Genomic DNA, 68,069 nt, shown 5'->3' on the forward strand with positions numbered 1-68,069 from the left:
CTTTGGTCAGTTAGCTGGGAAAGCTTTCCCAGCTGTCCCAGCCTACTTGCTGGTGGGGCACTGAGAGAACCAGAAGAGGCCCTGACTGTGGAAGCAGTGCTCAGCAAGAACCAAAACATCTCTACATTATTAACGGTGTTTTGAGCATAAATCCAAAACGTATCCCTTCCTAGCTACTGTGGAGAAAATGAGCACTATCCCAGCCACCACCAGCTCCGTGCGGCTGCGGCAACGGCGGCCGAGGTGGCCTTGGGGCAGGGGGAGCGTTGGGGACCCTGAGCCACGAATCGCTCCTGGGACTTGTTACGTGCGCGCCTGCACAAACAGCTGCCCTCTCCTTTGGCCTGAGGGCTGCGTTTGCGCTCCCTTGGCGTGGGGCAAGGGGCTGTGATGGAGCCCGGGGAGGAGGTGGTGCACTGTGGGGGTGAGGGGAGGGGGCCCCCCGTTGCTGCTGCGCCTCAGCTGTGGGCGGGGTCTGGCTGGAGGAGCCCCAGGTGCGGGCAGTGGGGCTGGCGGTGCCGGCTCCTCCCTGGAAAAGGGGTGGTGCCCTGCTCCGGGGGGCCAGTGTGAGCCGAGGGCGGAGCGGAGCGGAGCTGTGGCCGAGCGTCAGCGGGCTGCGAGTGTAGCGAGGGAGGAGGTGAGCGGGGGCTGGGTGGGGGGCCGCTGCGTGCCGGGTCAAGCCCCGAGGAGGGCTGCGGCGGGGCAGCGGCGGGTCGGAGCGGGCGGTGGGGAGAGCGAGGCTGTGCTGAGGGCTCGGTGGGGCTTCCGGGTGCATCGGCGGGAGGGACGGTGCCCCGCAGGGTGAGAGAGCGGGGAGGGCGGGCTCGCGGCGTGGCGGGAGCTGTGGTGGTGCGTGTGGCGGCTGGGCGGGCGGCCGTGTTGTGGCGCAGAGCATGGCGGGAGCTGTAGTCCTTGCGGCGGGGGGCTGCCGGGCGGCCGTGTTGTGGCGCAGAGCATGCCGGGAGCTGTAGTCCTTGTGGCGGGGGGCTGCCGGGCGGCCGTGTTGTGGCGCAGAGCATGCCGGGAGCTGTAGTCCTGGCGCAGTGGCTGCCGGCCCTGTCACGTGGCTCGCCGGGGCGCGGCGGGAGGCGCGGTGTATTTTTGGGGTTGGATTCGTGTTGATTTCTGGGGGCTTCCAGGTGCGGCCGCTCCCCGAGAAGCGGTGAGTTCCCCGGGAGCTGACAGAAGGGAAGAGGGAAAGGAGGAGGACCTTTTCCCCCTGCCCAGGGCGCAGATGATGGCCGCCGCCTCCCCGGCTCACCGGAGCTCCCGCTCAGCCTCCCCTGGCCCCCCCCTTGCCCCGTGCGCCTGCCCGCAGCCCCGGCACCTCCCCGTAAGCGTGCTGCGTAGCCCTTGGCCGCCCCCAGGCCCTGTCGTGAAGGCAGCGAGCCGGCCCTCGAGCGCACTGGATTCCCCCTCGGCGCAGGGGCCCTTAGCAGTAGCGCGGGGAAGGGGCGGTGTGTCCAGAAGCCCCTGCGCAAGGAGGGGCTTTGGCCAGGGTCGATCGACGGTAATGACGGTCGCTGTTTCTTCTTTCCCTCTCCCAGAGACCGTGCTGAGGACGTGGTTGTCTGTCCTTCCCCCGGGGATGCCGTTGACTGCAGCCGTCTCAGGCTTGCGTGGCTTCTCTCTGCCCGGCGTTGCCATCCTCGCAGCGCGGGGGCGAAAAGGGACACACAGAGCCCTTCCCGGCTGTGGACAGGAGCTGCCTCGGCTGAAGCTGGAGACGCCAACGAAAGGTAAAGCAGAAGAAACTGAAGGCGCTCTGGCTGCCAGCTGCCTTCCTGCCGCAGGCAAGAGAGAGCCTGTCCCTGCAGGTGAGGGAGGAAGGATCCCCCTTCATAGTCCGCAGCGGGCCAGGCCACCAACGTGCACCGCAGGGTCTGTACGCGTAACCGGGAGTTGGGTACGGGCGTGTAGTGCACGAGCGAGCTAGGCTATGTGCCTAGGAAGCCTCATCTCGTAAGAGCGGTAAGACACCCGTGTATCCTCTTTAGGTGGAGAACGGCCTAGAGTCTGGAGCTGCAGAAGAGGCAGGGCGGAGAGGAGGGGAAAGAAGCATCTGAACGGCTAAATTGTGCCAGCAGCGCTGAGAGCGAGAGTCGCGGTGAGTCCTGGGCCACTGGGGCCCCGTTGCCTCTCTTGTGCGTCCTGGGCCCTCCCTGTCTCTCCCCCCTGGCCCCCTCTCTTTCCTTACCTGCTGCAAAATTATTTTTAGTTTTTTTTTTTTGCGTCCCCCCGCCCCTTCTTTCTCCATCTCGCTCTGAGTGGCTCCCTGACTCCCCGTCTTTTCAGGCCTCCCTCTCTCTGTCCTGTAGCCTGTGGCTACTTGTTCTTTCTCCACCTCTCTCTGCCTGGCTCTGGCTCAGTTTTTTATTTTATATTTATGGAGAGAGCATCGGGCGTCCTCCTGTCTTTGCAGGGCTGACCCTGAGGAAGTGTGGTCCGTCGGTCGATAGCATGAATATATATATATTTTGTGGGTGCACAAATCCTTTTCAGAGTGTCAGAGGGTAAGGGTTTTGTTCTGTTCAGCGTAAACATTGTTCTGTTTGGTGTATTTGTCGAAGATGAGAGTTTAGTGGGGGAGGTAGTCAGCTCTCTGGCTGGTTTGAGGTGGGCTATACGTGTTTGTCGGTCACCTCTCACCTGCCAGTTGTTTTGAACTAGTTTTATCTGGTTTTCCTTGGGAGTCACAAGGGGTTTGGGGCTCCCCGGTGGCGGGTGCTGTGGCCAAAAGAGAGAGCAGGGTCACAGAGTGCCTCATATATGGGGCTGGCCTCGGCCATCTCCTGCACAAACTTCTGGTATGTAGCGATCGGGATTTGATTTCCTGAAGGAGAGGATGATGGAGCTCATCATAAGAGCATAATCATTTTCTCTTCCTTTGGCAGTACGGGCACCCGAGGGCCAGCCTGCTTTTGAGGAACAGCATGAGGATGTCGGTGTCGATGCTCAGCAGTGGAAGGAAGCTTCTTTTGGAGGCCAAGAAGATGAAGTGGAGTACTTATTTGTTGTGTTTGATTTTCATTGCGGGGATGGGGAGGGGTGGGACATGGAAAACGCGGTCCCAGGCAGGGGAGGTGTCTATGATGTGGGAGGCCGTGAGAGAGATCATGGACGCTGCTGGACAGGCGTTAGAACCCGTTGCTCAGGTTGGACGGACCCGGCAGAACCACTGCACCATCTTAAGTAACGCCTGCTCACATACTGAGATTTTGGTAGTTGCCCCCACATCCCCGTTGGCTTTTCCTCGTCGAGCTTGTATTTTGGCAAGAAGCGTCTCTCGTTAAGCGTTTGGGTCTAAGGGGTGTCCACGAGGCTACGTGGTGCCCATCCCCATGAGATTTTGTGACCATCAAGTGATATTCAGCATCCGTCTTATGCCCGTCTCATGTAACTGCTCTGCAGTTTTCACTTAAGGCTTGATAGCGCAGCGTTAGCTGAGGGCGGCATTTCCCGCGCTGGCCCCGCCACGCCGACGGCGTTTCCCCTGCCGGCCGCTGTCCGTTCCCTGTAACTGTGACTCTTGTCCTGGCAGAACCTTTGCCAAAGCCACCTTTGTGCTCCACAGCAGTCTGTTTTCTGTCTCGAGTATGTTTCTTTTCGGTATCGGCTACCCCAAAGCTGTGTACCGTTGGCTCAGGTCTCTCCGTGAGCTTCTGCGAGAAGAGAGAGCCTTCCTCTGTTTTTATCGATGCGTCTCCTGGGGTGGTTTTTTGTTGTCCTTTACAATTTAGTTTTGTCCCAGCTACTGAGGTGTTAATTTAGCTGCTTCGTACCGTTCCCGATACGCTTGTATATTTCCACGTTTCTTTTCATGTTTTTTGTCCTTTGAGACTGATTCAGTTCTGTTAAGGGACTGAGCGAGAGAGAGCGTTGAGGTGACTCCGAATGGTTGATGGTTTTACAGTAAATGATTTACTTTATAACCAGAGATAATTTTTGAGAAGGGGCTCTTAAAAGATTTCATTCTGCTTTGCCATTCTGCTGGCGTAGATGAGCCCCAGCCTTTCTTCGGGAGGCTCATTCTGCTCCTGGGCTTCTCTGGTACTGTTCCTTGAGTTGGTTGCAGGTTTTGAGCTGTCTAAGCTCTTTGGGTAGGTGTGTTTTGACATTTAGAGAGGGGGAGGTTTCTGGCTGAGGTAAGAGAGCAGTCAAAGTTGAGCAGCAGATATATATTAGGAAGTATACTTGTACGAGCTTTTGTTTTTCCTCGGGTCAGTAAGTTTGTGTTGGATGTTCAGGGATAGCAAGATGGTCTAATAGTGTGTTTTGGATTGTTTGGTTTTGTGGGAGTGTTATGGTTTTGTCTGGGGTTTTTTTGGTGTTTTGTTTTTGTGTGTGGTAGGTTTTTTGTTTGGTTGGTTTTGCAGGAATTTTATGACTTGGCCGAGGGTAGAAGCGTATATTTTTCCCACCAGTTTTGCCTGTGTGTTGTGCAAGTTGTTGACGTTATCTCTCAATAGGACTGATGCTGAGATGCTGCGGTAGGGGTTAGGGTGAGCGTGTTGTACGCGTCTGTATGTGGAGCTCTAGCCTTCCTTCAGAAAGCAGCAGGGACGTAACGCATAGTGTGTGTCGGGGTACGGAACTGCTCGTCGCCTTTCCCGATCGCCCGCAGAGTACCACGTTGTCCCGAGAACCTTTGCAGCTTGCGGCAGGTCCCTCGTAGATTATAAGCATCGGGGCTTCTGTTATTTTGTGGGCCTGTAGAGAGCACGGAGTCTGCGGGAAGCCGGAAGGTGGGAGGTGCTCGCAGAGCGCGGGGCAGAGGTGGGAAGGGCAGCTCCCGAGGAGCGGCTGACAGAGGGGCTTTAGGGGTGCAAATACAGGGCGGGAGCTGTCGGGAAGGAGTGAGGTTCCTTCCCTGACAGTTCAGGAGAGGAGGGGTTTTTGAAGTCTTGGTACCGGGGGATGGTTGGGAAAGGGGTGTTCAAGTGTTAGCTAATGGTCGCGTTCTGTGTGCAAGCAGCCTCCGGTAGCCCAGTCTCCTTCCCCGTACGTGTCAGCGCGGCCGCTCGAGCGTGCTGTCTGCCGAGAGGTTCTCCACGCGGCTGTTCACGGAGTCGCTCAGGAGTGAGTTACCTACAAAGGGAGAGTGTGTCACTACACCAGCCACGCCCGTTTGCTTCCCGTACTGCTTTTGGTGTTTGCCCTATCGGTGTAATTTTTGTGTGTTGCGTGGTTTGACTTTTTCTTGCACTTTAAGTCATAGGTCTAGGGTTAAGCAGGACAGTCGAGCGAGGCGTGGCAGCAAAGGCGAGCAGATGGCGTCGTGTGCTGTGACGGGGCGGGCTGTGCGGTCACTCGTCTGGGATTTCTGCCTTTGGGGTCTCTGTGTTGCCAAACAAGTCAGTCAAAACGATTTGTTAGTTTGTTTTGCGTGGTGAGCTCTTGCTTTTGGAAAGCAGTGTCTAATATCTGTGTGCCTCTCCGTATTTCCCCAGAAGTGGGCCCGGCATTGAAGGTGACAGTTCCCAGCCATCGGGGACGGACCGAGTATGCGAGCAGGTGCCTGACGCGGCCACTGACCCGGGAGGCACGGATCGGGAGGTGAGGGAGCCGTGTTGGCATGGTAGGGGAAAGGATGAGTCTGGAATGTGGCTGTTGGTGGAGATGCACGGCAGGGAGCCGGACACGGGAGGGAGGGGGCGAACAGAGCATTGTGAGAAGGTAGGTCAGCACGTGACAACGGAGGGGTCGTGCAGTGCGAGCACCTATGTGACTAGTTAACGAAGGGACTCACAAAACTACATGCAAAGCGGGATGTCTGCCCCGAGCTCGTCGGGCAAGGTGAGCGATGAACAGGAAACTGTAGCAGCGGTTATTTTTGAGGTGTGGAATTGTTTGTGAGCGGGCGGCCGCTTCCAGGCGCAGCGGTCACCTTGTCTCTCTGGTTCTCTAGGCGCCGTAGGTGGCGGCGGCCACGACATCCAGCCTCATTAGAGCGTGGGCGAGCGGAAGTTCACGGCGCTTCCGAGGAGGCTGTCGTTGCGGAAGTGGCCGGCGTTGAGTGGTGCGACGCTGAGTGATGGCACCGCACGTTTGGAGATGAAGAGTGTCCGTGTGACCGCAGCCCCATCCTACGTAGCCTGTGTGGCCTTTTTAAAGGATGGCTTTTGAGCCCCCGGATTTGGAAGCGAAGCTGAGGGGCCGATGCGGTCTTTGTGCAGGTGGCCGGTCGGTTGCGGGAAGCGCAGGGGGGGCAGGCAGGGGTTGTCAAATCAGTGGAGGGGACCGTTCAGAGACCGGACACGTTTGGGCCGAGAGAGGTTGTGTTGTCCTTTCTGCAAAACAGAAGCATCTGCCAGGCAGGGGAGTTCCTGCCTGTGCTTGTGCTGTTGTGTGGATTTTGTAGTCTGTCTTTGTTCCTTCCTGTACTCGGGTCTCGATGTGTCTGTTCTCCGTGCTGAGCAGGCACCTAGGTAGCAATATTGAGGGTTTTGCAAGCCCTGGCTCATCGGCATAATGGTAACCGAGAGCTTCCTTTCTCGCATTTTAAGTCTACTGCATAGATTTGTCTTGTGTCTTAAATATTAGACCTTTATAGAAGGTCATCTTTTTGCGGCGGTGATTAAGGCGGCCTCAGTACTGCTGCTGAAGAGCAGTCTGAATACGCAGGGCCCTTTTCTGGGACCTGTTCCCTGCACCTGAACGTTCTGAGGTCTTTAAGAGCGGCTCGTCGCTCGTGCGTCGTCCTAGTTGTGGGTATATGGTTTTTTCGCAGGTGGTGATGGTACGTGACATCTCCGCGGATGCTATAGCTGCTTCCTCGCTGCCCTGCAGATCTTCTCGCCCGGTGGCATCTCTGGGCCGGAAGTCCGTGGTCTCGGTGAGAATTTTCTGAGGTGCCGCGATCACGTCGCTTGTAGTATTTGTGAGCAGTGTCGGTCCGTGCACGTCGATGCCTGTGTCAGAGCTGCTCCTCCGCCTGGGGGTGTAGCAATGGTAGAGCGGGGGAAAGAACAGCAATAAGAGTATATGGTTAACGTTAATGTGCGTAGACTGTTTTGGCAACGCCCGTACAACCCTCGTTGGAGCGAGTGGCCGTTGGCAGCGGGCGAGGACGGTAATTTCCGGGGCGTTTTGTGGGTGCCGAGGGGATGACCGTAGCCGTCTGGGAGAGGCAGCTAGAGTGCTAGCTGAGCAGAGGGCATCTCTCAGCTGTTCAAGCTTGTACGTGCGTGGGGCTTAACATTTGATTGAAGGTATTTCCTTTAATGGCATGCAGTAGTTGGGCTCTAGATGGTATTCCTACGTGGAAGCAAGACCTGTGGAATGGTTAAGCTGTTGCTGTGCGTCCAGGTGACTTGTTCTATCATGCTGTTCTTGCAGAGGATGAAGATGGAGCTGTGCAGGGTGATAGAGCAGAGCTGAGTAGAGCACACTAAGGCGGCGGGTCCGTGTGCAGGATTAAAGGGAAGATGCGACTGAAGGCTATTTGAGGAGCATTTCAGGTGAGCTGGGTCGCAGTGAGGAGGCTCATGGGGCTGGTGACTTTGTTCTCTTTGCTCTCAGGAGCACAGCGCTATCCCTAGGGGCTGGCAAGGTTCTAATTGTGGGGCCGGCGCCCATCGGGTGCCTCATTTTTTGCGTTACAGTTTAAAGTGTGGGTCACTCTGGTGTTTGAGGAGTTTCTGGGCAGTTGTCTGCGGCGTCGTTCCCAGATGCATGAACAGCTCTGCTCTGTTGCTGTCCATTTTCAGGGAGCGTGATTTCTTTCCTGCATCCTTACAGTCTTAGGTCTTGTAGCTGGGCTTCTTGTGCCTCCTCCCTCTCAGTTTTGAGAGGAACTTCTTGTCACGGGCCCTGACGCTCTTCTAATCTTTTTGGATCGCGTTAGGGCCTCCTTGCGTCACTGCCAGGGTTCCGCAGGTCTTGTTGCTGGACGAGCTCTTCCGTCCAGTTGTCTCTCTGTTTGCCGAGAGCGTTCTCTCGTCTCGGAGGCGCGCAGTTTGTAGCGTTTCTCATAGCGTTGGTGTGTGCGTTTGAGTTTGTCTCGGACCGCCTTGCTGGCCCTGTAGAGTCGGGTAGGTGGCACAGCGATGAGAGGTTAGGGTTCATCTGTTGCTGTGCCAAGGCTGTTGGGGGAAAGGTTGTACCGTCATCTCGGATTGAGTGGCCCTCCTCAGCGGGCGAGGACCGTAATCACCGTGACATTTTGTGGGCTCGGAGGCCGTGACCGTAGCTGTCTGGGAGAGGCGGCTAGAGTTCAGCTGAGCAGATTACCTCTGCAGGGTGTTCAAGCTTGTACGTGCGTAGGGCTTCATGTTTGAAGTCATATGTTTGTTTTGATGGCAGGTTATAGTCGGTCTTCAGGAACCGTTAAGGTACTGCTGTGCAACCAGGCGACTTGTTTGGTATTGGTTTTGGAGATGCCGAGGGACGAGTCGTGCAGGGCGACGGAGGGGAACTGAGGGGACCGATGTAAGCGGGTGAGGTGGTGCGTGGTGTATATAGAGGGAAGATGTGACCGATGGCTCTATGACTCCGTTGCTCCTTGCGTTTGTCTTTTGGTTTGGGTTTGAAGTAGCGTAGCAATGAGCAAAGGAGGCAAGTCGAGCAAGGCGAGTGGTGATTGGTGGGCTGAAGTAGCAGCTCTTTTCTGAGGTGTTGTGTTGCTGGGGAAGTTATAAGCAATGCGTGTTGTTTGGGTGTTACGGACGGCGGGCGAGCTGGACACGGCACCTGGAAGTGGCGTAGCGTAGGCTGGGAGGGAGGCTGTCGAGGGAAAGGGGTGCGAGACGGGGATCGGTGCGGGCAGGCTGTGGCATCGGGCAGCATCTCGGGAGGTGCCTTTTCGCTTGGCTTTTTGCAGGTGCCGCTGGCAGGCTCGGAGCGGTGCTGCCGCGTGCCTATGAGAGGTCTGAGAAGGTGGGGCAGCGGCCAGCATCTGAGACCAGAGAATGCTGTGGTCCGTCGTCGAGCTCTTCAGTTTTGTAGGTAACACGTGGGCCGTCTTTGGAACGGCGTATGAGCATTAGAAGCGAGCTGGGTAGTAATGAGGAAGTCACGGGGCGGTGATTTCTCACGAGCGTAACGGTAGTTTACTGTGTGTTGATACATTTGGTGCCACAAGCGATGACGGAAGCGGGGTGTGATGCTGGAACCTGTGCAGAGCAGGTGAGCCGATGGGCATGTTCCTTTTGATGAGGGGGGTGCTCTGGAAGAGAGCTGTGTTGACCCGTGTGATACTTATTGCTGGCTCTGGTGTTTTTTGGGGTGTTTTTTTTTGTTGGTTTTTTTTTTTCACGTGATGAAGAGGCACCTGGCCACTGCGAGAATATCCTGGTTAGCTGGTGTGTTTCTTGTTGTGAAAGGATTCATAATCTGGCCCATGTGAAAGCCCCACAGTGTGACTTTTGTTAGGAAGAGATCTTGAAAAATTGAGATATTTCTTATTCAGTGAGGTTGCATTCTATGAACTTGCCATCAGAGTGCATCTTAGAGACAATGTCTTTGTCAGTAGAACTCATCAGCACAAGACTTGCGAAGTACTGCTTTTTTTTCTAAGATGAAAAAATCAATGGTCCTTGCGGAGATCCAAGCACAGCACATACTCCAAATGTTGATGGCATTGGTAGTGCTTGGGTTCTCAGTTGTAACAGTCGAGATCCCATAAAAATACGGTTCCCCTGCATGCTTCGGTACAGCCAAACGCATTAGCATATCTGCCGGTCCTTCTTGGTAGCCCCATGTATTGCAACACTGGGGATTTGATTTGCGTGGGTTTTTGTTGTGGTATTTTTTTTCCCCAAAAGAATTAAAACCGAATCGGGGATCTCTTAACTCACCGATTCTTCTGTCATAAATGAAAGTTTAAAAAAAGCTAACAGCGTCTGATTTACGACGTGACTTGCGCTGTTTCAGCTGTAACTGCCGAGCAGATGTAGCGTACGATTTGTTAGGTGTAATTAAGCAGGTAGGTATTTGTTGTAAATATTTAACGAGGGGCGACTGAATGTTGGGGTGGGGGCGGTTTTTTCCTGCCGGTATTTTGAGGGAGCGCTCTTAAGTATTTTATTTCAGTCTCACTTTGGATGCGCGTTTCCCTGGCAGTTCAGCAGCATCTCTCGGGCGGGGCAGCTGGGCGGACGTCCCTCCCGACTCCATAACACGCCAAAACCCCCCAGTCACGTTGCTGCTGTGTATTTTGGAGATAGATAATCTTATGGCGGGTGTGAACGGCTGTGTGAGTTAAATGAACGCAGAAGGAAAATGGAAAGCTTTCAGAGCCTAGACGCTCATATTGGATGTGCGTAAACACGCGCCCGCCTTCTCAGCACAAAGTGCATTACTGAGATTTATTCTTAATTTTTTACGTTACTCTTTCAAGTTTGACGCTTCGCTTCAGGCTTCATGGAGCCAGGCAGCAAGACGTGCGGCGGCAGGGCGAGGGCTGTAGCTGCTGCGGCGGATCTGTAAGCGGAGGTTCCGGTTCCGGTACAACTTTGCCCCGCAGCCTCACGGGGTTATCTCCCCGCAGCGGTGCCGTAAGGAAGGGATGAGACGTTTTCCAGCACCAGCCAGAGCGTTCAGTGTTACGCGAAGAATCTGTTCAAAATGGTATCGGTTAGTCTTAATACCGTTTTCAAGTGTTCCAGTCCCTCTAGCTTTTAAAGGAGGTGTTGTGTTTTGACATGACCCGTTTGCCCAGAATCTTGCTGCGGCTCAATTTCCTTCCTATCCCTTGTGCTGACTGAGTTCCTCCATTTTCTTCTGTGCTATTTTATTCACGTGCTGAAATATAGTTTGGGATTTCTGTTTTTCAGATGTCTTCTCAGTGTCTCGTGATGCTCAAGAGATGCCCCCCGGCCCGGGTTTGCCTGCCGGTCGTTAAGCGTGGTGAAGGTAAGGGGCCATCCCTCTGCCTGGGGGCTCCCGGCTCTGTCTCCAGCGGGTGCCCCGCAGGTGCGGCCGCGAGGGCTGCCTGGTGGGGAGAGTCGGGGCCCCCAGGGGCCGGGGCTGTTTGTCGCCCCGGGGAGCCCGTCCCAGCGCGGGAACATGTCCGAGCAGAGCCCGAGAGAGACGTGACACCGTCCTCTGGCACGCTCCCGCTCCGCCGTGGGGCGGCCGCTAGCCTGCGGACAGGGGCTGGGGGGGCTGCAGCTGTTTGGGGGGCTGCCCCACCTTTTAGATTTTAGCAGAGCTCCCCCTTTTCTGGGGGGTGGGGTGTGTGTGTGTGTGTGTACCTTTGTAAATGGCACTATTAAAGTAATGAGCTGCAGGTTGGAGTAGATTCCCTTGTTTAGTGCCCTTCTTGGGGGTGAATAAAATTGGGGGGGGGGGGGGGGGGGCGGTGTGATGATGTCATGCGGGGCGCCCCGGTGTCACTGGGGGAGCTGATAATGCGTCAGAGGAACAGGTGAGTGGGGGCGTCATGTAGGGGTTCCCCCCCAAAAAGGGGGGTTGCAGCCCCAAAATGCCTGAAAATTGAGGGGGGCTATTACAAAAACCTCTTATTTTATATATATTGACATGTCATATTAATTGATAGATGTATAAAGGGATTTTAAAATAAGAACTTCTCTCTCCTATATTATATAACGGATTTCAGGATACAAAAATTCTACATTGAGATACAGGGTTTTAAACCACAAAAGTAACTCGACTGTCTAAATATCTAAATTAAAAAATAAAGGAGTTTAAAATGAAGAAAAAGGATAGATGAAGGAATTCAAAGCAGAAGAAAGTCTGGCTAGAGCGAGCATCTACGCTTAGTGTGTGTTACATAGTCTAAGCAGATGTGTAATCTAAATAGAGGTTATATAGAGTGAAATAAGCCTAGGTATAACTGTAAGTAGATGTCTAAATAGAGAAGTCGAAAAAGATTGAAGTGTCAAAGGGTAAGTAAGCAGATAGCTAGCCTAAATAGGTGGTTTATATACGTGTTAATATGGAAGTCTGAACAGGTATGTGTAAATAGATATGCTGTGTAAGTGTAAATAGCCTAAGTAGGTGTAAGTGTAAATTTAATAGCTAAGTCTAAACAGGTGTTGTATGTAAATGTAAAATAGATAGTATATATAAAATATAGATGTACTCTGTAAGGATGTGTAAGCAGACACGCAAGTGCAAATGTCTATGCTATATAAGGTTTTAAAATGCAAAGAAACCATGTTGACAGAGATGTTTATAGAGAGGATTTAAAAATTGGACACACACCCCACCCCCACCCCCCAATCAACTGAAGACACAAAAGCGCTTTCAAATGCTGCCCCTTTCCCGTTCTCCTTCTCCCATCCCGATTTGGGGCCGATTCCCCCAGATGGGGACTTCCCCCTCTGGGGCTGCGCAGGCAGCCTGGGAGCTGCTGCCAGGGCAGACAAACACCCCAAAGCCCCCAAGTCTGGGTCTGCAATGGGGGGTGAAAAACCCCAAACAGGCAAAACACCCAAACAGGTTTGGGGGAAAGAAAACAATTGGGGGCTCCTGGGAAAGCCCACTCCTGCTGGGTTTGTGCAGCTGGAAAGGGGGGGGGGGGAAAAAAGCGGTGGGGGGTTGGATGGGTTGGAACCCCACTAACCATTCTCATGCACAAAACCAGGAGCAAAAATCACCGATTTCTTTGTTGTGGAAAGGGCCAAAGAGACCCAGAAGTGAACCGTTTGGAAAAGCAATCCCAACTTTGTTCCTTTGGCTTTTTTTGCTTTTCCATAAGGTAAAACCCCCAAAACCCCCAACAACAAAAAAAGCCAAGCCATCCAAACAGAAATCAGCACCACCAAACGACCGCCCCAAAAACCCCAAATTGGGGAAAATTTGGGGTGAAACAGCAGCAGTTTGAGGGGCATTGCTGGGGCTTATCCGGAATGGATTCTCCGGAGTGGGTCGGTTATCTGGAGCGGATCATCTGCTGCAGGTAAGCCCAGGTGAGTTGCCCGTTGTGGATTATCCTGGGGGGACCCCCCTGGTGTCAGTCATCCCCATGCATGTTCCCCATGGCGTGTCTGCCCAGACATGCCCCTGTCCGGCAGTGTCCGCCTCCTCCCCCGCCCTCCCTCTGCGTGTGTCTGTGCCCTCCCAGACGCTGTCCCCTGAGATGGCCCCCCTGCATGACTTTTTTTCCCCGGTGACATTCCTCCCCCCCGCTTCCCCTGGCCTCCTGTTCTGTGCTCGCTGAAGCCTCGTGCTTACGCAGGATGAGCAGTGGCGAGGCGCTGCCAAGCCAACGAAGCCCAAGGCTCAGCAGCGCACAACTCCTTTGCAGGGCAGCCGCTGGCATCTGGTCTGCCTGGCTGCCCTGTGCCCCGATGCACAGCTGCCCCCCTCACCCCGGGCAGCCTGCCTTCAGAAGGGCAGCTGTGTTCCCCTGATGGATTTTCTTCTTTAACCCTCCAGGACCTGTTGACTTGCTGCTCTCCCTGTCACAGCCCTGATGCCGCAGGCCTACAGCAACTGATGGGGCTTACTCCGGGGGGGGTGTGGGGGTGGGAAAGGGGACCTTTTTCCCCAGGTGGTTTGTGCTGCTTCTCCTCCCTCGGGCGTGGGGTGGGGGCGAGTGGGGCAGGCGGGAGGACAGTGCGCATGCGCAGTGGCGCCTTTGCTGCTCTCTGCTGCCACCGTGCGACCAAGGCGCGGTACTGCAGGCGGGCAGCCGCGCATGCGCAGTGGCCACCTGTTGTTTTCTGCGCGCTGCTTTCACCGAGCGACCGAACCCCGGGACTGCAGGCGGGAGCTCCGCTACCCTGGTAGAGATTTCCACCCGCCCCTTATCCGTTCGCGGCAGTCACCGGTCGATCAAAACCGGGTACTGCAGACGGGAAGCCGCCCGTTCCCGAGGGGGAAGTTTTCCTCTGGCCGCTGCTGTTGCCGTGCAAGCAGATGCTGGTACTGCAGGCGGGCGGCCGCGCATGCGCAGTGGCGCCCTTTTCTGCTCTCTGCCGCCACCGTGCGACCAAACCGCGGTACTGCAGGCGGGCAGCCGCGCATGCGCAGTGGCGCCATTTTAGCTCTCTATCGCCACCGTGCGACCAAACCGCGGTACTGCAGCCAGCAGCCGTGCACGGGCTGTAGCGACACTTCGCCGCGCTCACTTCTCCACGCCACTTAGTGACACCCCCCCCCCGCTACCTGGTGACGGCACCGTGGGGGCTGGAGCCGTGTACCACAGCCCTTAGCGACAGGTGTTGACCCCTTGCGATAGCCCGGTGAGGGTGGTGCTGATACTCCTCGCCACGCTCTTAGCAACGGGCCCCGCCCCCGGCGATGGGCGGGCAGGCGGTCTGATGGCTGACCCACCTGGCCCCACCCACCTTAGCGACAGGCCCCGCCCCCTGGCAACGGCCCGGGGGGCGGTGCCGGCTCTCTCCCCTTAGCGACAGGCCCCGCCCCCTGGCAACGGCCCGGGGGGCGGTGCCGGCTCTCTCCCCTTAGCGACAGGCCCCGCCCCCTGGCAACGGCCCGGGGGGCGGTGCCGGCTCTCTCCCCTTAGCGACAGGCCCCGCCCCCTGGCAACGGCCCGGGGGGCGGTGCCGGCTCTCTCCCCTTAGCGACAGGCCCCGCCCCCTGGCAACGGCCCGGGGGGCGGTGCCGGCTCTCTCCCCTTAGCGACAGGCCCCGCCCCCTGGCAACGGCCCGGGGGGCGGTGCCGGCTCTCTCCCCTTAGCGACAGGCCCCGCCCCCTGGCAACGGCCCGGGGGGCGGTGCCGGCTCTCTCCCCTTAGCGACAGGCCCCGCCCCCTGGCAACGGCCCGGGGGGCGGTGCCGGCTCTCTCCCCTTAGCGACAGGCCCCGCCCCCTGGCAACGGCCCGGGGGGCGGTGCCGGCTCTCTCCCCTTAGCGACAGGCCCCGCCCCCTGGCAACGGCCCGGGGGGCGGTGCCGGCTCTCTCCCCTTAGCGACAGGCCCCGCCCCCTGGCAACGGCCCGGGGGGCGGTGCCGGCTCTCTCCCCTTAGCGACAGGCCCAGCCCCCTGGCAACGGCCCGGGGGGCGGTGCCGGCTCTCTCCCCTTATCGACAGGCCCCGCCCCCTGGCAACGGCCCGGGGGGCGGTGCCGGCTCTCTCCCCTTAGCGACAGGCCCCACCCCCTGGCAACGGCCCGGGGGGCGGTGCCGGCTCTCTCCCCTTAGCGACAGGCCCCGCCCCCTGGCAACGGCCCGGGGGGCGGTGCCGGCTCTCTCCCCTTAGCGACAGGCCCCGCCCCCTGGCAACGGCCCGGGGGGCGGTGCCGGCTCTCTCCCCTTAGCGACAGGCCCCGCCCCCTGGCAACGGCCCGGGGGGCGGTGCCGGCTCTCTCCCCTTAGCGACAGGCCCCGCCCTCTGGCAACGGCCCGGGGGGGGGTGCCGGCTCTCTCCCCTTAGCGACAGGCCCCGCCCCCTGGCAACGGCCCGGGGGGCGGTGCCGGCTCTCTCCCCTTAGCGACAGGCCCCGCCCCCTGGCAACGGCCCGGGGGGCGGTGCCGGCTCTCTCCCCTTAGCGACAGGCCCCGCCCCCTGGCAACGGCCCGGGGGGCGGTGCCGGCTCTCTCCCCTTAGCGACAGGCCCCGCCCCCTGGCAACGGCCCGGGGGGCGGTGCCGGCTCTCTCCCCTTAGCGACAGGCCCCGCCCCCTGGCAACGGCCCGGGGGGCGGTGCCGGCTCTCTCCCCTTAGCGACAGGCCCCGCCCCCTGGCAACGGCCCGGGGGGCGGTGCCGGCTCTCTCCCCTTAGCGACAGGCCCCGCCCCCTGGCAACGGCCCGGGGGGCGGTGCCGGCTCTCTCCCCTTAGCGACAGGCCCCACCCCCTGGCAACGGCCCGGGGGGCGGTGCCGGCTCTCTCCCCTTAGCGACAGGCCCCGCCCCCTGGCAACGGCCCGGGGGGCGGTGCCGGCTCTCTCCCCTTAGCGACAGGCCCCGCCCCTGGCAACGGCCCGGGGGGCGGTGCCGGCTCTCTCCCCTTAGCGACAGGCCCCGCCCCCTGGCAACGGCCCGGGGGGCGGTGCCGGCTCTCTCCCCTTAGCGACAGGCCCCGCCCCCTGGCAACGGCCCGGGGGGCGGTGCCGGCTCTATCCCCTTAGCGACAGGCCCAGCCCCCTGGCAACGGCCCGGGGGGCGGTGCCGGCTCTCTCCCCTTAGCGACAGGCCCCGCCCCCTGGCAACGGCCCGGGGGGCGGTGCCGGCTCTCTCCCCTTAGCGACAGGCCCCGCCCCCTGGCAACGGCCCGGGGGCGGTGCCGGCTCTCTCCCCTTAGCGACAGGCCCCGCCCCCTGGCAACGGCCCGGGGGGCGGTGCCGGCTCTCTCCCCTTAGCGACAGGCCCCGCCCCCTGGCAACGGCCCGGGGGGCGGTGCCGGCTCTCTCCCCTTAGCGACAGGCCCCGCCCCCTGGCAACGGCCCGGGGGGCGGTGCCGGCTCTCTCCCCTTAGCGACAGGCCCCACCCCCTGGCAACGGCCCGGGGGGCGGTGCCGGCTCTCTCCCCTTAGCGACAGGCCCCACCCCCTGGCAACGGCCCGGGGGCGGTGCCGGCTCTCTCCCCGTAGCGACAGGCCCCGCCCCCTGGCAACGGCCCGGGGGGCGGTGCCGGCTCTCTCTCCCCGTAGCGACAGGCCCCGCCCCCCGGCAACGGCCCGAGCCTGTGTTTGCTCCGCTCGGGGGGGGGGCTCGGTTTGGGTGTTTTCTCTCCCCCCCCCCCTCCCGCGCCGGGAGCTCCAGGCGGCTCCCGTACGGCTCCCGGGGCCTTCACCCCTCGGGGGGCTCGGCCCGCCCCTTTCGCGGGGCGCTGTGGGAAGGGCGGGGGCGGGGCCCGGGGGTCGAAGAGCCCCAGCCGGGGCTCGGGCAGCTCTCGCTGCCCCCGGGCTCCTCTGGCGCCGGGGCTCCCGTGTTCCCTCGGGCGGTCGCAGCTCTGGGGCTGTCTCAGCCCCCCGGGCAGGCGTGCTCTGGCGTTTAGAGAAGCGGAGGCGTTGCCTGAGGTAAGGCTTCCAGAGCTTGGCGCTCTTTGGCAGCAGCTGTACTAGAAAGGTCCCTTGTGGCCTGCTTTGCTTTTTTTCTCCCGGGATGCTGTTTTGGGCGCTGAGGGGGCGGTGAGGCGGTTTAGTGGTATGGTGTTCTGTTTGGGGTTTGGTTTTTGCTTTGCTGGTTTTCTTCCCCCTTGTGAGATCATTTTATTCGCTTATCATTTCACATTATCATTTACCCCGCGCCATTTCCGTCCCCTCTGGGCAGCAGCGGATCCGCCGCTCGAGGGCGAGGAGCTGGGCCGACAACGGGCCGCTGCAGACTCTGGTCAGGGTACGAGGCTGCTCCCTGGGGAGCCGGCGCAGGGGGCGCGGAGGTACGCGCGGGCACTTGTCGGTGCCCCTGACCAGTGAAGGGGAGGTTAAATTGTTAGAGTGCAAATAAACACATATTATTTAGGGAGGAGTCGTGACTCAATTTAATCGCAGCTATTACTGAACAAACCAGGCAGTCATTATTCCTAATCTGTAATTAAAAAAAATATAAAGGCAGCCCTTTTTTATGCCATAAATAGAGTTGCGAGTCATTAATAGCTCAATCTAAATGCAGCCGTTATTAAATCAACTGCAGGCATTAATGACTCCTGATCAGAAACAAAATAAGGAAATTTTAGAATCTAGAATGAAAATCGACCCGGAAAGCTAAATTGGGAGCGGGTAGTACTGAAATTGTAACAGGGCTGTTAGAAAGTTCGGAGGCAGCGACAGCTCCTGCTTCCAGCCCAAGCAGTAAACGAAGCTTTGGGTTCTTAAATGAAGAGAAATAAAGGTGAGCTGTTAAACAGTGGCTGGGGTCAAGCGTAGGCATTAAGAAAATTTGCAGGTACGGGTGATTCCTGACCAGAACTAACAATTCCAGAAGATTTAGATTTAAAAATTACAAAGCTAATGGAGTGCCACAACCGCCCGGATGTAACCGCAGCCGCTTTGGGGGAATGCCCCAGCCCCCCCCGCCACCGCTATTAATTACTGCCAAGGAGAGCGAGAGTGAAAGTAGAAGCGGTGCAGGTGAAATGCGAGCAGTACGCTTTTCCTAAGTCATCCCTTCGTGTCAGGAGAGGAAAGCAAATGGAAAGAAGATGTTTGCAGGGGGTCTGTGCTGGGTTACCTGCGCGTCTCTTCCGTGCATCCTTGAGGAGACATTTAGCTCCTGTTGGGCGCTCGCAGGTGGGGACAGGGCGAGCTGGAGGCAGGATCGGTGCCGGCACTGATAAAGGGATGGGCGACGAGCTGAGAGAAGAGGGGGCAAGGGCTGAAAAAGGGTCTCCAGTTCTGCAGGGAAGGCAGCGGGATGTGACTCGGCAACCGCTCTGACGAGTGCAGGGTCATTCGCTGCGATGAAGTCGGGGTCTGTGGCTGGCCCGGAGAGGCAGCAGAAATCCCAAACTCTTTGCGGGGGTACCGGCCAGATTAGGGCAACACCTGAACAGTAAAACCATTTAGGGGAAGCAGAGCTGGGCTGCACCGCGTGGCCAACCTCCCTCTTCTCCGTGAGTCCCAAAGGGGCAGCTCCAAGAATGTGCTGAGAATTAATGTCTTGCGCTAAAAATGAGACGCAAGTAGCACCCACCCGTGAATTTTATTTTCTCTCTCGCTCTGCGGCTCCTGCCTGCTTGTCTCTCCTCAGTGCGCACCTGCACCTGTGCTCGGATGGGGCAGCTGAGGGAAGGTGCTGCCATCTCCCCGGCCCCGGCGGACCGCCCCTCAGCTGTGTCCTCTGTCAGGGAGCGTCGTCATCTCTCCTGCCCCCCAGAGCGTGTCCTGTAGTGGCAGACGCGCGGGCTTTTCCCTGCACGCGCATACGGGAAGGGAAGGGAAGGGAAGCACAGTGAGAGCTGGGCTTGTCAAAGCGTAATGGGGGTGGTGGGAAGCGTAGCTAGAACCGGAGAGCTACAGCACAAAAGCGAAGCGGACGGGACACAAAAGTAAAATGGTGCACAGGAATGCTGAGGAGAGAACTCCCGCAGCACGCAGGAAATCAGTGTCAGAATCTATTTTCTTCTGACTGCCAAATTAAAAATAATGGCACGCTTTGCAACGCTAAGCTCACTCTAATCGTCTGAACTGTTTCTTTCCAACCCCCCACTGCCCCCAGCACACCGTTCAGCCTCCTCAGCCTGAAATGCCTTGTTTTTCTTCTTTTTTTTTTTTTTAATGACAGGGCAACTTCTGTTCCCGAGGTGGTGCCTACAGTACAGCTATCTCTTCGAAGGCAGTTTGGTTTAGGTCAGAGAATGTTTAGCCTGGACTGAATCAGCCTCTGTTTCTATTTCTGGAAATCGTCGGTCCTGTGCATCAAGCCCGGAAAAAAGGAAATATGAACCAAAGGACCTGGGGCCTGCAGGGCTAGGAAAATATTTGAGAAGAGGTTCAGCGGGGAAATGACTGTTTGTCTGTGGGGCGTCCAGGCAAGCAACCCAGCTGCTAGAAAGCGGCGCTGTCCCCAGGGTGGCCTCGGCGGTCCCGTCGGAGTCGGGGGAACAAGGACAAGGCAGGGTGAAGCATCTGGCCTGCCGTGTGGACCGTGACTGTACAAAGCACGTGTGATGCACTGCAAGTTTACCTGTTTAAACTGTGAGTTAAAGAAGGTGTGCAGTTGCTTTGTAAACAGCCGACGCTCTAAAGCTACACCCATCTAATTGCTAGCTGTATTAAATCTATCGTATTGCTGTTTCTGCATTAAAAAAGAAAAAACCAACACACCTATGTAAGCACGTCTAAGTACAATGGAAAACCACTGTTTAACGCGTGGCATGTGCGGGTGGTTTTTTTGGGGCGGGGGGGTGGGGTGTATGACAAAAACCTGCGAGAGACACACGCACACACGCACATGTCATGTTTAGCGCTCACCTAAACCCAAAAAAGAAAATCCACTCTTTATTTTGCAGCATTAGCATTAGCTTCCAGCGCACAGCCTGAGCGCGCACCTCTGCTCTCACCGTCTGCTCCCTCTTCAACCGTGCGTGGCTGTCATCAGCTTGCACAGGCTTTGCTCGTGCAAGTTTCCGCGACGGCTTACGAGAAGGCAGGCAAACAGACCCAGCAAGACGCGTAGTGCCTTCCTCTATGGGCTCCGTCCAGCCTTTGTTAAAATGAGCAGAAAAGACATCTGCTGCGGCCTTTGTCCTGACTGACTCTTACAGAGAGCATCTGACTTGACCCGCAGCAAAGCCATGCCCCAGGCAGCAGCACGTACTGGCGCGGACCGCGGTTTCACCCACCTGCTTTACTGCGCCGGTCCTTTCCCACGGCCGATGCCGCAGATGTGGCGCGGCCCACCCCCAGACCTCTTTACGAGGGTTCCCTGGGCTCTGCAAGTCGCCTGCTGGACGTGTTGCTGATTCAGGCACGGGCAAAGTCAGCTTCTTCGCTGGCCTCGGGCCAGGGCAGCCCCGTACCTGAGGGAAACTGAGAATATCTCCAGCGAGATCTCACCGGGAGGCTGGGACCTCGTCAGTAGGGGAGAAGGCCAAGCGACTGACACTGAAAGGGAGCTCTTTGCTAGGCTGTAGATCGTAAAGTTAAAAAAGAAAACAAACCTGCCTTTTTTAAAATGCCCCCCTTTGAGTCTGCCACGTTTGATACAGATTTTTTAAATTGCAGGGTCTATCTCCTACAGGCCTCATGCAAAGGGAAGCGAGTACCTCTGGCTCTCAGGACAAGGGGGTCCCTCAGGAGCCCAGGTGCTCACGCCAGCCGGCATCTGGCACAGCACAGGGCAGGAGCTTTGGCAGTAGTACGTGAGCTGAGAATGAGAGTCCGGCAGCGCCGCACGCTTCTCCTGTGAGCCGCCGAGGCTCGCGCGCTGTGCCTTCCGCAAATAAAAGGCCAGAAGAGTCAGCATTTCTGCTAGTTCCAGCCTCATCCGCACCCTCGTCGGTGTAGCTGTAAGCAAGCGTCCCGTAGCGACTGGGAGCGTGGCAGCTGGGCTTCCTGCGCTGCCTTAGGTTGTGCCCTTGGAGAGACCCTTCTCCGAGCCCCGTGAGCCCCGGGGTGGGTGGGCTGCGGTGCCGTTCAACGCTGAATAGGCACGAAGGCCTGTAAACAAAATGTATTTATATCGCACCCGTACCCGGCAGCCAACCGCCGCTTTATTTACGTATCCCGCACCTCCTGCCGACGCTTTTAAACTTAGCCGATATTGCCGCAGTTTTCACTGACGGGGCAGGGGACTGCCACGCTGCAGGGGCAGTGTCTGGGTGTCTCTCACGGACACAGACGTCCTCAGCTGGGTAGGGACAGGGTGAGAGCTGGAACAACTCTGCTGACATGTACGGGCCGTCCCAGGGCAAGGCTCCTGGGTCTGGGGGCTGAAAGGCGAGCCGCGCTGGGTGGTTGGTGTGGGAGTTGTGGAGCAAGTAGGGGGGAAAAAAAGCAACAAGAAAAAACCATCCAAATGTTTCACAGCAGGTAGAAAGCTTGGCAGAAAGCAAACTGAATGCTGTAAAGACAAAAGCCGAAAGCCGGCTATGGACTGGACGAAAAGAGTCAGTGCCACGGAAGGAGGTTATTTCTTCCACTGACCGTAGGAGGCTTTTTTGTGAGAAAACACAACACCTCTTCTTTCGGCTACGGCGCGGTACCGCAGCAGTAACGGGCCAGAGCGTGCGAGCGCCTCTGGCAGTATCGGTAACGGCCGGGGCACGGCCGAACGGCCAGCCCACCTTCCGCACAAGGAGAACACTGTTCCCCTGGAACGCCACGCAGACCCAGGACGGGTACGGCGGAGGCCGAGCCCAGGCGCCCCCATTGCCAAGGACCACCTTGGCCTCGCAGCGTCTCACGCTGCGGGGTGTTTTGCAGGCCGTGGCTAAGCTCAGGCCCCCTGCTCGTGGCTGCCCCCGGTCCCCCGGCGCCGGTCGGGCCCCAGCCCCCAGCGCGGTGCGGCGCAGGGCAGCGGCCCAGCAGGGCGGCCCCACGGGCCCCAGCCCGCACCCCCCCCCCGTGCCTGCGGGCAGGGCCCCGCGGCCGCCGGCCCCTTCCTCCTCTGCTCGCTCCCGTCGCGGACGGCTCGGTACGTGTCACGAGCGGCAGCCCCGTTCAGCCGCTCCCGGAGGGCGCGCGGCTCTGCCCGGCCGTGACCGGGGCCCGCAGGGGTCTCTCGCTCGCCCGCTCGCCCCGAAAGGAGCCGGCCCCGAGCCGGCGCGTCCCGCCCCGCCCGGCCCTCGGCGCCCTCGCGAGCTGAGCGCGGCCCGGCCAGCAGGGGGCGCTGGCGCTCACCGGCTGGGCGCGGGGGCGGTCCGGCGCGGGGGCGGGGCCGGTGGGGGCCGGTCCTTCCGGCCGCCCTCTAAGGGCCGCCCCGCGGGGCCCGGGCTTCCGGTGGCGCGTGCGCGGCGGAGCGGAGGTGGGAGAGGTGCGTGGGGCGGCCGGGTCGCGAGGGGTCTCTTTGCGGTGCCGGGGCCCCTCTGCGGCCCGGCGTGGGAAGCCCGTGGCCGGCGGAGACTGCTCGGAGCTGGGCGGGGAGCGCCGCGGCAGTCCGGCCGCAGGCAGCCATCCCCTGCGGTGGCCGGCATCCCCTCGGGACTCCTGGAGGCCTGGCGGCTCCCGATCCTCGTCTGCGGCAGCCGCCTGAGAGAGCAGCGCGGCCGTAGCCGGGGGCCGGAGAGCGCTGGTGGGTGAGTTCGGGCAGCGGTGGGGGCTCCGTGTGGGCCGGGGGTGGGGGGGGCTCCGTGCGGGCCCGACCCTGGGCCGGGCGGGGGGGGCTCCGTCGCCGGCCCGGGCCGGGCTCGGTGCCGGGCGGGGGGAGCTCCGTCGCGCCGGGCCCGGGGCCGGGCGGGGGGGGGGGGAGCTCCGTCGCGCCGGCCCCGGGGCCGGGCGGGGGAGGGGGGGGGGCTGGCTCCTCCGTGCCGGGCCCGGGGCCGGGCGGGGGAGGGGGGGGCTGGCTCCTCCGTGCCGGGCCCGGGGCCGGGCGGGTGAGGGGGGGGCTGGCTCCTCCGTGCCGGGCCCGGGGCCGGGCGGGGGAGGGGGGGGCTGGCTCCTCCGTGCCGGCCCCGGGGCCGGGCGGGTGAGGGGGGGGGCTGGCTCCTCCGTGCCGGCCCCGGGGCCGGGCGGGTGAGGGGGGGGCTGGCTCCTCCGTGCCGGGCCCGGGGCCGGGCGGGTGAGGGGGGGGCTGGCTCCTCCGTGCCGGGCCCGGGGCCGGGCGGGGGAGGGGGGGGCTGGCTCCTCCGTGCCGGCCCCGGGGCCGGGCGGGGGAGGGGGGGGCTGGCTCCTCCGTGCCGGCCCCGGGGCCGGGCTCGTGCCGGGGGGGGGCTGGCTCCTCCGTGCCGGGCCCGGGGCCGGGCGGGGGGGGGCTCCGTGACCGGCCCGGGCCCGTGCTCGTGCCGGGGGGGGCTCCGTGCCGAGCCCGGGCCCCGCAGAGAAGCCCTGGTCGGGCATCGTTCGCTTTTGCACAATGTAGGGCTTTCCCCGTTTATTTTCTGTGTACTGTGTTTTGGGCCACCTGAAACCCTTTGGCCGGGGAGGTTTGGTGCGGGGAGATGGCAGGTCTGGAGCCTGAAGGATCTCGGGTGGGGGGCGGGGGAGGTATTTTTGCCTTAAAACTCTGGGCCCACCTCGTGTGTCATGTCGTGAGTCTCGTGACTGTGGCAAATGGCTCAGTCAGGCGTTTTCTGATAAAAAACTTCTGAACGTGTGCGTGTGTAGGCACGGGGAGATTTGCGCAGGGTGACGGAGCCCCTTGCGCTTCTGTGCTAATGTCTACCTGTTCTAGATCTCCAATGTTGGAAAGCCTTTGTTTAGTGCCTGGTTGTGCCTGCGTAACAAATGTTTTAGCTGCTGATGTGTTATACCTCTGCTGTGAACTTTTTCCTGGGTGGCTTGATTGTTTCTGGTTGTCCGTGTAAATCTAGGCAGCTATTTTCTGCCCGGTGGTGAAGCCTATCGCTTTGGATAACAAAGGGCAGGAGAGCAATAAAGAAAAAGGTGACCTGTCTGCTGCAGCTCCTTGCAAACGATTCGTTCCTTATTTTCTGCCCTTGGGTAGGTGTTGTGCTTTCCAGATAACGCAGCCTCTCCTGTGCCTGTCCACGCCGTGCATTTTTGTCCTGCCCTTGCTTGAAAAGGCTCTCCTTGCCTTCCTCCTCTCTGCTGCAGTTGGCTTAATCTCTCGCTGCTGCTGCTGCTGGAAGATGGATAAAGGGAGTGTTGTCGATGGGGTTGTTAAAAGCTTTTTCGCGGGCTGTAACGCGTGGGAAGGGGTGGGCGGGGGGGGCAACTCAGTACGGGGGAGGGGGGAGGATCAGGCTGCGGGGAAAATGGGAAACCAACATCACCTTTCCCTCCTACGGCGCAGCCCGGCCGCACGGCTCCCCGGGGATGCCCCTGCCCGCGGGTGTACCGTGTGTGCGCCCCCCGCGTGGGGCGGGGTGGGACGACACCCCCCCACACAGTCGGCGGCACTGGGGCAACCCCTGCCCCAGGGCTCCGCGCTCGTACCCGGCTCTCCCCGCTCCGGCACGGCACGGGGCTGGACGCACCGAGGAGACCCCGGGGCGGCTTCTCGCGGCTGGGTGAGAACAGGGCCCGGCCCCGAGCAGCAGAGCGGGCACCGCCGGTAGCTCGGAGGAGCGGGGCCGGCTCGGCTCGAGGCGTCGGAGCGAAAAGGGACGAGAACCGGCCCGGAGCGTCCGGGGGTTGCGGGGGGGCGGCGGATGGTCCGGTGGCCGGGTTCGGCTCCGTGCCGGGCCGTGGGGCAGCCGGAGCCGCGCCGGGGGGCAGGTGAGGAGCCGCGTGCGTGGCTGGGCGCGCTGTGGGTCGGCGGGTTTCGGCTGTGGGGTCTCCCGGTCCGCGGAGTCCCCGGGGGGGGGGGGGTTGCGGGCAGCAGCGGCCCCGGGCCGAGCGCTGTCGTGGGTCGGTGGTTGGGTTTTGGGGCCGAGCCCGTGCCCGGCCGTGGGGAAGTAGGGGCAGCCCCACCCGGCTCTCGGCTGCTCCTCGTCGGGGTCGGGCGGCGGCGGCGACCCCGGCGGGGGCCCCTGCGGTGCCGGGCGGGTCCCCCCTTGCCCGCGAGGCCGGCAGGGACCCCGGCTGCTGCCGCCGCGGTTTGCTGGAGGCGGGCTGGGCCCGGCCCCCTGTGGGGTTGGGGTGCGGGCCCGGCGGTGCCGGGGAAACGAGGCCTGCGAGAGCAGGAGGAAAGCGCTGCCGGGCCGGCGCTGGGCTGCCCCGCCGGGGTGCGGGGCCGGGCCCGCGCAGTTCAGTTCCCGAGGCCTCCCCGACAGTGCCCGCGTGGGCCGTGGGGGTGCGGGGCTGCGGGGTGGCTGCGCTCTCCGCGGCCCTGAGCGTTGCCCGTGGGGACTGCGGAGGGGGCCGGGACGCAGCCAGGCTCAGCTGGTTTGGTCCCTGAGCGGGGAGAGCGCAGCTCTTCTGTTCCTGGGCCGTGAGAGCAGGCTCCTGTGGCTGACGCCGGGGCCCTGAAACAGATCGAGTCGTGCGTTTTGAGGGCCTGACCGAGGGGACTAAGTCGTGTGGTTTGGGGCTGAGGAGCAGAGGTCGAGTGCTGCATTTTTGGGACTTGAGAACAGGCTCAGCAGCTGGGCTTTTTAGCTCAGAAACGGTCCCAAAGTGAGCTGGTTTGGGGGCCAAAAGCAGAAGCCGGTTTGGCTGCTTGTGCAGGCTGGGGGGTTGGGGTGGGGGCATTGGGGGCTGCAGGGGAAAGCAGGGGTTGGGCAGGGTACGCGGACCCTCCCCGGAGGTGGGGGTCCGGTCACATCGGACCCCGAAGTTCGGGAGGCCGGCATGCACCAGAGCGAACTCGCCACCTGAGGCGGGTCTCTGGAGGAAGGGTGCTTTTTGGATCCAGCGTAGCGCACCCTCTTTGGGTCCAGCTCTTCTTTCTGTGCTGCTTAGGATAGTTATTAACCAATTAATTAATCATACAAACTAAGTCACAGCAGCTCTATCGGCTCCATCGTGGTTCGGAGCTCTGAATCAGTTTCATTTGGTGTCTAACACGTTTTTTTCCCCAAGGAGAGGCTAAGTTTCAAAGTTAGTTCTCACAAGTGTGTCAGTCGACAAAATTGAGTTATGATTATTAAAACCACAAAGGTGACAGGAGTCTCACAGATCTGGTCTATTTCTGAAAATGTATTCATCCCATGCAGATGTCGTCGGGATACAGATCATCTGCATCTTCATGCTCTGACAAGACAAGATGCTGAGACAGGGATGAGCTCCAGAAGGACTGCGGAAAAGAAAAAAAAACCGCACTCCACAAAGTCATGGGGTTTATTTTTGCGTTTGGGGGGGTGGGGTGGCTTTAACAAAAGAGTGCAGTGTTGGCTGGCAGCAGCCTGCAGGGCATCTTTGCTGCCTGATCTCTCCTTTTCTTCTCTTCCACTCCTCTTTCAGGGCTGTGATTGTCATTTGGATAGTTTTAGAAGAGCAGTTAAGTTCCTCGCCTGTGTCAATGTGCTGGTAATACCAGGAAGGTGAATGGTTGAACCGGTCGGGCGGGTGGGAATAACTTGGCTGCAGGTAGAACTTCTGAGGGAAGACCAGCAAAACCAGGAAGCAAATAGCAAGTTCCCCAAAAATGTGCGGGTGTCAAGCACGTAAGCGTTTCATTGCCGAATGTTTTTGGGAATATGTTCCAAATGGCTATTTTTGGTAAACATAAATTTTCAGGAGATTCAGGGTTGTGTGTGGCAAAACATGTCCCTCTGTTTTTGTGTCCTGCCGCACAAACGGCGGGCGGCAGGGCTCTTGTTCCCCGCTCTCGATATTGCCACAGCAGGGCTGTGATACTTAGACCTAAGTGGGGATGGGTTTAGGAGTGGAAGGAGAGAGAACGCCTGTGTTCTGTAAGGGCTGTGAATGCTGACCCTTTGTCTCCGTCTGCTGCTTTTCCTGTGCGGGTGATGAAGCTGTTTTACTTTTCTCTGTTGTTCCTGGTCTAAATAGCTGCAAGGCTGTCGCCGCTGTGGGTGTGCAATTTGTGTTGCTGTGTTTCTGTGGAGTCCTAGCCACGGCTCGCTTCTAGTGTGGCCAAGGGTCAAGGTAGGGCTTTCAGCTTAAAGCTTCAGAAGCGCTGCGCGCTGAGATGGGTGTAGGTGACACTGCTGTTGCGCCTGCAGCTGTGCTCTCAGGGATGCTGGGCGGCTCCGCATCAGACCGGCGAGGTGCGCGTGGACCTCCGTCGGGCTGCGCCCTGGGTGCGCGAGCGTGCTGTGTGTTTGCTGTTCCGGCTTGTACGTGCGAGGGCTTAACGTTTGATTTAACGCATTTCCTTTAACGGCAGGCTGTAGTTGGGCTCTAGATGGTATTCCTACGGGGGCGCAAGAGCTGTGGAATGGTTAAGCTGTTGCTGTGCCTCCAGGTGACTTGTTCAGTAACACTGTTTTTCCAGGTGCAGGTGGATGAGTCGTGCAGGGCAACGGAGGAGAGCCCAGGGGAGCGCTGGAAGAAGGTGAGTCTGTGTAGTACTGGAGGGAAGATGTGACTGATGGCTATAGGGCTCCATTATGGGTTTTACTCTTTTTTTTTGTGATCCGAGGGCGCTAAGCGATGAGCCGAGCGTGATCTGGGCCCTGGAGGTGAGTCAGGCAAGGTGACCGGTGCTTGGTGGGCTGGAGTAGGTGTTCTTTTTCAGGTTATTCAGGTTTTTTTTTCCCTTGTCTTCACTTTCCCATCCCAATTTGGGGCCGATTCCCTCAAACGGGGACTTCCCCCTGTGGGGCTGCTTATGCAGCCTGGGAGCTGCTGCCTGGGCACAAAAATACCTCAAACCCCCTGACTCTGGGTCTGCAATGGGGGGTGAAAAAAACAGAAAGAATTCTGGTGGAAAGAAAACAACTTGGGGCTTCTGGGAAAGCCAACTCCAGCTGGATTTGTGCAGCTGGAAAGGGAAAAAAAGGGTGGTGGTGGGGAAGGAACAACCACCTAAAAGCACCCACCAACCATTCTCATGCACAAAACCGAAAGTGAAAATGACCATTTTTTGTAGGGTAAAAGCACAAAAAGTCCCCACAGAACTCAGTAGTTTGGAAAAGCAACCCCAATTAATACATTATGTAAAGAAGGCAGGGGAAAAAAAAGAAAACCAAAACAAAACCCTATCACAACCCTGATGCCACATGCCTACAAGCAGTTCCTGGGGCTTATTCTGCGGGGGTGGGGGACCCAACCTTGTTCCCCAGGTTTGCTGTGCTGCTTCTCCTCCCTCAGGCATGGGCGGGGGGGGCAGTGGCATGGACAGTAGCAAGCACCAGATTTTTGTAAGCAGTCGAGAGGAAAGGACTGAAATGCTCGAGACGCTTTGCTGTTTGGTGCAGAGGCAATGAACGGTGCTGCTGGGGCTGCGAGGGGGAAAGGTGCAGAGGAATAGAAGCTCTGTGGATGCAGCCAAGTTACGGTTTCTGGATGGTATTAATCGAGAAGAGTAATTCAGATAATGCTGCTGCCCAGCGACCAGAGTTGGGTACTGAGCCCGGGAGCCGCGCACACGCGGTGGCGTCCCTGTGATCCCCATTGCTCTCTCCGCAGGTGACAGCCCTGCGATGCTGCGGTGCCTGCGAGGTGATGCCGCCGTGCTCGTTGCTGCTTCCTGGTAAGGAAAGGCCTCCTCCGCTCCTGCTGCAGCGTGGTGGTGTGTCGGACACGATTCCCTGTGTCGGGTGAGGCCTAGGGCTGCCGGCGAGGTGAGCGAGCCCCTTTGGTGGGTGCAGGGGTGTCTCCTTGTGTGCCTGCACTACTGGGGCTGGTGGGATGGGAAGCTTCAAACGACCTGCCGAGGCAGGCTTCTGGTATGCTAAAGGCGAGCGGGTGAGGGCAGCCCCAGGAGTTACCCAGGAGCTGATAGAAGGGAAGAGGGAAAGGAGGAGGAGGAGGATGACCTTTTCCCCCTGCCCAGGGTGCAGAAGATAGCCGACTCCCCAGCTCACCAGAGCTCCCCCTCAGCCTCCCCTGGCCCCCCTTGCCCCGTGCTCCTGCCCCCAGCTCCGGCACGAGCGAGCTAGGCTACGCTACGTGCCTAGGAAGCCTCATCTCGTAAGAGCGGTAAGACACCCGTGTATCCTCTTTAGGTGGAGGACGGCCTAGAGTCTGGAGCTGCAGAAGAGGCAGGGCGGAGAGGAGGGGAAAGAAGCATCTGAACGGCTAAATTGTGCCAGCAGCGCTGAGAGCGAGAGTCGCGGTGAGTCCTGGGCCACTGGGGCCCCGTTGCCTCTCTTGTGCATCCTGGGCCCTCCCTGTCTCTCCCCCGGCCCCCTCTCTTTCCTTACCTGCTGCAAAATTTTTTTTTTTTTTTTTGGCGCCCCCCCGCCCCTTCTTTCTCCATCTCGCTCTGAGTGGCTCCCTGCCTCCCCGTCTTTTCAGGCCTCCCTCTCTCTGTCCTGTAGCCTGTGGCTACTTGTTCTTTCTCCGCCTCTCTCTGCCTGGCTCTGGCTCCGTTTTTATTTTTTTATTCCTCCTGCTCTGTTCTGTAGCCTGTCGGTATTTTGTCTTTCTCTGGCCCTCTTGGTCTGACTCCGTGTGTTACCGAAAAACGCGGTAAAATCGGAAACAACTCCTCAACGCCGATTTAGTATTAAAGAGCAGGCGTTCTTTATTCACGGCGCCAGATGCACGGGGGATCGCTCCTCCTGGCGTGCGTCCCTCACACACCTTTCCCGTAGAATTTGTAGATCAAAATTTTACGTATTCATACATATTCATTATCGTCCTGTCTACTGATCGGTACAAACTGGCTCGTTCCGTATGTAAATCGCTGCGCAGGCTCGGTGGTGGTCCGTGAGTCGGTGGTCGCGATCTCCCCCTGCCAGAATTGCCTTTTACCTTCTTGGCTCTTAATCTTGGCAGTCTTGGCTAGTTTTCTCAGTGCGCTACACGAAACCGCGTTTTGTCATCCTTTTCTGACAGAAGCACGTTGTCTGTTGTTCTGCTGACATTAACAATCGCCTAGGGACTAAAATGCAGATCGACAGATGCGCTGATTCGTACGCTCCGTGTTCCCGTAATGGAACACCGTCTCTGGTTGGTTGATTTCATCGCTTTGGTTACATTTCCCCCCTTTGGAAGTTTTGAAATAATCATTTTCTCAATACTTCCATCCTAGATCAATAATATTCCACTATGTCAGTTCAGTGTTTGGTTCATCTTCTCAAAGTTTTCACTTGATTGTGGTCTCTAGGGCATATGCAGGTTCCATTTTATACCCAAAATTTTATTAATTTGTTGAACTACCTCTGCAAAAAAATGTGGTCCTCTCCCAGAGGACATTCCTGTTGGCACTCTAAATCTTGGTATTATTTCTTTCAGCAACATTTTAACTACTACTCTAGCTTTGTTGGTGCAGCACGAGAAAGCTTCTGGCCAACTAGAAAATTTGTCCATCATCACTAACAAATACTGCTATATCTATTTTGTCTGGGTAACTCAGAGAACTTAATTTGCTAATAATTTCCGGGATAATTTTTTGTTTTGTTACTCCTAAAGGTGGTTTCCTTTGGTTCAGGGGATTATTTCTAGGACAGATTGGACACTTAGCTACCATGGGTTTAATTATTCTTGTCATGCCTACACACGCTACAGATGCTTTTAAACTCAAAACCGTAGCATCTACACCCTAATGTGTTTGCTCATGCTTTTCTTTTGCAAGTTCTGTCATAACTTGTGGGGTTGTTATTATTATTACTTGTTTTTCTGGTGTTACCTACCATCTCTCTGTGTTTTGTGATGCTTCCAATTGTTCTGCTAATTGCTCATCCAATTTATTATAATAATCTCGGTTTCAACTTTGGAATTCCGATCTGTTTTACTGGTACTAGTGCAAGGATACCTTGCTCTGCAGTCCTCTTTGCAGCTTTATCTGTCAATCGTTTGCTTATGTTTACAGCCGTCTGGCCGAATCGATGAGCTTTGCAACGCTTTACCGCCACTTCTTTTGGTTTCTGCACGTCTTCCGGAAGTTGGAGAATGTCTTCTTTATGCTGTATCAATGATTCTTGGGCTGATGGCAGTCCTTTTTCCTTCCCAGTAGCTCCATGATCGTGGATCACACCAAATGCATGTTTGGAATCAGTCTAGATATTTATCCTTCGTCCTTCTGCCATTCGCAGAGCTCGCTTCAACGCTACCAATACTGCTTTCTGTGCTGAGGTGTTCGCAGGCAGCGCCCCTGACTCCATTCCCTCGGCGGTGATAACGACAGCATATCCGGCCATTCTCTTCTCGCCCAGAGCTGCTTCCATCTGTAAACAACTCCAGATCAGGATTTTCCCAGAGGTTTGTGTCTCAGGCCTGGTCTGCTGGAATAGACTTGCTCAATAGTTAGCAAGCGATCGTGTTCGAAATTGTCCGTAAGGTTTTCTGTTGTTAAAAACATACAGGATTCAGTATAGCAGTAGTCTTCGATTCCACATGGTCTTGTTCTAACAGAACAACTTGATATTTCAACATTCTGCTAAGGGATAGCCAACGACCCCCCTTTTGTTCTAAAACAGTCACCGCTATGTGCGGGACACATACTGTCATCTTTTGTCCCATTGTTAACTTTGGGGCTTCCTGGATCGGCAGCGCTGCTGTTGCCACTGCCCGTAAACATCCAGGCCATCTTTTACTCACGTGGTCGAGTTGTTTGGAGAAGTAGCCCACGGGTCTCTTCCAGGTTCCCAGTCGCTGTGTCAGCACTCCAAGGGCTAAATGTTGTCTTTCGTGGACAAACAACTCAAAAGGTTTAGCGAAATCGGGTAGGCCTAATGCAGGGGCCATCACTGAGGCTCTTTTCAGTTCTTTGAATGCCGTTTGGCATCCGGGCGTCCAGGTTAAATATTTATCCTTTGATTCTTTCAGTGCCTCGTATAATGGTTTTACATACAGTCTGTAGTTCAGAATCCAGAGCTGACGCTATTTCACTATTTTCAGAAAAGCTCTCAGTTCCTTCGGGCCGCAAGGTTCGGGAATTTGACAAATAGTTTCTTTCTTTTCACTTTCTAATTGTCTTTGTCTCTGAGATATTTCAAATCCTAAATAAATGGCTGCTTCTTCTCCTATTTGGGTTTTGTTTCTGGAAACTCCGCATCTTCCTTGGCCCAGAAAATTTAAAAATTTCAAAACATTATTCTTTACTTTCTGCCACTATCAGAATGTCGTCTGCATTCTGTAACAGTATGCCTCTCCCTGGGTTCTGTTTTTTCTATACATTTCTATATTTCTAATTTTTTTCTTGCCAGCTGAGTCCCAAATATCGTAGGACTAATTTTAAATCCTTGTGGAAGTACGGTCCATGTTAGCTGTGTCTTTCATTCTGTGGTGGGGCTTTCCCATTCCAAAGCAAATAGGCTTTGACTTTTTATGCCTGGAGGTATGCAAAAGAAGGCATCCTTCAAATCTAGTACAGTAAACCATTTATGCTCCTCCTTTAAAAGAGGTCAGTAAAGTGTATGGATTAGCTACTACCGGATGTAGATCTTGGACCACCTGAGATATAGCCCTTAAATCGTGAACCAGCTAATACTCTTTGCCTCTAGATTTCTTTACTGGCGGCACAGGAGTACTATATTCTGATTCACATTCTACTAAGAGCTCATATTCTGAAAAAAATTTATAATTAACTTCTCTAATCCTTTTCGAGCCTCTCGCTTAATACGGTATTGTTTTTGCCTTACCGGCTTGGCTCCAGGCTTTAAGGTTACTTTTACCGGCTCTGCCCGCTTAGGTCGCTCCGGAGCTCCGCTCGCTCAAACCAAAGGAATTACTACGTTTTCCACTTCTTCGGGAACCTGTTCCTCCCTGGAGGAATCCTGTAACATAAACGCTCTCGCCTCTGTGGCTTTTGATTCTGTTCTGGTATTAGTAATTTAATCTCTCCATCTTTAAAAGTTACTTGAGCATCTAATTTACTTAATAGATCTCATCATAACAGAGGCAGTGGACATTCAGGCATATACAGAAACTGGTGAGTTGCCCATTGCTTCTCCAATTTAAACTTTAATGGCTCTAAGAAAGGCTAATTTTTCTTTGCCCTGTCGCACTAACAACACCTACTGGTTTATGATCAACTTTCTCTTTACGTGTATTCAATACCAAAGAAGTGGCTCCCGTATCTACCAAAAATTCTATTTCTTCATTCCCTAGCTTCAGTGTAACCAGGTGTTCAGCTAGGGTTGATTCCTCTGGTCTCCTTCATGCCAAGCTACTTCAAGCATTTTACCCAGATCTCTGGATTCAGGTTCTTCTAGTTTCTGAAGGTTTTTTTACTCCCCCCCCCCCCCCCCCCAATCTGGGGCTGATTGTCTTATGAATATAGAGACCAACTGAATTGCTTTTTCTGTGTTTTTCTGGGTTCAAATGAGTATATTTTCTGGTGGTCACCTTCAGTCTTTCCATAAAGGCTGAAGGGGACTCCTTTAATTCTTGTCTCACTTAATAAATGGGTCAAAATTTATGGCTTTTGGCATTGCATGTCTTACTCCAAATAAAATCTGTCTCTGACATCTAGTCAACATTCCCCTGGGTCCTGGCTGATTAGGGTCCCACTCGGGATTTGTAGATGGAAAATTCTTATTCGTTGTTCTCTGTAAATTCCTGTTAGCATGTGCTCCCTGCACCTGCCTTCTGGCTGTATTCAATACTATTTTCTTGTCAGTTCCATCAAGTGAAGTATCCAGTATCACAAGTAGAGCAACACTTCAAGTTCTCACCACATTTTCCTCTTTTCAGAAACATTGCTGTAGAATCCTGTGGACATATCTCACGCTGTTTCTGCCACGCTGGATGATTCCACAGTGTAAAGAACAAATCAACATATGCCACTTCTCATTTGCCTTCCCTTTTTACAAAACAACATTAATTGCAAGATGGTATGATATTGCAATGTCTCCTGTTCTGGCCATTCGTGCCCACCTTCCAATTGATACGTTGGGCACCAATGATTGCAATATTCAATTAATGGTTTCCGAGTTAGTGGGTCATCACCCCCGATGTCTTTCCAGTGCTTCAAAGTACATCCCAAAGGTGTTCTCTGTGGGATAGGTTTCTTACTCAGAAATGCTCCCATCTCCCAGTCGACTAGCAGTTGTGATAGTGCACTATCACAAATAGTAGTCAGAGGGACTCCAACCCCCGTTAGAGGTCTCACTGGGAATCCGCCACTGGGATCTGTAGCCCCCTGCTAGATATCCCTGGAGACTTCAACCCCCTGTTGAAGACCCCCCTACCCTCGGGTCCCGCTCCACAGGCTTTCGCCTAGCAGAGACTTACCAACCGAGGTACCTCTTGGCCCCAACCCTGCGTGGCTTTCGCCGCGCCTTACGGGCAGGCCTGTGGGACTCAAACCCACTATCCTGTCCTATGTGGGAAGCTAACGCCACATATTATTCTACCTAAGTTTCTTCTTAAACAAATGCCTTGTTTACTTCAGTCCAGGGGATCTTTCTCAGAATTCTCTGGCCTGGGGATCGGAAGCTCTCCCCAAGAATTCCTTGGGGCTGGCTGCAGGTCCCACGGTCCTGCGGATCCGTCGAGATTCAAAAGCAGGTTCCCATCTGGGGTGCCAAAACTGTTACCAAAAAACACGGTAAAATCGGAAATATCTATTCAACACCAATCTAGTATTAAAGAGCAGGCGTTCTTTATTCACGGCGCCAGATGCACGGGGGATCGCTCCTCCTGGCGTGCGTACCTCACACACCTTTCCCGTAGAATTTGTAGATCAAAATTTTACGTATTCATACATATTCATTATCGTCCTGTCTACTGATCGGTACAAACTGGCTCGTTCCGTATGTAAATCACTGCGCAGGCTCGGTGGTGGTCCGTGAGTCGGTGGTCGCGATCTCCCCCTGCCAGAATTGCCTTTTACCTTCTTGGCTCTTAATCTTGGCAGTCTTGGCTAGTTTTCTCAGTCCGCTACACGAAACCGCGTTTTGTCATCCTTTTCTGACAGAAGCACGTTGTCTGTTGTTCTGCTGACATTAACGATCGCCTAGGGACTAAAATGCAGATCGACAGATGCGCTGATTCGTACGCTCCGTGTTCCCGTAATGGAACACCGTCTCTGGTTGGTTGATTTCATCGCTTTGGTTACACCTGTTCCTGTTGTTCAGTTTCTTCTTTTTTGGCTTTGTGTGATTCTCTCTGTGATTCTGTTTTTCTCTGCCTCGCTTTTCCCAGCTCCCCGTCCCTCACTTTGAATACCCGTTATCCTTCACCAGCTCACTCTCCCTTGGTTGCCATCCCCGTTTCTGAGTTCCTCCTGCTTTGCCACGTAGCCCGTGACTTTTTTCTTAATCTCTCTCTGTCTGCCTCAACGCTCCCGCCGCGCTTTTTAGTTCGTCTGCTCTGCTCTGTACCCTGCTACTGTTACTTGCCTGCCTGAGTTCTTCTCTGTCCAGCTCCCTTTCCCTATTCTTGAATTCCTGTTCTTCCTGCACCCGCCGCTGTTCCCTGTGATCTCCGTCTCCCTCTGTCCAGCTCCCTGTCCCTAGGTTTTAATTCCTGCCTCTGCCCGCCGTAGCCCGTCTAGATTTTTCTCTCGGCCTCTCTCTCTGTCCGGCTCCCCCTCTCTGTGTTCTAATTCCACGTTCTCTGTCACGTAGACCCGTGCTATTTGTTTGTCCTCATCTCTCTCTGTCCAGCTCCTTGCTGCTGTGTTTTATTTCTTCCCTCTCTGTCTGTCTTTGTAGCCCATTGCCGTTGTGTGTTTTTTTTTTTTTTTTTTCCTACTTGTTTCTTCATGTGTCTCTGTCTGCCTCCCAGTGCCTGATCTTTAATTCCTCCTTCCCTGTAGGCCGCTGTTCCTTTTTTCCATTCTACATTGTGTTCTCTTTGGTCTCCTGTTCTTATTCATCGATTCCCTCCTCGCCGCCCTGTGGCTTGTCCCCATTTTATTGTTGCGCCTCTCTCCCTCTCTCTGGCTTCTTGCCCCTGTTTTGAAAATTCCTCCCTCTCTTCTCTCTTCCCTGTTGGCCGTGTGATCTTCAGCCTTTCTCCATCTCTTTCTGCCCAGCTCTCTGTGTCTATTCATTAATTCTTCCCTCTCTGCCCTGTAGCCTGTAGCTTTTGTCCTTTCTCCATCTTGCTGTCTCTGGCTTCCCCGTGACCCTGTTTTAGAATTGTTTCTCTCTCCTTTCTGTACGCATTGCGATTCCTTTTGCTCCCCATCTCCCTTTGTTTTGGGTGTTTTTTTTTGTTGTTGTTTCTCTGGCTCCCTGTCCCTAATTCTTAATTCTCTGCCTTCTCGTGCTCTGTACCACGTAGCCCCATGGTTTGTTTTGTGGTGTTCCCTCCCCGGCCCCTTCCCTCCGTTGTTGGCTGTCTCGGCTCCCTGTCCCCGTGGCTTCATTCTTCCCTTTCTGCCCTGTTCTTGTCGCTTGTCTTGTCTGTCTCCATCGCGCTCGGTCCAGCTTCCTGCCCCTATTCTTCTTTCCTCCCTCGCTGTCGTGCTGCCTGCCCCAGGTTCTTTGTGCGTCTCCAGCCTGCTCCTCTTCCTTCTTTGTTGGTCTGTGTCCTGCTCTTCCCCCCTCTTTCTGCTGCCTCTCTTCCCCTCTCTCTGCTGCTTGTATCTCCACCTCCGTCAGGCTCCCTGTCCTTCTCTGGCCGTCCTGTTCCCTGCCTCGTGCCTTCTCACTACACGCACACACGCCCCCCCGCCCCCGTCCAGCCGGCTGCCGCTCTTCTCTTCTCTCTTCCTACTGTCCTGTGCCCTGCTCCTCACCTTTGGTGGCCTCCCCCTCTGCCCAGCAGCCTGTCGCTCCAGGAGCCAGGCGACGGACGGTCCCTTTCCTGCCAAACGCGGACAAGCGCGTGCCGTGGTTTAGCCCCAGCTGGCAACTCTGCACCAGGGAGCTGCTTGCTCGCTCCACCCTCAGTGGGCTGGGGGAGAGAGCTGGAAGGGTAAAAGTGAGAAAAATCATGGGCTGAGATCAAGACTGTTTAATAGGTAAAGCAAAAGCTGTGCGTGGAAGCAAAGCAAGGAATTAATTCACTCCTCCTTTTCGGCGGGCAGGTGTTGAGCCACCTCTGGGAAAGCAGGGCTCTGTCATGTGTCATGGTTACTTAGGGAGAGAAATGCCGTACCCCCCCCCCCCCCAAGGACTCCCCCTTCTTCCCCCAGCTGCGTGTGCTGAGCATGATGTCAAATGGTATGGAATATCCCTTTGGTCAGTTAGCTGGGAAAGCTTTCCCAGCTGTCCCAGCCTACTTGCTGGTGGGGCACTGAGAGAACCAGAAGAGGCCCTGACTGTGGAAGCAGTGCTCAGCAAGAACCAAAACATCTCTACATTATTAACGGTGTTTTGAGCATAAATCCAAAACGTATCCCTTCCTAGCTACTGTGGAGAAAATGAGCACTATCCCAGCCACCACCAGCTCCGTGTGGCTGCGGCAACGGCGGCCGAGGTGGCCTTGGGGCAGGGGGAGCGTTGGGGACCCTGAGCCACGAATCGCTCCTGGGACTTGTTACGTGCGCGCCTGCACCAACAGCTGCCCTCTCCTTTGGCCTGAGGGCTGCGTTTGCGCTCCCTTGGCGTGGGGCAAGGGGCTGTGATGGAGCCCGGGGGAGGAGGTGGTGCACTGTGGGGGTGAGGGGAGGGGGCCCCCCGTTGCTGCTGCGCCTCAGCTGTGGGCGGGGTCTGGCTGGAGGAGCCCCAGGTGCGGGCAGTGGGGCTGGCGGTGCCGGCTCCTCCCTGGAAAAGGGGTGGTGCCCTGCTCCGGGGGGCCAGTGTGAGCCGAGGGCGGAGCGGAGCGGAGCTGTGGCCGAGCGTCAGCGGGCTGCGAGTGTAGCGAGGGAGGAGGTGAGCGGGGGCTGGGTGGGGGGCCGCTGCGTGCCGGGTCAAGCCCCGAGGAGGGCTGCGGCGGGGCAGCGGCGGGTCGGAGCGGGCGGTGGGGAGAGCGAGGCTGTGCTGAGGGCTCGGTGGGGCTTCCGGGTGCATCGGCGGGAGGGACGGTGCCCCGCAGGGTGAGAGAGCGGGGAGGGCGGGCTCGCGGCGTGGCGGGAGCTGTGGTGGTGCGTGTGGCGGCTGGGCGGGCGGCCGTGTTGTGGCGCAGAGCGTGCCGGGAGCTGTAGTCCTTGTGGCGGGGGGCTGCCGGGCGGCCATGTTGTGGCGCAGAGCATGCCGGGAGCTGTAGTCCTTGCGGCGCGCGGCTGCCGGGCGGCCGTGTTGTGGCGCAGAGCATGGCGGGAGCTGTAGTCCTTGCGGCGGGGGGCTGCCGGGCGGCCGTGTTGTGGCGCAGAGCATGCCGGGAGCTGTAGTCCTTGCGGCGGGGGGCTGCCGGGCGGCCATGTTGTGGCGCAGAGCATGGCGGGAGCTGTAGTCCTTGTGGCGCGCGGCTGCCGGGCGGCCATGTTGTGGCGCAGAGCATGCCGGGAGCTGTAGTCCTTGCGGCGCGCGGCTGCCGGGCGGCCGTGTTGTGGCGCAGAGCGTGCCGGGAGCTGTAGTCCTGGCGCAGTGGCTGCCGGCCCTGTCACGTGGCTCGCCGGGGCGCGGCGGGAGGCGCGGTGTTCCGGCGCTCGGGTGCCGGGCGGCCGTGCCGCGTACGGTAGGCGCGGTGTATTTTTGGGGTTGGATTCGTGTTGATTTCTGGGGGCTTCCAGGTGCGGCCGCTCCCCGAGAAGCGGTGAGTTCCCCGGGAGCTGACAGAAGGGAAGAGGGAAAGGAGGAGGACCTTTTCCCCCTGCCCAGGGCGCAGATGATGGCCGCCGCCTCCCCGGCTCACCGGAGCTCCCGCTCAGCCTCCCCTGGCCCCCCCTTGCCCCGTGCGCCTGCCCCCAGCCCCGGCACCTCCCCTGAAGCGTGCTGCGTAGCCCTTGGCCGCCCCCAGGCCCTGTCGTGAAGGCAGCGAGCCGGCCCTCGAGCGCACTGGATTCCCCCTCGGCGCAGGGGCCCTTAGCAGTAGCGCGGGGAAGGGGCGGTGTGTCCAGAAGCCCCTGCGCAAGGAGGGGCTTTGGCCAGGGTCGATCGACGGTAATGACGGTCGCTGTTTCTTCTTTCCCTCTCCCAGAGACCGTGCTGAGGACGTGGTTGTCTGTCCTTCCCCCGGGGATGCCGTTGACTGCAGCCGTCTCAGGCTTGCGTGGCTTCTCTCTGCCCGGTGTTGCCATCCTCGCAGCGCGGGGGCGAAAAGGGACACACAGAGCCCTTCCCGGCTGTGGACAGGAGCTGCCTCGGCTGAAGCTGGAGACGCCAACGAAAGGTAAAGCAGAAGAAACTGAAGGCGCTCTGGCTGCCAGCTGCCTTCCTGCCGCAGGCAAGAGAGAGCCTGTCCCTGCAGGTGAGGGAGGGAGGATCCCCCTTCGTAGCCCGCAGCGGGCCAGGCCACCAACGTGCACCGCAGGGTCTGTACGCGTAACCGGGAGTTGGGTACGGGCGTGTAGTGCACGAGCGAGCTAGGCTACGTGCCTAGGAAGCCTCATCTCGTAAGAGCGGTAAGACACCCATGTATCCTCTTTAGGTGGAGGACGGCCTAGAGTCTGGAGCTGCAGAAGAGGCAGGGCGGAGAGGAGGGGAAAGAAGCATCTGAACGGCTAAATTGTGCCAGCAGCGCTGAGAGCGAGAGTCGCGGTGAGTCCTGGGCCACTGGGGCCCCGTTGCCTCTCTTGTGCGTCCTGGGCCCTCCCTGTCTCTCCCCCCTGGCCCCCTCTCTTTCCTTACCTGCTGCAAAATTTTTTTTTTTTTTTTTTTTGGCGCCCCCCCGCCCCTTCTTTCTCCATCTCGCTCTGAGTGGCTCCCTGCCTCCCCGTCTTTTCAGGCCTCCCTCTCTCTGTCCTGTAGCCTGTGGCTACTTGTTCTTTCTCCGCCTCTCTCTGCCTGGCTCTGGCTCCGTTTTTATTTTTTTATTCCTCCTGCTCTGTTCTGTAGCCTGTCGGTATTTTGTCTTTCTCTGGCCCTCTTGGTCTGACTCCGTGTGTTACCGAAAAACGCGGTAAAATCGGAAACAACTCCTCAACGCCGATTTAGTATTAAAGAGCAGGCGTTCTTTATTCACGGCGCCAGATGCACGGGGGATCGCTTCTCCTGGCGTGCGTACCTCACACACCTTTCCCGTAGAATTTGTAGATCAAAATTTTACGTATTCATACATATTCATTATCGTCCTGTCTACTGATCGGTACAAACTGGCTCGTTCCGTATGTAAATCACTGCGCAGGCTCGGTGGTGGTCCGTGAGTCGGTGGTCGCGATCTCCCCCTGCCAGAATTGCCTTTTACCTTCTTGGCTCTTAATCTTGGCAGTCTTGGCTAGTTTTCTCAGTCCGCTACACGAAACCGCGTTTTGTCATCCTTTTCTGACAGAAGCACGTTGTCTGTTGTTCTGCTGACATTAACGATCCCCTAGGGACTAAAATGCAGATCGACAGATGCGCTGATTCGTACGCTCCGTGTTCCCGTAATGGAACACCGTCTCTGGTTGGTTGATTTCATCGCTTTGGTTACACCTGTTCCTGTTGTTCAGTTTCTTCTTTTTTGGCTTTGTGTGATTCTCTCTGTGATTCTGTTTTTCTCTGCCTCGCTTTTCCCAGCTCCCCGTCCCTCACTTTGAATACCCGTTATCCTTCACCAGCTCACTCTCCCTTGGTTGCCATCCCCGTTTCTGAGTTCCTCCTGCTTTGCCACGTAGCCCGTGACTTTTTTCTTAATCTCTCTCTGTCTGCCTCAACGCTCCCGCCGCGCTTTTTAGTTCGTCTGCTCTGCTCTGTACCCTGCTACTGTTACTTGCCTGCCTGAGTTCTTCTCTGTCCAGCTCCCTTTCCCTATTCTTGAATTCCTGTTCTTCCTGCACCCGCCGCTGTTCCCTGTGATCTCCGTCTCCCTCTGTCCAGCTCCCTGTCCCTAGGTTTTAATTCCTGCCTCTGCCCGCCGTAGCCCGTCTAGATTTTTCTCTCGGCCTCTCTCTCTGTCCGGCTCCCCCTCTCTGTGTTCTAATTCCACGTTCTCTGTCACGTAGACCCGTGCTATTTGTTTGTCCTCATCTCTCTCTGTCCAGCTCCTTGCTGCTATGTTTTATTTCTTCCCTCTCTGTCTGTCTTTGTAGCCCATTGCCGTTGTGTGTTTTTTTTTTTTTTTTTCCTACTTGTTTCTTCATGTGTCTCTGTCTGCCTCCCAGTGCCTGATCTTTAATTCCTCCTTCCCTGTAGGCCGCTGTTCCTTTTTTCCATTCTACATTGTGTTCTCTTTGGTCTCCTGTTCTTATTCATCGATTCCCTCCTCGCCGCCCTGTGGCCTGTCCCCATTTTATTGTTGCGCCTCTCTCCCTCTCTCTGGCTTCTTGCCCCTGTTTTGAAAATTCCTCCCTCTCTTCTCTCTTCCCTGTTGGCCGTGTGATCTTCAGCCTTTCTCCATCTCTTTCTGCCCAGCTCTCTGTGTCTATTCATTAATTCTTCCCTCTCTGCCCTGTAGCCTGTAGCTTTTGTCCTTTCTCCATCTTGCTGTCTCTGGCTTCCCCGTGACCCTGTTTTAGAATTGTTTCTCTCTCCTTTCTGTACGCATTGCGATTCCTTTTGCTCCCCATCTCCCTTTGTTTTGGGTGTTTTTTTTTGTTGTTGTTTCTCTGGCTCCCTGTCCCTAATTCTTAATTCTCTGCCTTCTCATGCTCTGTACCACGTAGCCCCATGGTTTGTTTTGTGGTGTTCCCTCCCCGGCCCCTTCCCTCCGTTGTTGGCTGTCTCGGCTCCCTGTCCCCGTGGCTTCATTCTTCCCTTTCTGCCCTGTTCTTGTCGCTTGTCTTGTCTGTCTCCATCGCGCTCGGTCCAGCTTCCTGCCCCTATTCTTCTTTCCTCCCTCGCTGTCGTGCTGCCTGCCCCAGGTTCTTTGTGCGTCTCCAGCCTGCTCCTCTTCCTTCTTTGTTGGTCTGTGTCCTGCTCTTCCCCCCTCTTTCTGCTGCCTCTCTTCCCCTCTCTCTGCTGCTTGTATCTCCACCTCCGTCAGGCTCCCTGTCCTTCTCTGGCCGTCCTGTTCCCTGCCTCGTGCCTTCTCACTACACGCACACACGCCCCCCTGCCCCCGTCCAGCCGGCTGCCGCTCTTCTCTTCTCTCTTCCTACTGTCCTGTGCCCTGCTCCTCACCTTTGGTGGCCTCCCCCTCTGCCCAGCAGCCTGTCGCTCCAGGAGCCAGGCGACGGACGGTCCCTTCCCTGCCAAACGCGGACAAGCGCGTGCCGTGGTTTAGCCCCAGCTGGCAACTCTGCACCAGGGAGCTGCTTGCTCGCTCCACCCTCAGTGGGCTGGGGGAGAGAGCTGGAAGGGTAAAAGTGAGAAAAATCATGGGCTGAGATCAAGACTGTTTAATAGGTAAAGCAAAAGCTGTGCGTGGAAGCAAAGCAAGGAATTAATTCACTCCTCCTTTTCGGCGGGCAGGTGTTGAGCCACCTCTGGGAAAGCAGGGCTCTGTCATGTGTCATGGTTACTTAGGGAGAGAAATGCCGTAGCCCCCCCCCCCCCCCCCAAGGACTCCCCCTTCTTCCCCCAGCTGCGTGTGCTGAGCATGATGTCAAATGGTATGGAATATCCCTTTGGTCAGTTAGCTGGGAAAGCTTTCCCAGCTGTCCCAGCCTACTTGCTGGTGGGGCACTGAGAGAACCAGAAGAGGCCCTGACTGTGGAAGCAGTGCTCAGCAAGAACCAAAACATCTCTACATTATTAACGGTGTTTTGAACATAAATCCAAAACGTATCCCTTCCTAGCTACTGTGGAGAAAATGAGCACTATCCCAGCCACCACCAGCTCCGTGCGGCTGCGGCAACGGCGGCCGAGGTGGCCTTGGGGCAGGGGGAGCGTTGGGGACCCTGAGCCACGAATCGCTCCTGGGACTTGTTACGTGCGCGCCTGCACAAACAGCTGCCCTCTCCTTTGGCCTGAGGGCTGCGTTTGCGCTCCCTTGGCGTGGGGCAAGGGGCTGTGATGGAGCCCGGGGGAGGAGGTGGTGCACTGTGGGGGTGAGGGGAGGGGGCCCCCCGTTGCTGCTGCGCCTCAGCTGTGGGCGGGGTCTGGCTGGAGGAGCCCCAGGTGCGGGCAGTGGGGCTGGCGGTGCCGGCTCCTCCCTGGAAAAGGGGTGGTGCCCTGCTCCGGGGGGCCAGTGTGAGCCGAGGGCGGGGCGGAGCGGAGCTGTGGCCGAGCGTCAGCGGGCTGCGAGTGTAGCGAGGGAGGAGGTGAGCGGGGGCTGGGTGGGGGGCCGCTGCGTGCCGGGTCAAGCCCCGAGGAGGGCTGCGGCGGGGCAGCGGCGGGTCGGAGCGGGCGGTGGGGAGAGCGAGGCTGTGCTGAGGGCTCGGTGGGGCTTCCGGGTGCATCGGCGGGAGGGGCGGTGCCCCGCAGGGTGAGAGAGCGGGGAGGGCGGGCTCGCGGCGTGGCGGGAGCTGTGGTGGTGCGTCTGCCGGCTGGGCGGGCGGCCATGTTGTGGCGCAGAGCATGGCGGGAGCTGTAGTCCTTGTGGCGGGGGGCTGCCGGGCGGCCGTGTTGTGGCGCAGAGCATGGCGGGAGCTGTAGTCCTTGCGGCGGGGGGCTGCCGGGCGGCCGTGTTGTGGCGCAGAGCATGCCGGGAGCTGTAGTCCTTGCGGCGCGCGGCTGCCGGGCGGCCGTGTTGTGGCGCAGAGCATGCCGGGAGCTGTAGTCCTGGCGCAGTGGCTGCCGGCCCTGTCACGTGGCTCGCCGGGGCGTGGCGGCAGGCGCGGTGTTCCGGCGCTCGGGTGCCGGGCGGCCGTGCCGCGTACGGTAGGCGCGGTGTATTTTTGGGGTTGGATTCGTGTTGATTTCTGGGGGCTTCCAGGTGCGGCCGCTCCCCGAGAAGCGGTGAGTTCCCCGGGAGCTGACAGAAGGGAAGAGGGAAAGGAGGAGGACCTTTTCCCCCTGCCCAGGGCGCAGATGATGGCCGCCGCCTCCCCGGCTCACCGGAGCTCCCGCTCAGCCTCCCCTGGCCCCCCCCTTGCCCCGTGCGCCTGCCCCCAGCCCCGGCACCTCCCCTGAAGCGTGCTGCGTAGCCCTTGGCCGCCCCCAGGCCCTGTCGTGAAGGCAGCGAGCCGGCCCTCGAGCGCACTGGATTCCCCCTCGGCGCAGGGGCCCTTAGCAGTAGCGCGGGGAAGGGGCGGTGTGTCCAGAAGCCCCTGCGCAAGGAGGGGCTTTGGCCAGGGTCGATCGACGGTAATGACGGTCGCTGTTTCTTCTTTCCCTCTCCCAGAGACCGTGCTGAGGACGTGGTTGTCTGTCCTTCCCCCGGGGATGCCGTTGACTGCAGCCGTCTCAGGCTTGCGTGGCTTCTCTCTGCCCGGTGTTGCCATCCTCGCAGCGCGGGGGCGAAAAGGGACACACAGAGCCCTTCCCGGCTGTGGACAGGAGCTGCCTCGGCTGAAGCTGGAGACGCCAACGAAAGGTAAAGCAGAAGAAACTGAAGGCGCTCTGGCTGCCAGCTGCCTTCCTGCCGCAGGCAAGAGAGAGCCTGTCCCTGCAGGTGAGGGAGGGAGGATCCCCCTTCGTAGCCCGCAGCGGGCCAGGCCACCAACGTGCACCGCAGGGTCTGTACGCGTAACCGGGAGTTGGGTACGGGCGTGTAGTGCACGAGCGAGCTAGGCTACGTGCCTAGGAAGCCTCATCTCGTAAGAGCGGTAAGACACCCATGTATCCTCTTTAGGTGGAGGACGGCCTAGAGTCTGGAGCTGCAGAAGAGGCAGGGCGGAGAGGAGGGGAAAGAAGCATCTGAACGGCTAAATTGTGCCAGCAGCGCTGAGAGCGAGAGTCGCGGTGAGTCCTGGGCCACTGGGGCCCCGTTGCCTCTCTTGTGCGTCCTGGGCCCTCCCTGTCTCTCCCCCCTGGCCCCCTCTCTTTCCTTACCTGCTGCAAAATTTTTTTTTTTTTTTTTTTTGGCGCCCCCCCGCCCCTTCTTTCTCCATCTCGCTCTGAGTGGCTCCCTGCCTCCCCGTCTTTTCAGGCCTCCCTCTCTCTGTCCTGTAGCCTGTGGCTACTTGTTCTTTCTCCGCCTCTCTCTGCCTGGCTCTGGCTCCGTTTTTATTTTTTTATTCCTCCTGCTCTGTTCTGTAGCCTGTCGGTATTTTGTCTTTCTCTGGCCCTCTTGGTCTGACTCCGTGTGTTACCGAAAAACGCGGTAAAATCGGAAACAACTCCTCAACGCCGATTTAGTATTAAAGAGCAGGCGTTCTTTATTCACGGCGCCAGATGCACGGGGGATCGCTTCTCCTGGCGTGCGTACCTCACACACCTTTCCCGTAGAATTTGTAGATCAAAATTTTACGTATTCATACATATTCATTATCGTCCTGTCTACTGATCGGTACAAACTGGCTCGTTCCGTATGTAAATCACTGCGCAGGCTCGGTGGTGGTCCGTGAGTCGGTGGTCGCGATCTCCCCCTGCCAGAATTGCCTTTTACCTTCTTGGCTCTTAATCTTGGCAGTCTTGGCTAGTTTTCTCAGTGCGCTACACGAAACCGCGTTTTGTCATCCTTTTCTGACAGAAGCACGTTGTCTGTTGTTCTGCTGACATTAACGATCGCCTAGGGACTAAAATGCAGATCGACAGATGCGCTGATTCGTACGCTCCGTGTTCCCGTAATGGAACACCGTCTCTGGTTGGTTGATTTCATCGCTTTGGTTACACCTGTTCCTGTTGTTCAGTTTCTTCTTTTTTGGCTTTGTGTGATTCTCTCTGTGATTCTGTTTTTCTCTGCCTCGCTTTTCCCAGCTCCCCGTCCCTCACTTTGAATACCCGTTATCCTTCACCAGCTCACTCTCCCTTGGTTGCCATCCCCGTTTCTGAGTTCCTCCTGCTTTGCCACGTAGCCCGTGACTTTTTTCTTAATCTCTCTCTGTCTGCCTCAACGCTCCCGCCGCGCTTTTTAGTTCGTCTGCTCTGCTCTGTACCCTGCTACTGTTACTTGCCTGCCTGAGTTCTTCTCTGTCCAGCTCCCTTTCCCTATTCTTGAATTCCTGTTCTTCCTGCACCCGCCGCTGTTCCCTGTGATCTCCGTCTCCCTCTGTCCAGCTCCCTGTCCCTAGGTTTTAATTCCTGCCTCTGCCCGCCGTAGCCCGTCTAGATTTTTCTCTCGGCCTCTCTCTCTGTCCAGCTCCCCCTCTCTGTGTTCTAATTCCACGTTCTCTGTCACGTAGACCCGTGCTGTTTGTTTGTCCTCATCTCTCTCTGTCCAGCTCCTTGCTGCTATGTTTTATTTCTTCCCTCTCTGTCTGTCTTTGTAGCCCATTGCCGTTGTGTGTTTTTTTTTTTTTTTTTCCTACTTGTTTCTTCATGTGTCTCTGTCTGCCTCCCAGTGCCTGATCTTTAATTCCTCCTTCCCTGTAGGCCGCTGTTCCTTTTTTCCATTCTACATTGTGTTCTCTTTGGTCTCCTGTTCTTATTCATCGATTCCCTCCTCGCCGCCCTGTGGCCTGTCCCCATTTTATTGTTGCGCCTCTCTCCCTCTCTCTGGCTTCTTGCCCCTGTTTTGAAAATTCCTCCCTCTCTTCTCTCTTCCCTGTTGGCCGTGTGATCTTCAGCCTTTCTCCATCTCTTTCTGCCCAGCTCTCTGTGTCTATTCATTAATTCTTCCCTCTCTGCCCTGTAGCCTGTAGCTTTTGTCCTTTCTCCATCTTGCTGTCTCTGGCTTCCCCGTGACCCTGTTTTAGAATTGTTTCTCTCTCCTTTCTGTACGCATTGCGATTCCTTTTGCTCCCCATCTCCCTTTGTTTTGGGTGTTTTTTTTTGTTGTTGTTTCTCTGGCTCCCTGTCCCTAATTCTTAATTCTCTGCCTTCTCATGCTCTGTACCACGTAGCCCCATGGTTTGTTTTGTGGTGTTCCCTCCCCGGCCCCTTCCCTCCGTTGTTGGCTGTCTCGGCTCCCTGTCCCCGTGGCTTCATTCTTCCCTTTCTGCCCTGTTCTTGTCGCTTGTCTTGTCTGTCTCCATCGCGCTCGGTCCAGCTTCCTGCCCCTATTCTTCTTTCCTCCCTCGCTGTCGTGCTGCCTGCCCCAGGTTCTTTGTGCGTCTCCAGCCTGCTCCTCTTCCTTCTTTGTTGGTCTGTGTCCTGCTCTTCCCCCCTCTTTCTGCTGCCTCTCTTCCCCTCTCTCTGCTGCTTGTATCTCCACCTCCGTCAGGCTCCCTGTCCTTCTCTGGCCGTCCTGTTCCCTGCCTCGTGCCTTCTCACTACACGCACACACGCCCCCCTGCCCCCGTCCAGCCGGCTGCCGCTCTTCTCTTCTCTCTTCCTACTGTCCTGTGCCCTGCTCCTCACCTTTGGTGGCCTCCCCCTCTGCCCAGCAGCCTGTCGCTCCAGGAGCCAGGCGACGGACGGTCCCTTCCCTGCCAAACGCGGACAAGCGCGTGCCGTGGTTTAGCCCCAGCTGGCAACTCTGCACCAGGGAGCTGCTTGCTCGCTCCACCCTCAGTGGGCTGGGGGAGAGAGCTGGAAGGGTAAAAGTGAGAAAAATCATGGGCTGAGATCAAGACTGTTTAATAGGTAAAGCAAAAGCTGTGCGTGGAAGCAAAGCAAGGAATTAATTCACTCCTCCTTTTCGGCGGGCAGGTGTTGAGCCACCTCTGGGAAAGCAGGGCTCTGTCATGTGTCATGGTTACTTAGGGAGAGAAATGCCGTAGCCCCCCCCCCCCCCCCAAGGACTCCCCCTTCTTCCCCCAGCTGCGTGTGCTGAGCATGATGTCAAATGGTATGGAATATCCCTTTGGTCAGTTAGCTGGGAAAGCTTTCCCAGCTGTCCCAGCCTACTTGCTGGTGGGGCACTGAGAGAACCAGAAGAGGCCCTGACTGTGGAAGCAGTGCTCAGCAAGAACCAAAACATCTCTACATTATTAACGGTGTTTTGAACATAAATCCAAAACGTATCCCTTCCTAGCTACTGTGGAGAAAATGAGCACTATCCCAGCCACCACCAGCTCCGTGCGGCTGCGGCAACGGCGGCCGAGGTGGCCTTGGGGCAGGGGGAGCGTTGGGGACCCTGAGCCACGAATCGCTCCTGGGACTTGTTACGTGCGCGCCTGCACAAACAGCTGCCCTCTCCTTTGGCCTGAGGGCTGCGTTTGCGCTCCCTTGGCGTGGGGCAAGGGGCTGTGATGGAGCCCGGGGGAGGAGGTGGTGCACTGTGGGGGTGAGGGGAGGGGGCCCCCCGTTGCTGCTGCGCCTCAGCTGTGGGCGGGGTCTGGCTGGAGGAGCCCCAGGTGCGGGCAGTGGGGCTGGCGGTGCCGGCTCCTCCCTGGAAAAGGGGTGGTGCCCTGCTCCGGGGGGCCAGTGTGAGCCGAGGGCGGGGCGGAGCGGAGCTGTGGCCGAGCGTCAGCGGGCTGCGAGTGTAGCGAGGGAGGAGGTGAGCGGGGGCTGGGTGGGGGGCCGCTGCGTGCCGGGTCAAGCCCCGAGGAGGGCTGCGGCGGGGCAGCGGCGGGTCGGAGCGGGCGGTGGGGAGAGCGAGGCTGTGCTGAGGGCTCGGTGGGGCTTCCGGGTGCATCGGCGGGAGGGGCGGTGCCCCGCAGGGTGAGAGAGCGGGGAGGGCGGGCTCGCGGCGTGGCGGGAGCTGTGGTGGTGCGTCTGCCGGCTGGGCGGGCGGCCATGTTGTGGCGCAGAGCATGGCGGGAGCTGTAGTCCTTGCGGCGGGGGGCTGCCGGGCGGCCGTGTTGTGGCGCAGAGCATGGCGGGAGCTGTAGTCCTTGTGGCGGGGGGCTGCCGGGCGGCCGTGTTGTGGCGCAGAGCATGCCGGGAGCTGTAGTCCTTGCGGCGCGCGGCTGCCGGGCGGCCGTGTTGTGACGCAGAGCATGCCGGGAGCTGTAGTCCTGGCGCAGTGGCTGCCGGCCCTGTCACGTGGCTCGCCGGGGCGTGGCGGCAGGCGCGGTGTTCCGGCGCTCGGGTGCCGGGCGGCCGTGCCGCGTACGGTAGGCGCGGTGTATTTTTGGGGTTGGATTCGTGTTGATTTCTGGGGGCTTCCAGGTGCGGCCGCTCCCCGAGAAGCGGTGAGTTCCCCGGGAGCTGACAGAAGGGAAGAGGGAAAGGAGGAGGACCTTTTCCCCCTGCCCAGGGCGCAGATGATGGCCGCCGCCTCCCCGGCTCACCGGAGCTCCCGCTCAGCCTCCCCTGGCCCCCCCCTTGCCCCGTGCGCCTGCCCCCAGCCCCGGCACCTCCCCTGAAGCGTGCTGCGTAGCCCTTGGCCGCCCCCAGGCCCTGTCGTGAAGGCAGCGAGCCGGCCCTCGAGCGCACTGGATTCCCCCTCGGCGCAGGGGCCCTTAGCAGTAGCGCGGGGAAGGGGCGGTGTGTCCAGAAGCCCCTGCGCAAGGAGGGGCTTTGGCCAGGGTCGATCGACGGTAATGACGGTCGCTGTTTCTTCTTTCCCTCTCCCAGAGACCGTGCTGAGGACGTGGTTGTCTGTCCTTCCCCCGGGGATGCCGTTGACTGCAGCCGTCTCAGGCTTGCGTGGCTTCTCTCTGCCCGGCGTTGCCATCCTCGCAGCGCGGGGGCGAAAAGGGACACACAGAGCCCTTCCCGGCTGTGGACAGGAGCTGCCTCGGCTGAAGCTGGAGACGCCAACGAAAGGTAAAGCAGAAGAAACTGAAGGCGCTCTGGCTGCCAGCTGCCTTCCTGCCGCAGGCAAGAGAGAGCCTGTCCCTGCAGGTGAGGGAGGGAGGATCCCCCTTCGTAGCCCGCAGCGGGCCAGGCCACCAACGTGCACCGCAGGGTCTGTACGCGTAACCGGGAGTTGGGTACGGGCGTGTAGTGCACGAGCGAGCTAGGCTACGTGCCTAGGAAGCCTCATCTCGTAAGAGCGGTAAGACACCCATGTATCCTCTTTAGGTGGAGGACGGCCTAGAGTCTGGAGCTGCAGAAGAGGCAGGGCGGAGAGGAGGGGAAAGAAGCATCTGAACGGCTAAATTGTGCCAGCAGCGCTGAGAGCGAGAGTCGCGGTGAGTCCTGGGCCACTGGGGCCCCGTTGCCTCTCTTGTGCGTCCTGGGCCCTCCCTGTCTCTCCCCCCTGGCCCCCTCTCTTTCCTTACCTGCTGCAAAATTTTTTTTTTTTTTTTTTTTGGCGCCCCCCCGCCCCTTCTTTCTCCATCTCGCTCTGAGTGGCTCCCTGCCTCCCCGTCTTTTCAGGCCTCCCTCTCTCTGTCCTGTAGCCTGTGGCTACTTGTTCTTTCTCCGCCTCTCTCTGCCTGGCTCTGGCTCCGTTTTTATTTTTTTATTCCTCCTGCTCTGTTCTGTAGCCTGTCGGTATTTTGTCTTTCTCTGGCCCTCTTGGTCTGACTCCGTGTGTTACCGAAAAACGCGGTAAAATCGGAAACAACTCCTCAACGCCGATTTAGTATTAAAGAGCAGGCGTTCTTTATTCACGGCGCCAGATGCACGGGGGATCGCTTCTCCTGGCGTGCGTACCTCACACACCTTTCCCGTAGAATTTGTAGATCAAAATTTTACGTATTCATACATATTCATTATCGTCCTGTCTACTGATCGGTACAAACTGGCTCGTTCCGTATGTAAATCACTGCGCAGGCTCGGTGGTGGTCCGTGAGTCGGTGGTCGCGATCTCCCCCTGCCAGAATTGCCTTTTACCTTCTTGGCTCTTAATCTTGGCAGTCTTGGCTAGTTTTCTCAGTGCGCTACACGAAACCGCGTTTTGTCATCCTTTTCTGACAGAAGCACGTTGTCTGTTGTTCTGCTGACATTAACGATCGCCTAGGGACTAAAATGCAGATCGACAGATGCGCTGATTCGTACGCTCCGTGTTCCCGTAATGGAACACCGTCTCTGGTTGGTTGATTTCATCGCTTTGGTTACACCTGTTCCTGTTGTTCAGTTTCTTCTTTTTTGGCTTTGTGTGATTCTCTCTGTGATTCTGTTTTTCTCTGCCTCGCTTTTCCCAGCTCCCCGTCCCTCACTTTGAATACCCGTTATCCTTCACCAGCTCACTCTCCCTTGGTTGCCATCCCCGTTTCTGAGTTCCTCCTGCTTTGCCACGTAGCCCGTGACTTTTTTCTTAATCTCTCTCTGTCTGCCTCAACGCTCCCGCCGCGCTTTTTAGTTCGTCTGCTCTGCTCTGTACCCTGCTACTGTTACTTGCCTGCCTGAGTTCTTCTCTGTCCAGCTCCCTTTCCCTATTCTTGAATTCCTGTTCTTCCTGCACCCGCCGCTGTTCCCTGTGATCTCCGTCCCCTCTGTCCAGCTCCCTGTCCCTAGGTTTTAATTCCTGCCTCTGCCCGCCGTAGCCCGTCTAGATTTTTCTCTCGGCCTCTCTCTCTGTCCGGCTCCCCCTCTCTGTGTTCTAATTCCACGTTCTCTGTCACGTAGACCCGTGCTATTTGTTTGTCCTCATCTCTCTCTGTCCAGCTCCTTGCTGCTATGTTTTATTTCTTCCCTCTCTGTCTGTCTTTGTAGCCCATTGCCGTTGTGTGTTTTTTTTTTTTTTTTTTCCTACTTGTTTCTTCATGTGTCTCTGTCTGCCTCCCAGTGCCTGATCTTTAATTCCTCCTTCCCTGTAGGCCGCTGTTCCTTTTTTCCATTCTACATTGTGTTCTCTTTGGTCTCCTGTTCTTATTCATCGATTCCCTCCTCGCCGCCCTGTGGCCTGTCCCCATTTTATTGTTGCGCCTCTCTCCCTCTCTCTGGCTTCTTGCCCCTGTTTTGAAAATTCCTCCCTCTCTTCTCTCTTCCCTGTTGGCCGTGTGATCTTCAGCCTTTCTCCATCTCTTTCTGCCCAGCTCTCTGTGTCTATTCATTAATTCTTCCCTCTCTGCCCTGTAGCCTGTAGCTTTTGTCCTTTCTCCATCTTGCTGTCTCTGGCTTCCCCGTGACCCTGTTTTAGAATTGTTTCTCTCTCCTTTCTGTACGCATTGCGATTCCTTTTGCTCCCCATCTCCCTTTGTTTTGGGTGGTTTTTTTTGTTGTTGTTTCTCTGGCTCCCTGTCCCTAATTCTTAATTCTCTGCCTTCTCGTGCTCTGTACCACGTAGCCCCATGGTTTGTTTTGTGGTGTTCCCTCCCCGGCCCCTTCCCTCCGTTGTTGGCTGTCTCGGCTCCCTGTCCCCGTGGCTTCATTCTTCCCTTTCTGCCCTGTTCTTGTCGCTTGTCTTGTCTGTCTCCATCGCGCTCGGTCCAGCTTCCTGCCCCTATTCTTCTTTCCTCCCTCGCTGTCGTGCTGCCTGCCCCAGGTTCTTTGTGCGTCTCCAGCCTGCTCCTCTTCCTTCTTTGTTGGTCTGTGTCCTGCTCTTCCCCCCTCTTTCTGCTGCCTCTCTTCCCCTCTCTCTGCTGCTTGTATCTCCACCTCCGTCAGGCTCCCTGTCCTTCTCTGGCCGTCCTGTTCCCTGCCTCGTGCCTTCTCACTACACGCACACACGCCCCCCCGCCCCCGTCCAGCCGGCTGCCGCTCTTCTCTTCTCTCTTCCTACTGTCCTGTGCCCTGCTCCTCACCTTTGGTGGCCTCCCCCTCTGCCCAGCAGCCTGTCGCTCCAGGAGCCAGGCGACGGACGGTCCCTTTCCTGCCAAACGCGGACAAGCGCGTGCCGTGGTTTAGCCCCAGCTGGCAACTCTGCACCAGGGAGCTGCTTGCTCGCTCCACCCTCAGTGGGCTGGGGGAGAGAGCTGGAAGGGTAAAAGTGAGAAAAATCATGGGCTGAGATCAAGACTGTTTAATAGGTAAAGCAAAAGCTGTGCGTGGAAGCAAAGCAAGGAATTAATTCACTCCTCCTTTTCGGCGGGCAGGTGTTGAGCCACCTCTGGGAAAGCAGGGCTCTGTCATGTGTCATGGTTACTTAGGGAGAGAAATGCCGTAGCCCCCCCCCCCCCAAGGACTCCCCCTTCTTCCCCCAGCTGCGTGTGCTGAGCATGATGTCAAATGGTATGGAATATCCCTTTGGTCAGTTAGCTGGGAAAGCTTTCCCAGCTGTCCCAGCCTACTTGCTGGTGGGGCACTGAGAGAACCAGAAGAGGCCCTGACTGTGGAAGCAGTGCTCAGCAAGAACCAAAACATCTCTACATTATTAACGGTGTTTTGAGCATAAATCCAAAACGTATCCCTTCCTAGCTACTGTGGAGAAAATGAGCACTATCCCAGCCACCACCAGCTCCGTGCGGCTGCGGCAACGGCGGCCGAGGTGGCCTTGGGGCAGGGGGAGCGTTGGGGACCCTGAGCCACGAATCGCTCCTGGGACTTGTTACGTGCGCGCCTGCACCAACAGCTGCCCTCTCCTTTGGCCTGAGGGCTGCGTTTGCGCTCCCTTGGCGTGGGGCAAGGGGCTGTGATGGAGCCCGGGGGAGGAGGTGGTGCACTGTGGGGGTGAGGGGAGGGGGCCCCCCGTTGCTGCTGCGCCTCAGCTGTGGGCGGGGTCTGGCTGGAGGAGCCCCAGGTGCGGGCAGTGGGGCTGGCGGTGCCGGCTCCTCCCTGGAAAAGGGGTGGTGCCCTGCTCCGGGGGGCCAGTGTGAGCCGAGGGCGGAGCGGAGCGGAGCTGTGGCCGAGCGTCAGCGGGCTGCGAGTGTAGCGAGGGAGGAGGTGAGCGGGGGCTGGGTGGTGGGCCGCTGCGTGCCGGGTCAAGCCCCGAGGAGGGCTGCGGCGGGGCAGCGGCGGGTCGGAGCGGGCGGTGGGGAGAGCGAGGCTGTGCTGAGGGCTCGGTGGGGCTTCCGGGTGCATCGGCGGGAGGGACGGTGCCCCGCAGGGTGAGAGAGCGGGGAGGGCGGGCTCGCGGCGTGGCGGGAGCTGTGGTGGTGCGTGTGGCGGGTCGGAGCGGGCGGCCGTGTTGTGGCGCAGAGCATGGCGGGAGCTGTAGTCCTTGCGGCGGGGGGCTGCCGGGCGGCCATGTTGTGGCGCAGAGCATGCCGGGAGCTGTAGTCCTTGTGGCGGGGGGCTGCCGGGCGGCCGCGTTGTGGCGCAGAGCATGCCGGGAGCTGTAGTCCTTGTGGCGCGCGGCTGCCGGGCGGCCGTGTTGTGGCGCAGAGCATGCCGGGAGCTGTAGTCCTTGCGGCGGGGGGCTGCCGGGCGGCCGTGTTGTGGCGCAGAGCGTGCCGGGAGCTGTAGTCCTGGCGCAGTGGCTGCCGGCCCTGTCACGTGGCTCGCCGGGGCGCGGCGGGAGGCGCGGTGTTCCGGCGCTCGGGTGCCGGGCGGCCGTGCCGCGTACGGTAGGCGCGGTGTATTTTTGGGGTTGGATTCGTGTTGATTTCTGGGGGCTTCCAGGTGCGGCCGCTCCCCGAGAAGCGGTGAGTTCCCCGGGAGCTGACAGAAGGGAAGAGGGAAAGGAGGAGGACCTTTTCCCCCTGCCCAGGGCGCAGATGATGGCCGCCGCCTCCCCGGCTCACCGGAGCTCCCGCTCAGCCTCCCCTGGCCCCCCCCTTGCCCCGTGCGCCTGCCCCCAGCCCCGGCACCTCCCCTGAAGCGTGCTGCGTAGCCCTTGGCCGCCCCCAGGCCCTGTCGTGAAGGCAGCGAGCCGGCCCTCGAGCGCACTGGATTCCCCCTCGGCGCAGGGGCCCTTAGCAGTAGCGCGGGGAAGGGGCGGTGTGTCCAGAAGCCCCTGCGCAAGGAGGGGCTTTGGCCAGGGTCGATCGACGGTAATGACGGTCGCTGTTTCTTCTTTCCCTCTCCCAGAGACCGTGCTGAGGACGTGGTTGTCTGTCCTTCCCCCGGGGATGCCGTTGACTGCAGCCGTCTCAGGCTTGCGTGGCTTCTCTCTGCCCGGTGTTGCCATCCTCGCAGCGCGGGGGCGAAAAGGGACACACAGAGCCCTTCCCGGCTGTGGACAGGAGCTGCCTCGGCTGAAGCTGGAGACGCCAACGAAAGGTAAAGCAGAAGAAACTGAAGGCGCTCTGGCTGCCAGCTGCCTTCCTGCCGCAGGCAAGAGAGAGCCTGTCCCTGCAGGTGAGGGAGGGAGGATCCCCCTTCGTAGCCCGCAGCGGGCCAGGCCACCAACGTGCACCGCAGGGTCTGTACGCGTAACCGGGAGTTGGGTACGGGCGTGTAGTGCACGAGCGAGCTAGGCTACGTGCCTAGGAAGCCTCATCTCGTAAGAGCGGTAAGACACCCATGTATCCTCTTTAGGTGGAGGACGGCCTAGAGTCTGGAGCTGCAGAAGAGGCAGGGCGGAGAGGAGGGGAAAGAAGCATCTGAACGGCTAAATTGTGCCAGCAGCGCTGAGAGCGAGAGTCGCGGTGAGTCCTGGGCCACTGGGGCCCCGTTGCCTCTCTTGTGCGTCCTGGGCCCTCCCTGTCTCTCCCCCCTGGCCCCCTCTCTTTCCTTACCTGCTGCAAAATTTTTTTTTTTTTTTTTTTTGGCGCCCCCCCGCCCCTTCTTTCTCCATCTCGCTCTGAGTGGCTCCCTGCCTCCCCGTCTTTTCAGGCCTCCCTCTCTCTGTCCTGTAGCCTGTGGCTACTTGTTCTTTCTCCGCCTCTCTCTGCCTGGCTCTGGCTCCGTTTTTATTTTTTTATTCCTCCTGCTCTGTTCTGTAGCCTGTCGGTATTTTGTCTTTCTCTGGCCCTCTTGGTCTGACTCCGTGTGTTACCGAAAAACGCGGTAAAATCGGAAACAACTCCTCAACGCCGATTTAGTATTAAAGAGCAGGCGTTCTTTATTCACGGCGCCAGATGCACGGGGGATCGCTTCTCCTGGCGTGCGTACCTCACACACCTTTCCCGTAGAATTTGTAGATCAAAATTTTACGTATTCATACATATTCATTATCGTCCTGTCTACTGATCGGTACAAACTTGCTCGTTCCGTATGTAAATCACTGCGCAGGCTCGGTGGTGGTCCGTGAGTCGGTGGTCGCGATCTCCCCCTGCCAGAATTGCCTTTTACCTTCTTGGCTCTTAATCTTGGCAGTCTTGGCTAGTTTTCTCAGTCCGCTACACGAAACCGCGTTTTGTCATCCTTTTCTGACAGAAGCACGTTGTCTGTTGTTCTGCTGACATTAACGATCGCCTAGGGACTAAAATGCAGATCGACAGATGCGCTGATTCGTACGCTCCGTGTTCCCGTAATGGAACACCGTCTCTGGTTGGTTGATTTCATCGCTTTGGTTACACCTGTTCCTGTTGTTCAGTTTCTTCTTTTTTGGCTTTGTGTGATTCTCTCTGTGATTCTGTTTTTCTCTGCCTCGCTTTTCCCAGCTCCCCGTCCCTCACTTTGAATACCCGTTATCCTTCACCAGCTCACTCTCCCTTGGTTGCCATCCCCGTTTCTGAGTTCCTCCTGCTTTGCCACGTAGCCCGTGACTTTTTTCTTAATCTCTCTCTGTCTGCCTCAACGCTCCCGCCGCGCTTTTTAGTTCGTCTGCTCTGCTCTGTACCCTGCTACTGTTACTTGCCTGCCTGAGTTCTTCTCTGTCCAGCTCCCTTTCCCTATTCTTGAATTCCTGTTCTTCCTGCACCCGCCGCTGTTCCCTGTGATCTCCGTCTCTCTCTGTCCAGCTCCCTGTCCCTAGGTTTTAATTCCTGCCTCTGCCCGCCGTAGCCCGTCTAGATTTTTCTCTCGGCCTCTCTCTCTGTCCAGCTCCCCCTCTCTGTGTTCTAATTCCACGTTCTCTGTCACGTAGACCCGTGCTATTTGTTTGTCCTCATCTCTCTCTGTCCAGCTCCTTGCTGCTATGTTTTATTTCTTCCCTCTCTGTCTGTCTTTGTAGCCCATTGCCGTTGTGTGTTTTTTTTTTTTTTTTTTTTCCTACTTGTTTCTTCATGTGTCTCTGTCTGCCTCCCAGTGCCTGATCTTTAATTCCTCCTTCCCTGTAGGCCGCTGTTCCTTTTTTCCATTCTACATTGTGTTCTCTTTGGTCTCCTGTTCTTATTCATCGATTCCCTCCTCGCCGCCCTGTGGCTTGTCCCCATTTTATTGTTGCGCCTCTCTCCCTCTCTCTGGCTTCTTGCCCCTGTTTTGAAAATTCCTCCCTCTCTTCTCTCTTCCCTGTTGGCCGTGTGATCTTCAGCCTTTCTCCATCTCTTTCTGCCCAGCTCTCTGTGTCTATTCATTAATTCTTCCCTCTCTGCCCTGTAGCCTGTAGCTTTTGTCCTTTCTCCATCTTGCTGTCTCTGGCTTCCCCGTGACCCTGTTTTAGAATTGTTTCTCTCTCCTTTCTGTACGCATTGCGATTCCTTTTGCTCCCCATCTCCCTTTGTTTTGGGTGTTTTTTTTTGTTGTTGTTTCTCTGGCTCCCTGTCCCTAATTCTTAATTCTCTGCCTTCTCGTGCTCTGTACCACGTAGCCCCATGGTTTGTTTTGTGGTGTTCCCTCCCCGGCCCCTTCCCTCCGTTGTTGGCTGTCTCGGCTCCCTGTCCCCGTGGCTTCATTCTTCCCTTTCTGCCCTGTTCTTGTCGCTTGTCTTGTCTGTCTCCATCGCGCTCGGTCCAGCTTCCTGCCCCTATTCTTCTTTCCTCCCTCGCTGTCGTGCTGCCTGCCCCAGGTTCTTTGTGCGTCTCCAGCCTGCTCCTCTTCCTTCTTTGTTGGTCTGTGTCCTGCTCTTCCCCCCTCTTTCTGCTGCCTCTCTTCCCCTCTCTCTGCTGCTTGTATCTCCACCTCCGTCAGGCTCCCTGTCCTTCTCTGGCCGTCCTGTTCCCTGCCTCGTGCCTTCTCACTACACGCACACACGCCCCCCCGCCCCCGTCCAGCTGGCTGCCGCTCTTCTCTTCTCTTCTCTTCTCTCTTCCTACTGTCCTGTGCCCTGCTCCTCACCTTTGGTGGCCTCCCCCTCTGCCCAGCAGCCCGTCGCTCCAGGAGCCAGGCGACGGACGGTCCCTTTCCTGCCAAACGCGGACAAGCGCGTGCCGTGGTTTAGCCCCAGCTGGCAACTCTGCACCAGGGAGCTGCTTGCTCGCTCCACCCTCAGTGGGCTGGGGGAGAGAGCTGGAAGGGTAAAAGTGAGAAAAATCATGGGCTGAGATCAAGACTGTTTAATAGGTAAAGCAAAAGCTGTGCGTGGAAGCAAAGCAAGGAATTAATTCACTCCTCCTTTTCGGCGGGCAGGTGTTGAGCCACCTCTGGGAAAGCAGGGCTCTGTCATGTGTCATGGTTACTTAGGGAGAGAAATGCCGTAGCCCCCCCCCCCCCCCCCCCCCCAAGGACTCCCCCTTCTTCCCCCAGCTGCGTGTATGGAATATCCCTTTGGTCAGTTAGCTGGGAAAGCTTTCCCAGCTGTCCCAGCCTACTTGCTGGTGGGGCACTGAGAGAACCAGAAGAGGCCCTGACTGTGGAAGCAGTGCTCAGCAAGAACCAAAACATCTCTACATTATTAACGGTGTTTTGAGCATAAATCCAAAACGTATCCCTTCCTAGCTACTGTGGAGAAAATGAGCACTATCCCAGCCACCACCAGCTCCGTGCGGCTGCGGCAACGGCGGCCGAGGTGGCCTTGGGGCAGGGGGAGCGTTGGGGACCCTGAGCCACGAATCGCTCCTGGGACTTGTTACGTGCGCGCCTGCACAAACAGCTGCCCTCTCCTTTGGCCTGAGGGCTGCGTTTGCGCTCCCTTGGCGTGGGGCAAGGGTCTGTGATGGAGCCCGGGGGAGGAGGTGGTGCACTGTGGGGGTGAGGGGAGGGGGCCCCCCGTTGCTGCTGCGCCTCAGCTGTGGGCGGGGTCTGGCTGGAGGAGCCCCAGGTGCGGGCAGTGGGGCTGCCGGTGCCGGCTCCTCCCTGGAAAAGGGGTGGTGCCCTGCTCCGGGGGGCCAGTGTGAGCCGAGGGCGGAGCGGAGCGGAGCTGTGGCCGAGCGTCAGCGGGCTGCGAGTGTAGCGAGGGAGGAGGTGAGCGGGGGCTGGGTGGGGGGCCGCTGCGTGCCGGGTCAAGCCCCGAGGAGGGCTGCGGCGGGGCAGCGGCGGGTCGGAGCGGGCGGTGGGGAGAGCGAGGCTGTGCTGAGGGCTCGGTGGGGCTTCCGGGTGCATCGGCGGGAGGGACGGTGCCCCGCAGGGTGAGAGAGCGGGGAGGGCGGGCTCGCGGCGTGGCGGGAGCTGTGGTGGTGCGTGTGGCGGCTGGGCGGGCGGCCGTGTTGTGGCGCAGAGCATGGCGGGAGCTGTAGTCCTTGCGGCGGGGGGCTGCCGGGCGGCCATGTTGTGGCGCAGAGCATGGCGGGAGCTGTAGTCCTTGCGGCGGGGGGCTGCCGGGCGGCCGTGTTGTGGCGCAGAGCATGGCGGGAGCTGTAGTCCTTGTGGCGGCGGGCTGCCGGGCGGCCGTGTTGTGGCGCAGAGCATGGCGGGAGCTGTAGTCCTTGTGGCGGGGGGCTGCCGGGCGGCCGTGTTGTGGCGCAGAGCATGGCGGGAGCTGTAGTCCTTGTGGCGGGGGGCTGCCGGGCGGCCGTGTTGTGGCGCAGAGCATGGCGGGAGCTGTAGTCCTTGTGGCGGGGGGCTGCCGGGCGGCCGTGTTGTGGCGCAGAGCATGCCGGGAGCTGTAGTCCTTGCGGCGCGCGGCTGCCGGGCGGCCGTGTTGTGGCGCAGAGCGTGCCGGGAGCTGTAGTCCTGGCGCAGTGGCTGCCGGCCCTGTCACGTGGCTCGCCGGGGCGCGGCGGGAGGCGCGGTGTTCCGGCGCTCGGGTGCCGGGCGGCCGTGCCGCGTACGGTAGGCGCGGTGTATTTTTGGGGTTGGATTCGTGTTGATTTCTGGGGGCTTCCAGGTGCGGCCGCTCCCCGAGAAGCGGTGAGTTCCCCGGGAGCTGACAGAAGGGAAGAGGGAAAGGAGGAGGACCTTTTCCCCCTGCCCAGGGCGCAGATGATGGCCGCCGCCTCCCCGGCTCACCGGAGCTCCCGCTCAGCCTCCCCTGGCCCCCCCCTTGCCCCGTGCGCCTGCCCCCAGCCCCGGCACCTCCCCTGAAGCGTGCTGCGTAGCCCTTGGCCGCCCCCAGGCCCTGTCGTGAAGGCAGCGAGCCGGCCCTCGAGCGCACTGGATTCCCCCTCGGCGCAGGGGCCCTTAGCAGTAGCGCGGGGAAGGGGCGGTGTGTCCAGAAGCCCCTGCGCAAGGAGGGGCTTTGGCCAGGGTCGATCGACGGTAATGACGGTCGCTGTTTCTTCTTTCCCTCTCCCAGAGACCGTGCTGAGGACGTGGTTGTCTGTCCTTCCCCCGGGGATGCCGTTGACTGCAGCCGTCTCAGGCTTGCGTGGCTTCTCTCTGCCCGGTGTTGCCATCCTCGCAGCGCGGGGGCGAAAAGGGACACACAGAGCCCTTCCCGGCTGTGGACAGGAGCTGCCTCGGCTGAAGCTGGAGACGCCAACGAAAGGTAAAGCAGAAGAAACTGAAGGCGCTCTGGCTGCCAGCTGCCTTCCTGCCGCAGGCAAGAGAGAGCCTGTCCCTGCAGGTGAGGGAGGGAGGATCCCCCTTCGTAGCCCGCAGCGGGCCAGGCCACCAACGTGCACCGCAGGGTCTGTACGCGTAACCGGGAGTTGGGTACGGGCGTGTAGTGCACGAGCGAGCTAGGCTACGTGCCTAGGAAGCCTCATCTCGTAAGAGCGGTAAGACACCCATGTATCCTCTTTAGGTGGAGGACGGCCTAGAGTCTGGAGCTGCAGAAGAGGCAGGGCGGAGAGGAGGGGAAAGAAGCATCTGAACGGCTAAATTGTGCCAGCAGCGCTGAGAGCGAGAGTCGCGGTGAGTCCTGGGCCACTGGGGCCCCGTTGCCTCTCTTGTGCGTCCTGGGCCCTCCCTGTCTCTCCCCCCTGGCCCCCTCTCTTTCCTTACCTGCTGCAAAATTTTTTTTTTTTTTTTTTTTGGCGCCCCCCCGCCCCTTCTTTCTCCATCTCGCTCTGAGTGGCTCCCTGCCTCCCCGTCTTTTCAGGCCTCCCTCTCTCTGTCCTGTAGCCTGTGGCTACTTGTTCTTTCTCCGCCTCTCTCTGCCTGGCTCTGGCTCCGTTTTTATTTTTTTATTCCTCCTGCTCTGTTCTGTAGCCTGTCGGTATTTTGTCTTTCTCTGGCCCTCTTGGTCTGACTCCGTGTGTTACCGAAAAACGCGGTAAAATCGGAAACAACTCCTCAACGCCGATTTAGTATTAAAGAGCAGGCGTTCTTTATTCACGGCGCCAGATGCACGGGGGATCGCTTCTCCTGGCGTGCGTACCTCACACACCTTTCCCGTAGAATTTGTAGATCAAAATTTTACGTATTCATACATATTCATTATCGTCCTGTCTACTGATCGGTACAAACTGGCTCGTTCCGTATGTAAATCACTGCGCAGGCTCGGTGGTGGTCCGTGAGTCGGTGGTCGCGATCTCCCCCTGCCAGAATTGCCTTTTACCTTCTTGGCTCTTAATCTTGGCAGTCTTGGCTAGTTTTCTCAGTGCGCTACACGAAACCGCGTTTTGTCATCCTTTTCTGACAGAAGCACGTTGTCTGTTGTTCTGCTGACATTAACGATCGCCTAGGGACTAAAATGCAGATCGACAGATGCGCTGATTCGTACGCTCCGTGTTCCCGTAATGGAACACCGTCTCTGGTTGGTTGATTTCATCGCTTTGGTTACACCTGTTCCTGTTGTTCAGTTTCTTCTTTTTTGGCTTTGTGTGATTCTCTCTGTGATTCTGTTTTTCTCTGCCTCGCTTTTCCCAGCTCCCCGTCCCTCACTTTGAATACCCGTTATCCTTCACCAGCTCACTCTCCCTTGGTTGCCATCCCCGTTTCTGAGTTCCTCCTGCTTTGCCACGTAGCCCGTGACTTTTTTCTTAATCTCTCTCTGTCTGCCTCAACGCTCCCGCCGCGCTTTTTAGTTCGTCTGCTCTGCTCTGTACCCTGCTACTGTTACTTGCCTGCCTGAGTTCTTCTCTGTCCAGCTCCCTTTCCCTATTCTTGAATTCCTGTTCTTCCTGCACCCGCCGCTGTTCCCTGTGATCTCCGTCTCCCTCTGTCCAGCTCCCTGTCCCTAGGTTTTAATTCCTGCCTCTGCCCGCCGTAGCCCGTCTAGATTTTTCTCTCGGCCTCTCTCTCTGTCCAGCTCCCCCTCTCTGTGTTCTAATTCCACGTTCTCTGTCACGTAGACCCGTGCTATTTGTTTGTCCTCATCTCTCTCTGTCCAGCTCCTTGCTGCTATGTTTTATTTCTTCCCTCTCTGTCTGTCTTTGTAGCCCATTGCCGTTGTGTGGTTTTTGTTTTTTTTTTTTCCTACTTGTTTCTTCATGTGTCTCTGTCTGCCTCCCAGTGCCTGATCTTTAATTCCTCCTTCCCTGTAGGCCGCTGTTCCTTTTTTCCATTCTACATTGTGTTCTCTTTGGTCTCCTGTTCTTATTCATCGATTCCCTCCTCGCCGCCCTGTGGCCTGTCCCCATTTTATTGTTGCGCCTCTCTCCCTCTCTCTGGCTTCTTGCCCCTGTTTTGAAAATTCCTCCCTCTCTTCTCTCTTCCCTGTTGGCCGTGTGATCTTCAGCCTTTCTCCATCTCTTTCTGCCCAGCTCTCTGTGTCTATTCATTAATTCTTCCCTCTCTGCCCTGTAGCCTGTAGCTTTTGTCCTTTCTCCATCTTGCTGTCTCTGGCTTCCCCGTGACCCTGTTTTAGAATTGTTTCTCTCTCCTTTCTGTACGCATTGCGATTCCTTTTGCTCCCCATCTCCCTTTGTTTTGGGTGGTTTTTTTTGTTGTTGTTTCTCTGGCTCCCTGTCCCTAATTCTTAATTCTCTGCCTTCTCGTGCTCTGTACCACGTAGCCCCATGGTTTGTTTTGTGGTGTTCCCTCCCCGGCCCCTTCCCTCCGTTGTTGGCTGTCTCGGCTCCCTGTCCCCGTGGCTTCATTCTTCCCTTTCTGCCCTGTTCTTGTCGCTTGTCTTGTCTGTCTCCATCGCGCTCGGTCCAGCTTCCTGCCCCTATTCTGCTTTCCTCCCTCGCTGTCGTGCTGCCTGCCCCAGGTTCTTTGTGCGTCTCCAGCCTGCTCCTCTTCCTTCTTTGTTGGTCTGTGTCCTGCTCTTCCCCCCTCTTTCTGCTGCCTCTCTTCCCCTCTCTCTGCTGCTTGTATCTCCACCTCCGTCAGGCTCCCTGTCCTTCTCTGGCCGTCCTGTTCCCTGCCTCGTGCCTTCTCACTACACGCACACACGCCCCCCCGCCCCCGTCCAGCTGGCTGCCGCTCTTCTCTCTTCCTACTGTCCTGTGCCCTGCTCCTCACCTTTGGTGGCCTCCCCCTCTGCCCAGCAGCCTGTCGCTCCAGGAGCCAGGCGACGGACGGTCCCTTTCCTGCCAAACGCGGACAAGCGCGTGCCGTGGTTTAGCCCCAGCTGGCAACTCTGCACCAGGGAGCTGCTTGCTCGCTCCACCCTCAGTGGGCTGGGGGAGAGAGCTGGAAGGGTAAAAGTGAGAAAAATCATGGGCTGAGATCAAGACTGTTTAATAGGTAAAGCAAAAGCTGTGCGTGGAAGCAAAGCAAGGAATTAATTCACTCCTCCTTTTCGGCGGGCAGGTGTTGAGCCACCTCTGGGAAAGCAGGGCTCTGTCATGTGTCATGGTTACTTAGGGAGAGAAATGCCGTAGCCCCCCCCCCCCAAGGACTCCCCCTTCTTCCCCCAGCTGCGTGTATGGAATATCCCTTTGGTCAGTTAGCTGGGAAAGCTTTCCCAGCTGTCCCAGCCTACTTGCTGGTGGGGCACTGAGAGAACCAGAAGAGGCCCTGACTGTGGAAGCAGTGCTCAGCAAGAACCAAAACATCTCTACATTATTAACGGTGTTTTGAGCATAAATCCAAAACGTATCCCTTCCTAGCTACTGTGGAGAAAATGAGCACTATCCCAGCCACCACCAGCTCCGTGCGGCTGCGGCAACGGCGGCCGAGGTGGCCTCGGGGCAGGGGGAGCGTTGGGGACCCTGAGCCACGAATCGCTCCTGGGACTTGTTACGTGCGCGCCTGCACAAACAGCTGCCCTCTCCTTTGGCCTGAGGGCTGCGTTTGCGCTCCCTTGGCGTGGGGCAAGGGTCTGTGATGGAGCCCGGGGGAGGAGGTGGTGCACTGTGGGGGTGAGGGGAGGGGGCCCCCCGTTGCTGCTGCGCCTCAGCTGTGGGCGGGGTCTGGCTGGAGGAGCCCCAGGTGCGGGCAGTGGGGCTGCCGGTGCCGGCTCCTCCCTGGAAAAGGGGTGGTGCCCTGCTCCGGGGGGCCAGTGTGAGCCGAGGGCGGAGCGGAGCGGAGCTGTGGCCGAGCGTCAGCGGGCTGCGAGTGTAGCGAGGGAGGAGGTGAGCGGGGGCTGGGTGGGGGGCCGCTGCGTGCCGGGTCAAGCCCCGAGGAGGGCTGCGGCGGGGCAGCGGCGGGTCGGAGCGGGCGGTGGGGAGAGCGAGGCTGTGCTGAGGGCTCGGTGGGGCTTCCGGGTGCATCGGCGGGAGGGACGGTGCCCCGCAGGGTGAGAGAGCGGGGAGGGCGGGCTCGCGGCGTGGCGGGAGCTGTGGTGGTGCGTGTGGCGGCTGGGCGGGCGGCCGTGTTGTGGCGCAGAGCATGGCGGGAGCTGTAGTCCTTGTGGCGGGGGGCTGCCGGGCGGCCATGTTGTGGCGCAGAGCATGGCGGGAGCTGTAGTCCTTGTGGCGCGCGGCTGCCGGGCGGCCATGTTGTGGCGCAGAGCATGCCGGGAGCTGTAGTCCTTGCGGCGCGCGGCTGCCGGGCGGCCGTGTTGTGGCGCAGAGCATGCCGGGAGCTGTAGTCCTTGCGGCGGGGGGCTGCCGGGCGGCCATGTTGTGGCGCAGAGCATGGCGGGAGCTGTAGTCCTTGTGGCGCGCGGCTGCCGGGCGGCCATGTTGTGGCGCAGAGCATGCCGGGAGCTGTAGTCCTTGCGGCGCGCGGCTGCCGGGCGGCCGTGTTGTGGCGCAGAGCGTGCCGGGAGCTGTAGTCCTGGCGCAGTGGCTGCCGGCCCTGTCACGTGGCTCGCCGGGGCGCGGCGGGAGGCGCGGTGTTCCGGCGCTCGGGTGCCGGGCGGCCGTGCCGCGTACGGTAGGCGCGGTGTATTTTTGGGGTTGGATTCGTGTTGATTTCTGGGGGCTTCCAGGTGCGGCCGCTCCCCGAGAAGCGGTGAGTTCCCCGGGAGCTGACAGAAGGGAAGAGGGAAAGGAGGAGGACCTTTTCCCCCTGCCCAGGGCGCAGATGATGGCCGCCGCCTCCCCGGCTCACCGGAGCTCCCGCTCAGCCTCCCCTGGCCCCCCCCTTGCCCCGTGCGCCTGCCCCCAGCCCCGGCACCTCCCCTGAAGCGTGCTGCGTAGCCCTTGGCCGCCCCCAGGCCCTGTCGTGAAGGCAGCGAGCCGGCCCTCGAGCGCACTGGATTCCCCCTCGGCGCAGGGGCCCTTAGCAGTAGCGCGGGGAAGGGGCGGTGTGTCCAGAAGCCCCTGCGCAAGGAGGGGCTTTGGCCAGGGTCGATCGACGGTAATGACGGTCGCTGTTTCTTCTTTCCCTCTCCCAGAGACCGTGCTGAGGACGTGGTTGTCTGTCCTTCCCCCGGGGATGCCGTTGACTGCAGCCGTCTCAGGCTTGCGTGGCTTCTCTCTGCCCGGTGTTGCCATCCTCGCAGCGCGGGGGCGAAAAGGGACACACAGAGCCCTTCCCGGCTGTGGACAGGAGCTGCCTCGGCTGAAGCTGGAGACGCCAACGAAAGGTAAAGCAGAAGAAACTGAAAGCGCTCTGGCTGCCAGCTGCCTTCCTGCCGCAGGCAAGAGAGAGCCTGTCCCTGCAGGTGAGGGAGGGAGGATCCCCCTTCGTAGCCCGCAGCGGGCCAGGCCACCAACGTGCACCGCAGGGTCTGTACGCGTAACCGGGAGTTGGGTACGGGCGTGTAGTGCACGAGCGAGCTAGGCTACGTGCCTAGGAAGCCTCATCTCGTAAGAGCGGTAAGACACCCATGTATCCTCTTTAGGTGGAGGACGGCCTAGAGTCTGGAGCTGCAGAAGAGGCAGGGCGGAGAGGAGGGGAAAGAAGCATCTGAACGGCTAAATTGTGCCAGCAGCGCTGAGAGCGAGAGTCGCGGTGAGTCCTGGGCCACTGGGGCCCCGTTGCCTCTCTTGTGCGTCCTGGGCCCTCCCTGTCTCTCCCCCCTGGCCCCCTCTCTTTCCTTACCTGCTGCAAAATTTTTTTTTTTTTTTTTTTTGGCGCCCCCCCGCCCCTTCTTTCTCCATCTCGCTCTGAGTGGCTCCCTGCCTCCCCGTCTTTTCAGGCCTCCCTCTCTCTGTCCTGTAGCCTGTGGCTACTTGTTCTTTCTCCGCCTCTCTCTGCCTGGCTCTGGCTCCGTTTTTATTTTTTTATTCCTCCTGCTCTGTTCTGTAGCCTGTCGGTATTTTGTCTTTCTCTGGCCCTCTTGGTCTGACTCCGTGTGTTACCGAAAAACGCGGTAAAATCGGAAACAACTCCTCAACGCCGATTTAGTATTAAAGAGCAGGCGTTCTTTATTCACGGCGCCAGATGCACGGGGGATCGCTTCTCCTGGCGTGCGTACCTCACACACCTTTCCCGTAGAATTTGTAGATCAAAATTTTACGTATTCATACATATTCATTATCGTCCTGTCTACTGATCGGTACAAACTTGCTCGTTCCGTATGTAAATCACTGCGCAGGCTCGGTGGTGGTCCGTGAGTCGGTGGTCGCGATCTCCCCCTGCCAGAATTGCCTTTTACCTTCTTGGCTCTTAATCTTGGCAGTCTTGGCTAGTTTTCTCAGTCCGCTACACGAAACCGCGTTTTGTCATCCTTTTCTGACAGAAGCACGTTGTCTGTTGTTCTGCTGACATTAACGATCGCCTAGGGACTAAAATGCAGATCGACAGATGCGCTGATTCGTACGCTCCGTGTTCCCGTAATGGAACACCGTCTCTGGTTGGTTGATTTCATCGCTTTGGTTACACCTGTTCCTGTTGTTCAGTTTCTTCTTTTTTGGCTTTGTGTGATTCTCTCTGTGATTCTGTTTTTCTCTGCCTCGCTTTTCCCAGCTCCCCGTCCCTCACTTTGAATACCCGTTATCCTTCACCAGCTCACTCTCCCTTGGTTGCCATCCCCGTTTCTGAGTTCCTCCTGCTTTGCCACGTAGCCCGTGACTTTTTTCTTAATCTCTCTCTGTCTGCCTCAACGCTCCCGCCGCGCTTTTTAGTTCGTCTGCTCTGCTCTGTACCCTGCTACTGTTACTTGCCTGCCTGAGTTCTTCTCTGTCCAGCTCCCTTTCCCTATTCTTGAATTCCTGTTCTTCCTGCACCCGCCGCTGTTCCCTGTGATCTCCGTCTCTCTCTGTCCAGCTCCCTGTCCCTAGGTTTTAATTCCTGCCTCTGCCCGCCGTAGCCCGTCTAGATTTTTCTCTCGGCCTCTCTCTCTGTCCAGCTCCCCCTCTCTGTGTTCTAATTCCACGTTCTCTGTCACGTAGACCCGTGCTATTTGTTTGTCCTCATCTCTCTCTGTCCAGCTCCTTGCTGCTATGTTTTATTTCTTCCCTCTCTGTCTGTCTTTGTAGCCCATTGCCGTTGTGTGTTTTTTTTTTTTTTTTTTTCCTACTTGTTTCTTCATGTGTCTCTGTCTGCCTCCCAGTGCCTGATCTTTAATTCCTCCTTCCCTGTAGGCCGCTGTTCCTTTTTTCCATTCTACATTGTGTTCTCTTTGGTCTCCTGTTCTTATTCATCGATTCCCTCCTCGCCGCCCTGTGGCTTGTCCCCATTTTATTGTTGCGCCTCTCTCCCTCTCTCTGGCTTCTTGCCCCTGTTTTGAAAATTCCTCCCTCTCTTCTCTCTTCCCTGTTGGCCGTGTGATCTTCAGCCTTTCTCCATCTCTTTCTGCCCAGCTCTCTGTGTCTATTCATTAATTCTTCCCTCTCTGCCCTGTAGCCTGTAGCTTTTGTCCTTTCTCCATCTTGCTGTCTCTGGCTTCCCCGTGACCCTGTTTTAGAATTGTTTCTCTCTCCTTTCTGTACGCATTGCGATTCCTTTTGCTCCCCATCTCCCTTTGTTTTGGGTGTTTTTTTTTGTTGTTGTTTCTCTGGCTCCCTGTCCCTAATTCTTAATTCTCTGCCTTCTCGTGCTCTGTACCACGTAGCCCCATGGTTTGTTTTGTGGTGTTCCCTCCCCGGCCCCTTCCCTCCGTTGTTGGCTGTCTCGGCTCCCTGTCCCCGTGGCTTCATTCTTCCCTTTCTGCCCTGTTCTTGTCGCTTGTCTTGTCTGTCTCCATCGCGCTCGGTCCAGCTTCCTGCCCCTATTCTTCTTTCCTCCCTCGCTGTCGTGCTGCCTGCCCCAGGTTCTTTGTGCGTCTCCAGCCTGCTCCTCTTCCTTCTTTGTTGGTCTGTGTCCTGCTCTTCCCCCCTCTTTCTGCTGCCTCTCTTCCCCTCTCTCTGCTGCTTGTATCTCCACCTCCGTCAGGCT

At 58.0% G+C, this 68,069-nt stretch overlaps 2 long non-coding RNA genes across 2 annotated transcripts; both read left to right on the plus strand.

Moving 5' to 3' along the window:
• Positions 1–1,425: 1,425 nt before the first annotated feature.
• LOC135310201 (uncharacterized) lies at positions 1,426–11,180 on the plus strand. The gene is made up of 3 exons (XR_010370386.1): positions 1,426–2,107; positions 10,490–10,575; positions 10,776–11,180. It is a non-coding gene; the product is annotated as an uncharacterized LOC135310201 (long non-coding RNA).
• Positions 11,181–16,584: 5,404 nt separating this feature from the next.
• On the plus strand, positions 16,585–19,683 carry LOC135310200 (uncharacterized). The gene is made up of 2 exons (XR_010370385.1): positions 16,585–16,893; positions 19,100–19,683. It is a non-coding gene; the product is annotated as an uncharacterized LOC135310200 (long non-coding RNA).
• Positions 19,684–68,069: the final 48,386 nt, after the last annotated feature.

Source organism: Phalacrocorax carbo, chromosome 31 (genome assembly GCF_963921805.1).
Source record: "Phalacrocorax carbo chromosome 31, bPhaCar2.1, whole genome shotgun sequence".
In the NCBI taxonomy this organism is placed as follows: Eukaryota; Metazoa; Chordata; class Aves; order Suliformes; family Phalacrocoracidae; genus Phalacrocorax; species Phalacrocorax carbo.